The sequence below is a fragment of the Manis pentadactyla genome, chromosome 1 (assembly GCF_030020395.1).
Source record: "Manis pentadactyla isolate mManPen7 chromosome 1, mManPen7.hap1, whole genome shotgun sequence".
In the NCBI taxonomy this organism is placed as follows: domain Eukaryota; kingdom Metazoa; phylum Chordata; class Mammalia; order Pholidota; family Manidae; genus Manis; species Manis pentadactyla.
In genome coordinates, this window is record NC_080019.1 from 50595113 (window position 1) to 50667201 (window position 72089).

The following is a 72089-nucleotide window of genomic DNA, read 5'->3' on the forward strand; positions in this document are numbered from 1 at the left end:
GTGAATCGACCTCATATTCGCCCTGACATCAAAATTGCAACCTAATTATGTCCATAACCATATCTTCTGTATAGACATTTCCTAACAGAAAACCCTACCCCTAACCAAGCTCCCATACCCTGGACCCTCAGCATCAGCATTGATGTCACCTATGCCACACCATGATGATCAAGATCAATCTGGCCTACACCCTCACATCAGAGTAGGATCCAAAACCGAGCCGTACCCACGTGAACCACATACCCTTTAGCGATTACATAACCCTAACCATAGCGCGGACCTGTGGCCTGAAACTCCACCAACACCTTGGATATCACCCTTGCGTCACTGTAATCCTAGAACTAAATCGCATAGTCGCCCTAACGTAAGAGAAGGAACCTAAGTCTAAACGTAACAATACCATCCCTCTACAGCTTCCCAAAAACCTAAAAATTTCCCTAGCCCTGGCCCGTGGTCCTGACACCTCACCTTGACCACTGACGTCACCCATGCCTCAAAATAACCCTGATTCACCATATTGCACTCCCCGTCACATCAGACCCAGAACCTAACTCTTTCCATAATGCTAATGTCTTCAGAAACCAGAGAGAACACAAAATTTTAAACATAGCACTGAGTCCGGGGCCTATCCACACAACGTCATCATTGACCTCACCCAGGGCCCTCCTCAACACTTAATCGCAATTTCAAACTCGCACTCACATCAGAGCTGGACCCTAACCTTAATATTGAAACTTATCCTTTCTGTAGAACAGAACGACCCACTAATCCTAACCCTAGCCATGACTCTTGGACCTGTCCATTCACCGTAACCTTTGGCATCACCCACCCTTCACCGTAATCCTGAACCTCAATCTCGAAGATGCCCTCACATCAGAGACAAGCCCTAAGTCTGTCCTTTCCCCTATCCTTCCTGTACATCTCACAGAACACCACACCCTAACTCTAGCCCTGGCCACTTTACCTGAGCCGACATCATCAGCTTCAACGTCTGTCATGCCGCACTGTAAACCTGAAATCTTACTGAACAACTAACCCTAACCCTAGGCCCGAGCCCTGGACTTGATTCTTCGCCTTCAACATTGATGCCAACTAGGAGACACATCTTAACCCTGAGCCTCAATCTCACCCTCGCCCTCACATCAGAACAGAACACTAATTCTCTCCGTAACCGTATCATATGCATAGATTTCCCCTTACAGGAAAACCTAACCCTAGTCCTGGCCAATTAAACTGAACCGCCACCATCAGCATCGACATCTGTCATTCCTCCCCATAATCGTGAAGCACATTCTGGCCATTTCCATCACATCAGAGTCAGATCAGAACTCTAACTTTCACTCAATCTGCCCCATACTCCTTACCTTACAACTAATGTCAACCCTAGACCTGGTGCCAGGATCTGACCCTTCACCTTCATGTTTGATGTCACCCACATTTCAGCTTAAATTTGAAACTCAATCGTGCACTCGCCCTCACATCAGAGATAGATCTGAAGTCTAACTGTAACCCTATCACACCCGTATTCCTTATCGAACACCTAAATCAAACCGTAGACCCGACCCATGGATCAGATAATTCACCTTCACCTTTGATATCTACTATGACTCCCTTGACCCTGCGACTCAATCTCACATTCGCCCTGACATCAGAACTGCTCCCTAATTCTTTCCATAACCATATGTACCGCATAGACTTTTCCTTACAGAAAACCTTATCTCTAACCCAGATCAATTAACCTGAACCCTCAGCGTAAGCATTGATGTCACCGATGCCACACCACGATGAGGAAGATCAGTCTGGCCTTCGCCCTCACATCAGATTAGGATGCAATGCGAACCGTATCCCGGTCCACCCCATACACTTTAACGATTACATAACCCTGACCTTAGCGCAGACCTGTGGCCTGGAACTCCACCATCACCATGGATATCACCCTTGCCTCACTGTAATCCTGGCACTGAATCGCACATTCGCCCTAACGTAAGAGAAGGACCCTAGGTCTGAATGTAACAATACCTCTCTCTACAGCTTCCGAAAAACCTAACCCTAACCCAGGCCCTGTCCAGTGGTCCTGACACCTCACCTGGAACATTGACATCACCCATGCCACATCATAACCCTTATTCACCATCTTGCACCCCCGTCACATCAGACCCAGAACCTAACTCTTTCCGTAATGCTAATGTCTGGAAACCAGACAGAACACAAAATTTTAACCCTAGCACTGAATCCTGTGCCTATCCACACAACGTCAGCATCGACGTCACCCAGGGACCTCCTCAACACTGAAACGCAATTTCAGAATCGCCCTCACATCAGAGCTGGACCCTAACCTTAATCCTTAACTTATCCTTTCTGTTGAACAGAATGACCTACTAATCTAAACCCTAGACATGACTCTTTAGCTGTCCCTTCACCGTAACCACTGGCATGAAGCACGCTTCACCGTAATCCTGAACCTCAATCACGAAATTGCCCTCACATCAGAGTCCAGCCCTAAGTCTGTCCATCACCCTATCCTTCCTGTACACCTCAGAGAACACAATAACCTAAATCTAGCAATGGCCACTTTACCTGAAACGACACCATCAGCTTCAACATCTGTCAGGCCACAAAGTAAACCAGAAGCTCAATCAGGCCATCGCCCTCACATCAGGGTCAGATGCGAATTCTAAATGTATTTCTATGTTCCTCTAAATCTTACTGAACATCTAAGCCTAACCCTAGTCCCGAGCCCTGGACTAGTTACTGCGCCTTCAACATTGCTGCCGACGTGGAGGCACATCTTTACCATGAGCCTCAATCTCACCCTCGCACTCACATCAGAATTGAACCCAAATTCTCTCCATAACCGTATCATGTGCATAGACTTTCCCTTACATGAACCCCTAACCCTAGACAAGGCCCCTTTTACTGATCAGCCACAATGAGCATTGACATCTGTCATTCCTCCCCATAATCCTGAAGCTCATTCTGGCCATTGCCCGCACATCAGAGTCGGATCAGAACTCTGACTGTCCCAAAATCAGCCGCATACACCTTAACTTACAACTAATTCCAGCACTAGCTCTCACGCCAGGTTCTGACACTTCACTTTAAGCATTAATATCACCCACACCTCACCTTAAAACTGAAACTCAATCTTCCACTCGCCCTCACAGCAGAGATGGATCCGAATCTAGCTGTAACCCTATCTCACATGTACTCCTTATCGAACCCCTAGACCATACCCTAGACCCGACTCGTAGACCAGATACTTTGCCTTCACCATTGATATCAACTATGACTTCCTAATCCCTGTGAATCGACCTCATATTCGCCCTGACATCAAAATTGCAACCTAATTATGTCCATAACCATATCTTCTGTATAGACATTTCCTAACAGAAAACCCTACCCCTAACCAAGCTCCCATAACCTGGACCCTCAGCATCAGCATTGATGTCACCTATGCCACACCATGATGATCAAGATCAATCTGGCCTACACCCTCACATCAGAGTAGGATCCAAAACCGAGCCGTACCCACGTGAACCACATACCCTTTAGCGATTACATAACCCTAACCATAGCGCGGACCTGTGGCCTGAAACTCCACCAACACCTTGGATATCACCCTTGCGTCACTGTAATCCTAGAACTAAATCGCATAGTCGCCCTAACGTAAGAGAAGGAACCTAAGTCTAAACGTAACAATACCATCCCTCTAGAGCTTCCCAAAAACCTAAAAATTTCCCTAGCCCTGGCCCGTGGTCCTGACACCTCACCTTGACCACAGACGTCACCCAAGCCTCAAAATAACCCTGATTCACCATATTGCACTCCCCGTCACATCAGACCCAGAACCTAACTCTTTCCATAATGCTAATGTCTCCAGAAACCAGAGAGAACACAAAATTTTAAACATAGCACTGAGTCCGGGGCCTATCCACACAACGTCATCATTGACCTCACCCAGGGCCCTCCTCAACACTTAATCGCAATTTCAAACTCGCACTCACATCAGAGCTGGACCCTAACCTTAATATTGAAACTTATCCTTTCTGTAGAACAGAACGACCCACTAATCCTAACCCTAGCCATGACTCTTGGACCTGTCCATTCACCGTAACCATTGGCATCACCCACCCTTCACCGTAATCCTGAACCTCAATCTCGAAGATGCCCTCACATCAGAGACAAGCCCTAAGTCTGTCCTTTCCCCTATCCTTCCTGTACATCTCACAGAACACCACACCCTAACTCCAGCCCTGGCCACTTTACCTGAGCCGACATCATCAGCTTCAACGTCTGTCATGCCGCACTGTAAACCTGAAATCTTACTGAACAACTAACCCTAACCCTAGGCCCGAGCCCTGGACTTGATTCTTCGCCTTCAACATTGATGCCAACTAGGAGACACATCTTAACCCTGAGCCTCAATCTCACCCTCGCCCTCACATCAGAACAGAACACTAATTCTCTCCGTAACCATATCATACGCATAGATTTCCCCTTACAGGAAAACCTAACCCTAGTCCTGGCCAATTTAACGAAACCACCACCATCAGCATCGACATCTGTCATTCCTCCCCATAATCGTGAAGCACATTCTGGCCATTTCCATCACATCAGAGTCAGATCAGAACTCTAACTTTCACTCAATCTGCCCCATACTCCTTACCTTACAACTAATGTCAACCCTAGACCTGGTGCCAGGATCTGACCCTTCACCTTCATGTTTGATGTCACCCACATTTCAGCTTAAATTTGAAACTCAATCGTGCACTCGCCCTCACATCAGAGATAGATCTGAAGTCTAACTGTAACCCTATCACACCCGTATTCCTTATCGAACACCTAAATCAAACCGTAGACCCGACCCATGGATCAGATAATTCACCTTCACCATTGATATCTACTATGACTCCCTTGACCCTGCGACTCAATCTCACATTCGCCCTGACATCAAAACTGCTCCCTAATTCTTTCCATAACCATATGTACCGCATAGACTTTTCCTTACAGAAAACCTTATCTCTAACCCAGATCAATTAACCTGAACCCTCAGCGTAAGCATTGATGTCACCGATGCCACACCACGATGATGAAGATCAGTCTGGCCTTCGCCCTCACATCAGATTAGGATGCAATGCGAACCGTATCCCGGTCCACCCCATACACTTTAACGATTACATAACCCTGACCTTAGCGCAGACCTGTGGCCTGGAACTCCACCATCACCATGGATATCACCCTTGCCTCACTGTAATCCTGGCACTGAATCGCACATTCGCCCTAACGTAAGAGAAGGACCCTAGGTCTGAATGTAACAATAAATCTCTCTACAGCTTCCGAAAAACCTAACCCAAACCCAGGCCCTGTCCAGTGGTCCTGACACCTCACCTGGAACATTGACATCACCCATGCCACATCATAACCCTTATTTACCATCTTGCACCCCCGTCACATCAGACCCAGAACCTAACTCTTTCCGTAATGCTAATGTCTGGAAACCAGACAGAACACAAAATTTTAACCCTAGCACTGAATCCTGTGCCTATCCACACAACGTCAGCATTGACGTCACCCAGGGACCTCCTCAACACTGAAACGCAATTTCAGAATCGCCCTCACATCAGAGCTGGACCCTAACCTTAATCCTTAACTTATCCTTTCTGTTGAACAGAATGACCTACTAATCTAAACCCTAGACATGACTCTTTAGCTGTCCCTTCACCGTAACCACTGGCATGAAGCACGCTTCACCGTAATCCTGAACCTCAATCACGAAATTGCCCTCACATCAGAGAACAGCCCTAAGTCTGTCCATCACCCTATCCTTCCTGTACACCTCAGAGAACACAATAACCTAAATCTAGCAATGGCCACTTTACCTGAAACGACACCATCAGCTTCAACATCTGTCAGGCCACAAAGTAAACCAGAAGCTCAATCTGGCCATCGCCCTCACATCAGGGTCAGATGCGAATTCTAAATGTAATTCTATGTTCCTCTAAATCTTACTGAACATCTAAGCCTAACCCTAGTCCCGAGCCCTGGACTAGTTACTGCGCCTTCAACATTGCTGCCGACGTGGAGGCACATCTTTACCATGAGCCTCAATCTCACCCTCGCACTCACATCAGAATTGAACCCAAATTCTCTCCATAACCGTATCATGTGCATAGACTTTCCCTTACATGAACCCCTAACCCTAGACAAGGCCCCTTTTACTGATCAGCCACAATGAGCATTGACATCTGTCATTCCTCCCCATAATCCTGAAGCTCATTCTGGCCATTGCCCGCACATCAGAGTCGGATCAGAACTCTGACTGTCACAAAATCAGCCGCATACACCTTAACTTACAACTAATTCCAGCACTAGCTCTCACGCCAGGTTCTGACACTTCACTTTAAGCATTAATATCACCCACACCTCACCTTAAAACTGAAACTCAATCTTCCACTCGCCCTCACAGCAGAGATGGATCCGAATCTAGCTGTAACCCTATCTCACATGTACTCCTTATCGAACCCCTAGATCTTACCCTAGACCCGACTCGTAGACCAGATACTTTGCCTTCTCCATTGATATCAACTATGACTTCCTAATCCCTGTGAATCGACCTCATATTCGCCCTGACATCAAAATTGCAACCTAATTATGTCCATAACCATATCTTCTGTATAGACATTTCCTAACAGAAAACCCTACCCCTAACCAAGCTCCCATACCCTGGACCCTCAGCATCAGCATTGATGTCACCTATGCCACACCATGATGATCAAGATCAATCTGGCCTACACCCTCACATCAGAGTAGGATCCAAAACCGAGCCGTACCCACGTGAACCACATACCCTTTAGCGATTACATAACCCTAACCATAGCGCGGACCTGTGGCCTGAAACTCCACCAACACCTTGGATATCACCCTTGCGTCACTGTAATCCTAGAACTAAATCGCATAGTCGCCCTAACGTAAGAGAAGGAACCTAAGTCTAAACGTAACAATACCATCCCTCTACAGCTTCCCAAAAACCTAAAAATTTCCCTAGCCCTGGCCCGTGGTCCTGACACCTCACCTTGACCACTGACGTCACCCATGCCTCAAAATAACCCTGATTCACCATATTGCACTCCCCGTCACATCAGACCCAGAACCTAACTCTTTCCATAATGCTAATGTCTTCAGAAACCAGAGAGAACACAAAATTTTAAACATAGCACTGAGTCCGGGGCCTATCCACACAACGTCATCATTGACCTCACCCAGGGCCCTCCTCAACACTTAATCGCAATTTCAAACTCGCACTCACATCAGAGCTGGACCCTAACCTTAATATTGAAACTTATCCTTTCTGTAGAACAGAACGACCCACTAATCCTAACCCTAGCCATGACTCTTGGACCTGTCCATTCACCGTAACCTTTGGCATCACCCACCCTTCACCGTAATCCTGAACCTCAATCTCGAAGATGCCCTCACATCAGAGACAAGCCCTAAGTCTGTCCTTTCCCCTATCCTTCCTGTACATCTCACAGAACACCACACCCTAACTCTAGCCCTGGCCACTTTACCTGAGCCGACATCATCAGCTTCAACGTCTGTCATGCCGCACTGTAAACCTGAAATCTTACTGAACAACTAACCCTAACCCTAGGCCCGAGCCCTGGACTTGATTCTTCGCCTTCAACATTGATGCCAACTAGGAGACACATCTTAACCCTGAGCCTCAATCTCACCCTCGCCCTCACATCAGAACAGAACACTAATTCTCTCCGTAACCGTATCATATGCATAGATTTCCCCTTACAGGAAAACCTAACCCTAGTCCTGGCCAATTAAACTGAACCGCCACCATCAGCATCGACATCTGTCATTCCTCCCCATAATCGTGAAGCACATTCTGGCCATTTCCATCACATCAGAGTCAGATCAGAACTCTAACTTTCACTCAATCTGCCCCATACTCCTTACCTTACAACTAATGTCAACCCTAGACCTGGTGCCAGGATCTGACCCTTCACCTTCATGTTTGATGTCACCCACATTTCAGCTTAAATTTGAAACTCAATCGTGCACTCGCCCTCACATCAGAGATAGATCTGAAGTCTAACTGTAACCCTATCACACCCGTATTCCTTATCGAACACCTAAATCAAACCGTAGACCCGACCCATGGATCAGATAATTCACCTTCACCTTTGATATCTACTATGACTCCCTTGACCCTGCGACTCAATCTCACATTCGCCCTGACATCAGAACTGCTCCCTAATTCTTTCCATAACCATATGTACCGCATAGACTTTTCCTTACAGAAAACCTTATCTCTAACCCAGATCAATTAACCTGAACCCTCAGCGTAAGCATTGATGTCACCGATGCCACACCACGATGAGGAAGATCAGTCTGGCCTTCGCCCTCACATCAGATTAGGATGCAATGCGAACCGTATCCCGGTCCACCCCATACACTTTAACGATTACATAACCCTGACCTTAGCGCAGACCTGTGGCCTGGAACTCCACCATCACCATGGATATCACCCTTGCCTCACTGTAATCCTGGCACTGAATCGCACATTCGCCCTAACGTAAGAGAAGGACCCTAGGTCTGAATGTAACAATACCTCTCTCTACAGCTTCCGAAAAACCTAACCCTAACCCAGGCCCTGTCCAGTGGTCCTGACACCTCACCTGGAACATTGACATCACCCATGCCACATCATAACTCTTATTCACCATCTTGCACCCCCGTCACATCAGACCCAGAACCTAACTCTTTCCGTAATGCTAATGTCTGGAAACCAGACAGAACACAAAATTTTAACCCTAGCACTGAATCCTGTGCCTATCCACACAACGTCAGCATCGACGTCACCCAGGGCCCTCCTCAACACTGAAACGCAATTTCAGAATCGCCCTCACATCAGAGCTGGACCCTAACCTTAATCCTTAACTTATCCTTTCTGTTGAACAGAATGACCTACTAATCTAAACCCTAGACATGACTCTTTAGCTGTCCCTTCACCGTAACCACTGGCATGAAGCACGCTTCACCGTAATCCTGAACCTCAATCACGAAATTGCCCTCACATCAGAGTCCAGCCTTAAGTCTGTCCATCACCCTATCCTTCCTGTACACCTCAGAGAACACAATAACCTAAATCTAGCAATGGCCACTTTACCTGAAACGACACCATCAGCTTCAACATCTGTCAGGCCACAAAGTAAACCAGAAGCTCAATCTGGCCATCGCCCTCACATCAGGGTCAGATGCGAATTCTAAATGTATTTCTATGTTCCTCTAAATCTTACTGAACATCTAAGCCTAACCCTAGTCCCGAGCCCTGGACTAGTTACTGCGCCTTCAACATTGCTGCCGACGTGGAGGCACATCTTTACCATGAGCCTCAATCTCGCCCTCGCACTCACATCAGAATTGAACCCAAATTCTCTCCATAACCGTATCATGTGCATAGAATTTCCCTTACATGAACCCCTAACCCTAGACAAGGCCCCTTTTACTGATCAGCCACAATGAGCATTGACATCTGTCATTCCTCCCCATAATCCTGAAGCTCATTCTGGCCATTGCCCGCACATCAGAGTCGGATCAGAACTCTGACTGTCCCAAAATCAGCCGCATACACCTTAACTTACAACTAATTCCAGCACTAGCTCTCACGCCAGGTTCTGACACTTCACTTTAAGCATTAATATCACCCACACCTCACCTTAAAACTGAAACTCAATCTTCCACTCGCCCTCACAGCAGAGATGGATCCGAATCTAGCTGTAACCCTATCTCACATGTACTCCTTATCGAACCCCTAGACCTTACCCTAGACCCGACTCGTAGACCAGATACTTTGCCTTCTCCATTGATATCAACTATGACTTCCTAATCCCTGTGAATCGACCTCATATTCGCCCTGACATCAAAATTGCAACCTAATTATGTCCATAACCATATCTTCTGTATAGACATTTCCTAACAGAAAACCCTACCCCTAACCAAGCTCCCATACCCTGGACCCTCAGCATCAGCATTGATGTCACCTATGCCACACCATGATGATCAAGATCAATCTGGCCTACACCCTCACATCAGAGTAGGATCCAAAACCGAGCCGTACCCACGTGAACCACATACCCTTTAGCGATTACATAACCCTAACCATAGCGCGGACCTGTGGCCTGAAACTCCACCAACACCTTGGATATCACCCTTGCGTCACTGTAATCCTAGAACTAAATCGCATAGTCGCCCTAACGTAAGAGAAGGAACCTAAGTCTAAACGTAACAATACCATCCCTCTACAGCTTCCCAAAAACCTAAAAATTTCCCTAGCCCTGGCCCGTGGTCCTGACACCTCACCTTGACCACTGACGTCACCCATGCCTCAAAATAACCCTGATTCACCATATTGCACTCCCCGTCACATCAGACCCAGAACCTAACTCTTTCCATAATGCTAATGTCTTCAGAAACCAGAGAGAACACAAAATTTTAAACATAGCACTGAGTCCGGGGCCTATCCACACAACGTCATCATTGACCTCACCCAGGGCCCTCCTCAACACTTAATCGCAATTTCAAACTCGCACTCACATCAGAGCTGGACCCTAACCTTAATATTGAAACTTATACTTTCTGTAGAACAGAACGACCCACTAATCCTAACCCTAGCCATGACTCTTGGACCTGTCCATTCACCGTAACCTTTGGCATCACCCACCCTTCACCGTAATCCTGAACCTCAATCTCGAAGATGCCCTCACATCAGAGACAAGCCCTAAGTCTGTCCTTTCCCCTATCCTTCCTGTACATCTCACAGAACACCACACCCTAACTCTAGCCCTGGCCACTTTACCTGAGCCGACATCATCAGCTTCAACGTCTGTCATGCCGCACTGTAAACCTGAAATCTTACTGAACAACTAACCCTAACCCTAGGCCCGAGCCCTGGACTTGATTCTTCGCCTTCAACATTGATGCCAACTAGGAGACACATCTTAACCCTGAGCCTCAATCTCACCCTCGCCCTCACATCAGAACAGAACACTAATTCTCTCCGTAACCGTATCATATGCATAGATTTCCCCTTACAGGAAAACCTAACCCTAGTCCTGGCCAATTAAACTGAACCGCCACCATCAGCATCGACATCTGTCATTCCTCCCCATAATCGTGAAGCACATTCTGGCCATTTCCATCACATCAGAGTCAGATCAGAACTCTAACTTTCACTCAATCTGCCCCATACTCCTTACCTTACAACTAATGTCAACCCTAGACCTGGTGCCAGGATCTGACCCTTCACCTTCATGTTTGATGTCACCCACATTTCAGCTTAAATTTGAAACTCAATCGTGCACTCGCCCTCACATCAGAGATAGATCTGAAGTCTAACTGTAACCCTATCACACCCGTATTCCTTATCGAACACCTAAATCAAACCGTAGACCCGACCCATGGATCAGATAATTCACCTTCACCTTTGATATCTACTATGACTCCCTTGACCCTGCGACTCAATCTCACATTCGCCCTGACATCAGAACTGCTCCCTAATTCTTTCCATAACCATATGTACCGCATAGACTTTTCCTTACAGAAAACCTTATCTCTAACCCAGATCAATTAACCTGAACCCTCAGCGTAAGCATTGATGTCACCGATGCCACACCACGATGAGGAAGATCAGTCTGGCCTTCGCCCTCACATCAGATTAGGATGCAATGCGAACCGTATCCCGGTCCACCCCATACACTTTAACGATTACATAACCCTGACCTTAGCGCAGACCTGTGGCCTGGAACTCCACCATCACCATGGATATCACCCTTGCCTCACTGTAATCCTGGCACTGAATCGCACATTCGCCCTAACGTAAGAGAAGGACCCTAGGTCTGAATGTAACAATACCTCTCTCTACAGCTTCCGAAAAACCTAACCCTAACCCAGGCCCTGTCCAGTGGTCCTGACACCTCACCTGGAACATTGACATCACCCATGCCACATCATAACCCTTATTCACCATCTTGCACCCCCGTCACATCAGACCCAGAACCTAACTCTTTCCGTAATGCTAATGTCTGGAAACCAGACAGAACACAAAATTTTAACCCTAGCACTGAATCCTGTGCCTATCCACACAACGTCAGCATCGACATCACCCAGGGCCCTCCTCAACACTGAAACGCAATTTCAGAATCGCCCTCACATCAGAGCTGGACCCTAACCTTAATCCTTAACTTATCCTTTCTGTTGAACAGAATGACCTACTAATCTAAACCCTAGACATGACTCTTTAGCTGTCCCTTCACCGTAACCACTGGCATGAAGCACGCTTCACCGTAATCCTGAACCTCAATCACGAAATTGCCCTCACATCAGAGTCCAGCCCTAAGTCTGTCCATCACCCTATCCTTCCTGTACACCTCAGAGAACACAATAACCTAAATCTAGCAATGGCCACTTTACCTGAAACGACACCATCAGCTTCAACATCTGTCAGGCCACAAAGTAAACCAGAAGCTCAATCTGGCCATCGCCCTCACATCAGGGTCAGATGCGAATTCTAAATGTATTTCTATGTTCCTCTAAATCTTACTGAACATCTAAGCCTAACCCTAGTCCCGAGCCCTGGACTAGTTACTGCGCCTTCAACATTGCTGCCGACGTGGAGGCACATCTTTACCATGAGCCTCAATCTCACCCTCGCACTCACATCAGAATTGAACCCAAATTCTCTCCATAACCGTATCATGTGCATAGACTTTCCCTTACATGAACCCCTAACCCTAGACAAGGCCCCTTTTACTGATCAGCCACAATGAGCATTGACATCTGTCATTCCTCCCCATAATCCTGAAGCTCATTCTGGCCATTGCCCGCACATCAGAGTCGGATCAGAACTCTGACTGTCCCAAAATCAGCCGCATACACCTTAACTTACAACTAATTCCAGCACTAGCTCTCACGCCAGGTTCTGACACTTCACTTTAAGCATTAATATCACCCACACCTCACCTTAAAACTGAAACTCAATCTTCCACTCGCCCTCACAGCAGAGATGGATCCGAATCTAGCTGTAACCCTATCTCACATGTACTCCTTATCGAACCCCTAGACCATACCCTAGACCCGACTCGTAGACCAGATACTTTGCCTTCACCATTGATATCAACTATGACTTCCTAATCCCTGTGAATCGACCTCATATTCGCCCTGACATCAAAATTGCAACCTAATTATGTCCATAACCATATCTTCTGTATAGACATTTCCTAACAGAAAACCCTACCCCTAACCAAGCTCCCATAACATGGACCCTCAGCATCAGCATTGATGTCACCTATGCCACACCATGATGATCAAGATCAATCTGGCCTACACCCTCACATCAGAGTAGGATCCAAAACCGAGCCGTACCCACGTGAACCACATACCCTTTAGCGATTACATAACCCTAACCATAGCGCGGACCTGTGGCCTGAAACTCCACCAACACCTTGGATATCACCCTTGCGTCACTGTAATCCTAGAACTAAATCGCATAGTCGCCCTAACGTAAGAGAAGGAACCTAAGTCTAAACGTAACAATACCATCCCTCTACAGCTTCCCAAAAACCTAAAAATTTCCCTAGCCCTGGCCCGTGGTCCTGACACCTCACCTTGACCACTGACGTCACCCATGCCTCAAAATAACCCTGATTCACCATATTGCACTCCCCGTCACATCAGACCCAGAACCTAACTCTTTCCATAATGCTAATGTCTTCAGAAACCAGAGAGAACACAAAATTTTAAACATAGCACTGAGTCCGGGGCCTATCCACACAACGTCATCATTGACCTCACCCAGGGCCCTCCTCAACACTTAATCGCAATTTCAAACTCGCACTCACATCAGAGCTGGACCCTAACCTTAATATTGAAACTTATCCTTTCTGTAGAACAGAACGACCCACTAATCCTAACCCTAGCCATGACTCTTGGACCTGTCCATTCACCGTAACCTTTGGCATCACCCACCCTTCACCGTAATCCTGAACCTCAATCTCGAAGATGCCCTCACATCAGAGACAAGCCCTAAGTCTGTCCTTTCCCCTATCCTTCCTGTACATCTCACAGAACACCACACCCTAACTCTAGCCCTGGCCACTTTACCTGAGCCGACATCATCAGCTTCAACGTCTGTCATGCCGCACTGTAAACCTGAAATCTTACTGAACAACTAACCCTAACCCTAGGCCCGAGCCCTGGACTTGATTCTTCGCCTTCAACATTGATGCCAACTAGGAGACACATCTTAACCCTGAGCCTCAATCTCACCCTCGCCCTCACATCAGAACAGAACACTAATTCTCTCCGTAACCGTATCATATGCATAGATTTCCCCTTACAGGAAAACCTAACCCTAGTCCTGGCCAATTAAACTGAACCGCCACCATCAGCATCGACATCTGTCATTCCTCCCCATAATCGTGAAGCACATTCTGGCCATTTCCATCACATCAGAGTCAGATCAGAACTCTAACTTTCACTCAATCTGCCCCATACTCCTTACCTTACAACTAATGTCAACCCTAGACCTGGTGCCAGGATCTGACCCTTCACCTTCATGTTTGATGTCACCCACATTTCAGCTTAAATTTGAAACTCAATCATGCACTCGCCCTCACATCAGAGATAGATCTGAAGTCTAACTGTAACCCTATCACACCCGTATTCCTTATCGAACACCTAAATCAAACCGTAGACCCGACCCATGGATCAGATAATTCACCTTCACCTTTGATATCTACTATGACTCCCTTGACCCTGCGACTCAATCTCACATTCGCCCTGACATCAGAACTGCTCCCTAATTCTTTCCATAACCATATGTACCGCATAGACTTTTCCTTACAGAAAACCTTATCTCTAACCCAGATCAATTAACCTGAACCCTCAGCGTAAGCATTGATGTCACCGATGCCACACCACGATGAGGAAGATCAGTCTGGCCTTCGCCCTCACATCAGATTAGGATGCAATGCGAACCGTATCCCGGTCCACCCCATACACTTTAACGATTACATAACCCTGACCTTAGCGCAGACCTGTGGCCTGGAACTCCACCATCACCATGGATATCACCCTTGCCTCACTGTAATCCTGGCACTGAATCGCACATTCGCCCTAACGTAAGAGAAGGACCCTAGGTCTGAATGTAACAATACCTCTCTCTACAGCTTCCGAAAAACCTAACCCTAACCCAGGCCCTGTCCAGTGGTCCTGACACCTCACCTGGAACATTGACATCACCCATGCCACATCATAACCCTTATTCACCATCTTGCACCCCCGTCACATCAGACCCAGAACCTAACTCTTTCCGTAATGCTAATGTCTGGAAACCAGACAGAACACAAAATTTTAACCCTAGCACTGAATCCTGTGCCTATCCACACAACGTCAGCATCGACGTCACCCAGGGCCCTCCTCAACACTGAAACGCAATTTCAGAATCGCCCTCACATCAGAGCTGGACCCTAACCTTAATCCTTAACTTATCCTTTCTGTTGAACAGAATGACCTACTAATCTAAACCCTAGACATGACTCTTTAGCTGTCCCTTCACCGTAACCACTGGCATGAAGCACGCTTCACCGTAATCCTGAACCTCAATCACGAAATTGCCCTCACATCCGAGACCAGCCCTAAGTCTGTCCATCACCCTATCCTTCCTGTACACCTCAGAGAACACAATAACCTAAATCTAGCAATGGCCACTTTACCTGAAACGACACCATCAGCTTCAACATCTGTCAGGCCACAAAGTAAACCAGAAGCTCAATCTGGCCATCGCCCTCACATCAGGGTCAGATGCGAATTCTAAATGTATTTCTATGTTCCTCTAAATCTTACTGAACATCTAAGCCTAACCCTAGTCCAGAGCCCTGGACTAGTTACTGCGCCTTCAACATTGCTGCCGACGTGGAGGCACATCTTTACCATGAGCCTCAATCTCGCCCTCGCACTCACATCAGAATTGAACCCAAATTCTCTCCATAACCGTATCATGTGCATAGAATTTCCCTTACATGAACCCCTAACCCTAGACAAGGCCCCTTTTACTGATCAGCCACAATGAGCATTGACATCTGTCATTCCTCCCCATAATCCTGAAGCTCATTCTGGCCATTGCCCGCACATCAGAGTCGGATCAGAACTCTGACTGTCCCAAAATCAGCCGCATACACCTTAACTTACAACTAATTCCAGCACTAGCTCTCACGCCAGGTTCTGACACTTCACTTTAAGCATTAATATCACCCACACCTCACCTTAAAACTGAAACTCAATCTTCCACTCGCCCTCACAGCAGAGATGGATCCGAATCTAGCTGTAACCCTATCTCACATGTACTCCTTATCGAACCCCTAGACCTTACCCTAGACCCGACTCGTAGACCAGATACTTTGCCTTCTCCATTGATATCAACTATGACTTCCTAATCCCTGTGAATCGACCTCATATTCGCCCTGACATCAAAATTGCAACCTAATTATGTCCATAACCATATCTTCTGTATAGACATTTCCTAACAGAAAACCCTACCCCTAACCAAGCTCCCATACCCTGGACCCTCAGCATCAGCATTGATGTCACCTATGCCACACCATGATGATCAAGATCAATCTGGCCTACACCCTCACATCAGAGTAGGATCCAAAACCGAGCCGTACCCACGTGAACCACATACCCTTTAGCGATTACATAACCCTAACCATAGCGCGGACCTGTGGCCTGAAACTCCACCAACACCTTGGATATCACCCTTGCGTCACTGTAATCCTAGAACTAAATCGCATAGTCGCCCTAACGTAAGAGAAGGAACCTAAGTCTAAACGTAACAATACCATCCCTCTACAGCTTCCCAAAAACCTAAAAATTTCCCTAGCCCTGGCCCGTGGTCCTGACACCTCACCTTGACCACTGACGTCACCCATGCCTCAAAATAACCCTGATTCACCATATTGCACTCCCCGTCACATCAGACCCAGAACCTAACTCTTTCCATAATGCTAATGTCTTCAGAAACCAGAGAGAACACAAAATTTTAAACATAGCACTGAGTCCGGGGCCTATCCACACAACGTCATCATTGACCTCACCCAGGGCCCTCCTCAACACTTAATCGCAATTTCAAACTCGCACTCACATCAGAGCTGGACCCTAACCTTAATATTGAAACTTATCCTTTCTGTAGAACAGAACGACCCACTAATCCTAACCCTAGCCATGACTCTTGGACCTGTCCATTCACCGTAACCTTTGGCATCACCCACCCTTCACCGTAATCCTGAACCTCAATCTCGAAGATGCCCTCACATCAGAGACAAGCCCTAAGTCTGTCCTTTCCCCTATCCTTCCTGTACATCTCACAGAACACCACACCCTAACTCTAGCCCTGGCCACTTTACCTGAGCCGACATCATCAGCTTCAACGTCTGTCATGCCGCACTGTAAACCTGAAATCTTACTGAACAACTAACCCTAACCCTAGGCCCGAGCCCTGGACTTGATTCTTCGCCTTCAACATTGATGCCAACTAGGAGACACATCTTAACCCTGAGCCTCAATCTCACCCTCGCCCTCACATCAGAACAGAACACTAATTCTCTCCGTAACCGTATCATATGCATAGATTTCCCCTTACAGGAAAACCTAACCCTAGTCCTGGCCAATTAAACTGAACCGCCACCATCAGCATCGACATCTGTCATTCCTCCCCATAATCGTGAAGCACATTCTGGCCATTTCCATCACATCAGAGTCAGATCAGAACTCTAACTTTCACTCAATCTGCCCCATACTCCTTACCTTACAACTAATGTCAACCCTAGACCTGGTGCCAGGATCTGACCCTTCACCTTCATGTTTGATGTCACCCACATTTCAGCTTAAATTTGAAACTCAATCGTGCACTCGCCCTCACATCAGAGATAGATCTGAAGTCTAACTGTAACCCTATCACACCCGTATTCCTTATCGAACACCTAAATCAAACCGTAGACCCGACCCATGGATCAGATAATTCACCTTCACCTTTGATATCTACTATGACTCCCTTGACCCTGCGACTCAATCTCACATTCGCCCTGACATCAGAACTGCTCCCTAATTCTTTCCATAACCATATGTACCGCATAGACTTTTCCTTACAGAAAACCTTATCTCTAACCCAGATCAATTAACCTGAACCCTCAGCGTAAGCATTGATGTCACCGATGCCACACCACGATGAGGAAGATCAGTCTGGCCTTCGCCCTCACATCAGATTAGGATGCAATGCGAACCGTATCCCGGTCCACCCCATACACTTTAACGATTACATAACCCTGACCTTAGCGCAGACCTGTGGCCTGGAACTCCACCATCACCATGGATATCACTCTTGCCTCACTGTAATCCTGGCACTGAATCGCACATTCGCCCTAACGTAAGAGAAGGACCCTAGGTCTGAATGTAACAATACCTCTCTCTACAGCTTCCGAAAAACCTAACCCTAACCCAGGCCCTGTCCAGTGGTCCTGACACCTCACCTGGAACATTGACATCACCCATGCCACATCATAACCCTTATTCACCATCTTGCACCCCCGTCACATCAGACCCAGAACCTAACTCTTTCCGTAATGCTAATGTCTGGAAACCAGACAGAACACAAAATTTTAACCCTAGCACTGAATCCTGTGCCTATCCACACAACGTCAGCATCGACGTCACCCAGGGACCTCCTCAACACTGAAACGCAATTTCAGAATCGCCCTCACATCAGAGCTGGACCCTAACCTTAATCCTTAACTTATCCTTTCTGTTGAACAGAATGACCTACTAATCTAAACCCTAGACATGACTCTTTAGCTGTCCCTTCACCGTAACCACTGGCATGAAGCACGCTTCACCGTAATCCTGAACCTCAATCACGAAATTGCCCTCACATCAGAGTCCAGCCCTAAGTCTGTCCATCACCCTATCCTTCCTGTACACCTCAGAGAACACAATAACCTAAATCTAGCAATGGCCACTTTACCTGAAACGACACCATCAGCTTCAACATCTGTCAGGCCACAAAGTAAACCAGAAGCTCAATCTGGCCATCGCCCTCACATCAGGGTCAGATGCGAATTCTAAATGTATTTCTATGTTCCTCTAAATCTTACTGAACATCTAAGCCTAACCCTAGTCCCGAGCCCTGGACTAGTTACTGCGCCTTCAACATTGCTGCCGACGTGGAGGCACATCTTTACCATGAGCCTCAATCTCACCCTCGCACTCACATCAGAATTGAACCCAAATTCTCTCCATAACCGTATCATGTGCATAGACTTTCCCTTACATGAACCAATAACCCTAGACAAGGCCCCTTTTACTGATCAGCCACAATGAGCATTGACATCTGTCATTCCTCCCCATAATCCTGAAGCTCATTCTGGCCATTGCCCGCACATCAGAGTCGGATCAGAACTCTGACTGTCCCAAAATCAGCCGCATACACCTTAACTTACAACTAATTCCAGCACTAGCTCTCACGCCAGGTTCTGACACTTCACTTTAAGCATTAATATCACCCACACCTCACCTTAAAACTGAAACTCAATCTTCCACTCGCCCTCACAGCAGAGATGGATCCGAATCTAGCTGTAACCCTATCTCACATGTACTCCTTATCGAACCCCTAGACCATACCCTAGACCCGACTCGTAGACCAGATACTTTGCCTTCACCATTGATATCAACTATGACTTCCTAATCCCTGTGAATCGACCTCATATTCGCCCTGACATCAAAATTGCAACCTAATTATGTCCATAACCATATCTTCTGTATAGACATTTCCTAACAGAAAACCCTACCCCTAACCAAGCTCCCATAACCTGGACCATCAGCATCAGCATTGATGTCACCTATGCCACACCATGATGATCAAGATCAATCTGGCCTACACCCTCACATCAGAGTAGGATCCAAAACCGAGCCGTACCCACGTGAACCACATACCCTTTAGCGATTACATAACCCTAACCATAGCGCGGACCTGTGGCCTGAAACTCCACCAACACCTTGGATATCACCCTTGCGTCACTGTAATCCTAGAACTAAATCGCATAGTCGCCCTAACGTAAGAGAAGGAACCTAAGTCTAAACGTAACAATACCATCCCTCTACAGCTTCCCAAAAACCTAAAAATTTCCCTAGCCCTGGCCCGTGGTCCTGACACCTCACCTTGACCACTGACGTCACCCATGCCTCAAAATAACCCTGATTCACCATATTGCACTCCCCGTCACATCAGACCCAGAACCTAACTCTTTCCATAATGCTAATGTCTCCAGAAACCAGAGAGAACACAAAATTTTAAACATAGCACTGAGTCCGGGGCCTATCCACACAACGTCATCATTGACCTCACCCAGGGCCCTCCTCAACACTTAATCGCAATTTCAAACTCGCACTCACATCAGAGCTGGACCCTAACCTTAATATTGAAACTTATCCTTTCTGTAGAACAGAACGACCCACTAATCCGAACCCTAGCCATGACTCTTGGACCTGTCCATTCACCGTAACCATTGGCATCACCCACCCTTCACCGTAATCCTGAACCTCAATCTCGAAGATGCCCTCACATCAGAGACAAGCCCTAAGTCTGTCCTTTCCCCTATCCTTCCTGTACATCTCACAGAACACCACACCCTAACTCCAGCCCTGGCCACTTTACCTGAGCCGACATCATCAGCTTCAACGTCTGTCATGCCGCACTGTAAACCTGAAATCTTACTGAACAACTAACCCTAACCCTAGGCCCGAGCCCTGGACTTGATTCTTCGCCTTCAACATTGATGCCAACTAGGAGACACATCTTAACCCTGAGCCTCAATCTCACCCTCGCCCTCACATCAGAACAGAACACTAATTCTCTCCGTAACCGTATCATACGCATAGATTTCCCCTTACAGGAAAACCTAACCCTAGTCCTGGCCAATTAAACTGAACCGCCACCATCAGCATCGACATCTGTCATTCCTCCCCATAATCGTGAAGCACATTCTGGCCATTTCCATCACATCAGAGTCAGATCAGAACTCTAACTTTCACTCAATCTGCCCCATACTCCTTACCTTACAACTAATGTCAACCCTAGACCTGGTGCCAGGATCTGACCCTTCACCTTCATGTTTGATGTCACCCACATTTCAGCTTAAATTTGAAACTCAATCGTGCACTCGCCCTCACATCAGAGATAGATCTGAAGTCTAACTGTAACCCTATCACACCCGTATTCCTTATCGAACACCTAAATCAAACCGTAGACCCGACCCATGGATCAGATAATTCACCTTCACCATTGATATCTACTATGACTCCCTTGACCCTGCGACTCAATCTCACATTCGCCCTGACATCAAAACTGCTCCCTAATTCTTTCCATAACCATATGTACCGCATAGACTTTTCCTTACAGAAAACCTTATCTCTAACCCAGATCAATTAACCTGAAGCCTCAGCGTAAGCATTGATGTCACCGATGCCACACCACGATGATGAAGATCAGTCTGGCCTTCGCCCTCACATCAGATTAGGATGCAATGCGAACCGTATCCCGGTCCACCCCATACACTTTAACGATTACATAACCCTGACCTTAGTGCAGACCTGTGGCCTGGAACTCCACCATCACCATGGATATCACCCTTGCCTCACTGTAATCCTGGCACTGAATCGCACATTCGCCCTAACGTAAGAGAAGGACCCTAGGTCTGAATGTAACAATAAATCTCTCTACAGCTTCCGAAAAACCTAACCCTAACCCAGGCCCTGTCCAGTGGTCCTGACACCTCACCTGGAACATTGACATCACCCATGCCACATCATAACCCTTATTTACCATCTTGCACCCCCGTCACATCAGACCCAGAACCTAACTCTTTCCGTAATGCTAATGTCTGGAAACCAGACAGAACACAAAATTTTAACCCTAGCACTGAATCCTGTGCCTATCCACACAACGTCAGCATTGACGTCACCCAGGGACCTCCTCAACACTGAAACGCAATTTCAGAATCGCCCTCACATCAGAGCTGGACCCTAACCTTAATCCTTAACTTATCCTTTCTGTTGAACAGAATGACCTACTAATCTAAACCCTAGACATGACTCTTTATCTGTCCCTTCACCGTAACCACTGGCATGAAGCACGCTTCACCGTAATCCTGAACCTCAATCACGAAATTGCCCTCACATCAGAGAACAGCCCTAAGTCTGTCCATCACCCTATACTTCCTGTACACCTCAGAGAACACAATAACCTAAATCTAGCAATGGCCACTTTACCTGAAACGACACCATCAGCTTCAACATCTGTCAGGCCACAAAGTAAACCAGAAGCTCAATCTGGCCATCGCCCTCACATCAGGGTCAGATGCGAATTCTAAATGTAATTCTATGTTCCTCTAAATCTTACTGAACATCTAAGCCTAACCCTAGTCCCGAGCCCTGGACTAGTTACTGCGCCTTCAACATTGCTGCCGACGTGGAGGCACATCTTTACCATGAGCCTCAATCTCACCCTCGCACTCACATCAGAATTGAACCCAAATTCTCTCCATAACCGTATCATGTGCATAGACTTTCCCTTACATGAACCCCTAACCCTAGACAAGGCCCCTTTTACTGATCAGCCACAATGAGCATTGACATCTGTCATTCCTCCCCATAATCCTGAAGCTCATTCTGGCCATTGCCCGCACATCAGAGTCGGATCAGAACTCTGACTGTCACAAAATCAGCCGCATACACCTTAACTTACAACTAATTCCAGCACTAGCTCTCACGCCAGGTTCTGACACTTCACTTTAAGCATTAATATCACCCACACCTCACCTTAAAACTGAAACTCAATCTTCCACTCGCCCTCACAGCAGAGATGGATCCGAATCTAGCTGTAACCCTATCTCACATGTACTCCTTATCGAACCCCTAGACCTTACCCTAGACCCGACTCGTAGACCAGATACTTTGCCTTCACCATTGATATCAACTATGACTTCCTAATCCCTGTGAATCGACCTCATATTCGCCCTGACATCAAAATTGCAACCTAATTATGTCCATAACCATATCTTCTGTATAGACATTTCCTAACAGAAAACCCTACCCCTAACCAAGCTCCCATAACCTGGACCCTCAGCATCAGCATTGATGTCACCTATGCCACACCATGATGATCAAGATCAATCTGGCCATCACCCTCACATCAGAGTAGGATCCAAAACCGAGCCGCACCCACGTGAACCACATACCCTTTAGCGATTACATAACCCTAACCATAGCGCGGACCTGTGGCCTGAAACTCCACCAACACCTTGGATATCACCCTTGCGTCACTGTAATCCTAGAACTGAATCGCATAGTCGCCCTAACGTAAGAGAAGGAACCTAAGTCTAAACGTAACAATACCATCCCTCTACAGCTTCCCAAAAACCTAAAAATTTCCCTAGCCCTGGCCCGTGGTCCTGACACCTCACCTTGACCACTGACGTCACCCATGACTCAAAATAACCCTGATTCACCATATTGCACTCCCCGTCACATCAGACCCAGAACCTAACTCTTTCCGTAATGCTAATGTCTCCAGAAACCAGAGAGAACAAAAAATTTTAAACATAGCACTGAGTCCGGGGCCTATCCACACAACGTCATCATTGACCTCACCCAGGGCCCTCCTCAACACTTAATCGCAATTTCAAACTCGCACTCACATCAGAGCTGGACCCTAACCTTAATATTGAAACTTATCCTTTCTGTAGAACAGAACGACCCACTAATCCTAACCCTAGCCATGACTCTTGGACCTGTCCATTCACCGTAACCATTGGCATCACCCACCCTTCACCGTAATCCTGAACCTCAATCTCGAAGATGCCCTCACATCAGAGACAAGCCCTAAGTCTGTCCTTTCCCCTATCCTTCCTGTACATCTCACAGAACATAACACCCTAACTCTAGCCCTGGCCACTTTACCTGAGCCGACATCATCAGCTTCAACGTCTGTCATGCCGCACTGTAAACCTGAAATCTTACTGAACAACTAACCCTAACCCTAGGCCCGAGCCCTGGACTTGATTCTTCGCCTTCAACATTGATGCCAACTAGGAGACACATCTTAACCCTGAGCCTCAATCTCACCCTCGCCCTCACATCAGAACAGAACACTAATTCTCTCCGTAACCGTATCATACGCATAGATTTTCCCTTACAGGAAAACCTAACCCTAGTCCTGGCCAATTTAACTGAACCGCCACCATCAGCATCGACATCTGTCATTCCTCCCCATAATCGTGAAGCACATTCTGGCCATTTCCATCACATCAGAGTCAGATCAGAACTCTAACTTTCACTCAATCTGCCCCATACTCCTTACCTTACAACTAATGTCAACCCTAGACCTGGTGCCAGGATCTGACCCTTCACCTTCATGTTTGATGTCACCCACATTTCAGCTTAAATTTGAAACTCAATCGTGCACTAGGCCTCACATCAGAGATAGATCTGAAGTCTAACTGTAACCCAATCACACCCGTATTCCTTATCGAACACCTAAATCAAACCGTAGACCCGACCCATGGATCAGATAATTCACCTTCACCATTGATATCTACTATGACTCCCTTGACCCTGCGACTCAATCTCACATTCGCCATGACATCAGAACTGCTCCCTAATTCTTTCCATAACCATATGTACCGCATAGACTTTTCCTTACAGAAAACCTAATCTCTAACCCAGATCAATTAACCTGAACCCTCAGCGTAAGCATTGATGTCACCGATGCCACACCACGATGATGAAGATCAGTCTGGCCTTCGCCCTCACATCAGAATAGGATGCAATGCGAACCGTATCCCGGTCCACCCCATACACTTTAACGATTACATAACCCTGACCTTAGCGCAGACCTGTGGCCTGGAACTCCACCATCACCATGGATATCACTCTTGCCTCACTGTAATCCTGGCACTGAATCGCACATTCGCCCTAACGTAAGAGAAGGACCCTAGGTCTGAATGTAACAATAAATCTCTCTACAGCTTCCGAAAAACCTAACCCTAACCCAGGCCCTGTCCAGTGGTCCTGACACCTCACCTGGAACATTGACATCACCCATGCCACATCATAACCCTTATTCACCATCTTGCACCCCCGTCACATCAGACCCAGAACCTAACTCTTTCCGTAATGCTAATGTCTGGAAACCAGACAGAACACAAACTTTTAACCCTAGCACTGAATCCTGTGCCTATCCACACAACGTCAGCATCGACGTCACCCAGGGCCCTCCTCAACACTGAAACGCAATTTCAGAATCGCCCTCACATCAGAGCTGGACCCTAACCTTAATCCTTAACTTATACTTTCTGTTGAACAGAATGACCTACTAATCTAAACCCTAGACATGACTCTTTAGCTGTCCCTTCACCGTAACCACTGGCATGAAGCACGCTTCACCGTAATCCTGAACCTCAATCACGAAATTGCCCTCACATCAGAGACCAGCCCTAAGTCTGTCCATCACCCTATCCTTCCTGTACACCTCAGAGAACACAATAACCTAAATCTAGCAATGGCCACTTTACCTGAAACGACACCATCAGCTTCAACATCTGTCAGGCCACAAAGTAAACCAGAAGCTCAATCTGGCCATCGCCCTCACATCAGGGTCAGATGCGTATTCTAAATGTAATTCTATGTTCCTCTAAATCTTACTGAACATCTAAGCCTAACCCTAGTCCCGAGCCCTGGACTAGTTACTGCACCTTCAACATTGCTGCCGACGTGGAGGCACATCTTTACCATGAGCCTCAATCTCACCCTCGCACTCACATCAGAATTGAACCCAAATTCTCTCCATAACCGTATCATGTGCATAGACTTTCCCTTACATGAACCCCTAACCCTAGACAAGGCCCCTTTTACTGATCAGCCACAATGAGCATTGACATCTGTCATTCCTCCCCATAATCCTGAAGCTCATTCTGGCCATTGCCCGCACATCAGAGTCGGATCAGAACTCTGACTGTCACAAAATCAGCCGCATACACCTTAACTTACAACTAATTCCAGCACTAGCTCTCACGCCAGGTTCTGACACTTCACTTTAAGCATTAATATCACCCACACCTCACCTTAAAACTGAAACTCAATCTTCCACTCGCCCTCACAGCAGAGATGGATCCGAATCTAGCTGTAACCCTATCTCACATGTACTCCTAATCGAACCCCTAGACCTTACCCTAGACCCGACTCGTAGACCAGATACTTTGCCTTCACCATTGATATCAACTATGACTTCCTAATCCCTGTGAATCGACCTCATATTCGCCCTGACATCAAAATTGCAACCTAATTATGTCCATAACCATATCTTCTGTATAGACATTTCCTAACAGAAAACCCTACCCCTAACCAAGCTCCCATAACCTGGACCCTCAGCATCAGCATTGATGTCACCTATGCCACACCATGATGATCAAGATCAATCTGGCCTACACCCTCACATCAGAGTAGGATCCAAAACCGAGCCGTACCCACGTGAACCACATACCCTTTAGCGATTACATAACCCTAACCATAGCGCGGACCTGTGGCCTGAAACTCCACCAACACCTTGGATATCACCCTTGCGTCACTGTAATCCTAGAACTAAATCGCATAGTCGCCCTAACGTAAGAGAAGGAACCTAAGTCTAAACGTAACAATACCATCCCTCTACAGCTTCCCAAAAACCTAAAAATTTCCCTAGCCCTGGCCCCTGGTCCTGACACCTCACCTTGACCACTGACGTCACCCATGCCTCAAAATAACCCTGATTCACCATATTGCACTCCCCGTCACATCAGACCCAGAACCTAACTCTTTCCATAATGCTAATGTCTCCAGAAACCAGAGAGAACACAAAATTTTAAACATAGCACTGAGACCGGGGATTATCCACACAACGTCAGCATTGACATCACCCAGGGCCCTCCTCAACACTTAATCGCAATTTCAAACTCGCACTCACATCAGAGCTGGACCCTAACCTTAATATTGAAACTTATCCTTTCTGTAGAACAGAACGACCCACTAATCCTAACCCTAGCCATGACTCTTGGACCTGTCCATTCACCGTAACCATTGGCATCACCCACCCTTCACCGTAATCCTGAACCTCAATCTCGAAGATGCCCTCACATCAGAGACAAGCCCTAAGTCTGTCCTTTCCCCTATCCTTCCTGTACATCTCACAGAACACAACACCCTAACTCTAGCCCTGGCCACTTTACCTGAGCCGACATCATCAGCTTCAACGTCTGTCATGCCGCACTGTAAACCTGAAATCTTACTGAACAACTAACCCTAACCCTAGGCCCGAGCCCTGGACTTGATTCTTCGCCTTCAACATTGATGCCAACTAGGAGACACATCTTAACCCTGAGCCTCAATCTCACCCTCGCCCTCACATCAGAACAGAACACTAATTCTCTCCGTAACCGTATCATACGCATAGATTTTCCCTTACAGGAAAACCTAACCCTAGTCCTGGCAAATTTAACTGAACCGCCACCATCAGCATCGACATCTGTCATTCCTCCCCATAATCGTGAAGCACATTCTGGCCATTTCCATCACATCAGAGTCAGATCAGAACTCTAACTTTCACTCAATCTGCCCCATACTCCTTACCTTACAACTAATGTCAACCCTAGACCTGGTGCCAGGATCTGACCCTTCACCTTCATGTTTGATGTCACCCACATTTCAGCTTAAATTTGAAACTCAATCGTGCACTCGCCCTCACATCAGAGATAGATCTGAAGTCTAACTGTAACCCTATCACACCCGTATTCCTTATCGAACACCTAAATCAAACCGTAGACCCGACCCATGGATCAGATAATTCACCTTCACCATTGATATCTACTATGACTCCCTTGACCCTGCGACTCAATGTCACATTTGCCCTGACATCAGAACTGCTCCCTAATTCTTTCCATAACCATATGTACCGCATAGACTTTTCCTTACAGAAAACCTTATCTCTAACCCAGATCAATTAACCTGAACCCTCAGCGTAAGCATAGATTTCACCGATGCCACACCACGATGATGAAGATCAGTCTGGCCTTCGCCCTCACATCAGATTAGGATGCAATGTGAACCATATCCCGGTCCACCCCATACACTTTAACGATTACATAACCCTGACCTTAGCGCAGACCTGTGTTCTGGAACTCCACCATCACCATGGATATCAACCTTGCCTCACTGTAATCCTGGCACTCAACCGCACATTCGCCCTAACGTAAGGGAAGGATCCTAGGTCTGAATGTAACAATACCTCTCTCTACAGCTTCCGAAAAACCTAACCATAACCCAGGCCCTGTCCAGTGGTCCTTACATCTCACCTGGAATACTGACATCACCCATGCCACATAATAATCCTTATTCACCATCTTGCACCCCCGTCAAATCAGGCCCAGAACCTAACTCTTTCCGTAATGCTTATGTCTCTGGAAACCAGAGGGAACATAAAATTTTAACCCTAGCACTGAATCCTGTGCCTATCCACACAACGTCAGCATCGACGTCACCCAGGGACCTCCTCAACACTGAAACACAATTTCAGAATCGCCCTCACATCAGAGCTGGACCCTAACCCTAATCCTTAACTTATCCTTTCTGTTGAACAGAATGACCTACTAATCTAAACCCTAGACATGACTCTTTAGCTGTCCCTTCACCGTAACCACTGGCATGAAGCACGCTTCACCGTAATCATGAACCTCAATCACGAAATTGCCCTCACATCAGAGACCAGCCCTAAGTCTGTCCAACACACTGTCCTTCCTGTACACCTCAGAGAACACAATAACCTAAATTTAGCAATGGCCACTTTACCTGAAACGACACCATCAGCTTCAACATCTGTCAGGCCACAAAGTAAACCAGAAGCTCAATCTGGCCATCGCCCTCACATCAGGGTCAGATGCAAATTCTAAATATAATTCTATTTTCCTCTAAATCTTACTGAACATCTAAGCCTAACCCTAATCCCGAGCCCTGGACTAGTTACTGCGCCTTCAACATTGCTGCCGACGTGGAGGCACATCTTTACCATGAGCCACAATCTCACCCTCGCACTCACATCAGAATTGAACCCAAATTCTCTCCGTAACCGTATCATGTGCATAGACTTTCCCTTACATGAACCAAAAACCCTAGACAAGGCCCCTTTAACTGATCCGCCACCATGAGCATTGACATCTGTCATTCCTCCCCATAATCCTGAAGCTCTTTCTGGCCATTGCCCGCACATCAGAGTCGGATCAGAACTCTGACTGTCACAAAATCAGCCGCATACACCTTAACTTACAACTAATTCCAGCCGTAGCTCTCACGCCAGTTTCTGACACTTCACTTTAAGCATTAATATCACCCACACCTCACCTTAAAACTGAAACTCTATCTTCCACTCGCCCTCACAGCAGAGATGGATCCGAATCTAACTGTAACCCTATCTCACATGTACTCCTTATCGAACCACTAGACTTAAGCCTAGACCCGACCCGTGGAACAGATACTTTGCCTTCACCATTGATATCAACTATGACACCCTCATCCAAGTGACTCGACCTCATATGCGCCCTGACATCAAAATTGCAACCTAATTATGTCCATAACCATATCTTCTGTATAGACATTTCCTAACAGAAAACCCTACCCCTAACCAAGATCCCATAACCTGGACCCTCAGTATCAGCATTGATGTCACCTATGCCACACCATGATGATCAAGATCAATCTGGCCTTCACCCTCACATCAGAGTAGGATCCAAAACCGAGCCGTACCCACGTGAACCACATACCCTGTAGTGATTACATAACCCTAACCCTAGCGTGCACCTGTGGTCTGAAACTCCACCAACACCTTGGATATCACCCTTGCGTCACTGTAATCCTAGAACTAAATCGCATAGTCGCCCTAACGTAAGAGAAGGAACCTAAGTCTAAACGTAACAATACCATCCCTCTACAGCTTCCCAAAACCTAAAAATTTCCCTAGCCCTGGCCCGTGGTCCTGACACCTCACCATGTCCGCTGACGTCACCCATGCCTCAAAATAACGCTGATTCACCATATTGCACTCCAAGTCACATCAGACCCAGAACCTAACTCTTTCCATAATGCTAATGTCTCCAGAAACCAGAGAGAACACAAAATTTTAAACATAGCACTGAGTCCGGGGCCTATCCACACAACGTCAGCATTGACATCACCCAGGGCCCACCTCAACACTTAATCGCAATTTCAAACTCGCACTCACATCAGAGCTGGACCCTAACCTTAATATTGAAACTTATCCGTTCTGTAGAACAGAACGACCCACTAATCCGAACCCTAGCCATGACTCTTGGACCTGTCCATTCACCGTAACCATTGGCATCACCCACCCTTCACCGTAATCCTGAACCTCAATCTCGAAGATGCCCTCACATCAGAGACAAGCCCTAAGTCTGTCCTTTCCCCTATCCTTCCTGTACATCTCACAGAACACACCACCCTAACTCTAGCCCTGGCCACTTTACCTGAGCCGACATCATCAGCTTCAACATCTGTCATGCCGCACTGTAAACCTGAAATCTTACTGAACAACTAACCCTAACCCTAGGCCCGAGCCCTGGACTAGATTCTTCGCCTTCAACATTGATGGCAACTAGGAGACACATCTTAACCCTGAGCCTCAATCACACCCTCGCCCTCACATCAGAACAGAACACTAATTCTCTCCGTAACCGTATCATACGCATAGATTTTCCCTTACAGGAAACCCTAACCCTAGTCCTGGCCAATTTAACTGAACCGCCACCATCAGCATCGACATCTGTCATTCCTCCCCATAATCCTGAAGCACATTCTGGCCATTTCCTTCACATCAGAGTCAGATCAGAACTCTAACTTTCACTCAATCTGCCCCATACTCCTTACCTTACAACTAATGTTAACCCTAGACCTGGTGCCAGGATCTGACCCTTCACCTTCATGTTTGATGTCACCCACATTTCAGCTAAAATTTGAAACTCAATCTTGCACTCGCCCTCACATCAGAGATAGATCTGAAGTCTAACTGTAACCCTATCACACCTGTATTCCTTATCGAACACCTAAATCAAACCGTAGACCAGACCCATGGACCAGATAATTCACCTTCACCATTGATATGTACTATGACACCCTTGACCCTGCGACTCAATTTCACATTCGCCCTGACATAAGAACTGCGCCCTAGTTCTGTACATAACCATATGTACCGCATAGACATTTCCTTACAGAAAACCTTATCCCTTACCCAGGTCAATTAAACTGAACCCTTAGCGTAAGCATTGATGTCATCAATGCGACAACACGATGATGAAGATCAGTCTGGCCTTCGCCCTCACATCAGATTAGGATGCAATGCGAACCGTATCCCGGTCCACCCCAAACACTTTAACGATTACATAACCCTGACCTTAGCGCAGACCTGTGGCCTGGAACTCCACCATCACCATGGATATCACCCTTGCCTCACTGTAATCCTGGCACTGAATCGCACATTCGCCCTAACGTAAGAGAAGGACCCTAGGTCTGAATGTAACAATACCTCTCTCTACAGCTTCCGAAAAACCTAACCCTAACCCAGGCCCTGTCCAGAGGTCCTGACACCTCACCTTGACCACTGACGTCACCCATGCCTCAAAATAACCCTGATTCACTATATTGCACTCCCCGTCATATCAGACCCAGCACCTAACTCTTGCCATAATGCTAATGTCTCCAGAAACCAGAGAGAACACAAAATTTCAAACATAGCACTGAGTCCGGGGCCTATCCACACAACGTCAGCATTGACATCACCCAGTGCCCTCCTCAACACTTAATCTCAATTTCAAACTCGCACTCACATCAGAGCTTGACCCTAACCTTAATATTGAAACTTATCCGTTCTGTAGAACAGCACGACCCACTAATCCTAACCCTAGCCAAGACTCTTGGACCTGTCCATTCACCGTAACCATTGGCATCACCCACCCTTCACCCTAATCCTGAACCTCAATCTCGAAGATGCCCTCACATCAGAGAAAAGCCCTAAGCCTGTCCTTTCCCCTATCCTTCCTGTACATCTCACAGAACACAACACCCTAACTCTAGCCCTGGCCACTTTACCTGAGCCGACATCATCAGCTTCAACGTCTGTCATGCCGCACTGTAAACCTGAAATCTTACTGAACAACTAACCCTAACCCTAGGCCCGAGCTCTGGACTAGATTCTTCGCCTTCAACTTTGATGCCAACTAGGAGACACATCTTAACCCTGAGCCTCAATCTCACCCTCGCCCTCACATCAGAACAGAACACTAATTCTCTCCGTAACCGTATCATACGCATAGATTTTCCCTTACAGGAAACCCTAACCCTAGTCCTGGCCAATTTAACTGAACTGCCACCATCAGCATCGACATCTGTCATTCCTCCCCATAATCCTGAAGCACATTCTGGCAATTTCCTTCACATCAGAGTCTGATCAGAACTCTAACTTTCACTCAATCTGCCCCATACTCCTTACCTTACAACTAATGTTAACCCTAGACCTGGTGCCAGGATCTGACCCTTCACCTTCATGTTTGATGTCACCCACATTTCACCTTAAATTTGAAACTCAATCTTGCACTCGCCCTCACATCAGAGATAGATCTGAAGTCTAACTGTATCCCTATCACACCTGTATTCCTTATCGAACACCTAAATCAAACCGTAGACCCGACCCATGGATCAGAAAATTCACCTTCACCATTGATATCTACTATGATTCCCTTGACCCTGCGACTCAATCTCACATTCGCCCTGACATCAGAACTGCTCCCTGATTCTTTCCATAACCATATTTAACGCATAGACTTTTGCTAACAGAAAACCTTATCCCTAACCCAGGTCAATTAACCTGAACCCTCAGCGTAAGCATTGATGTCACCGATGCCACACCAGGATGATGAAGATCAGTCTGGCCTTCGCCCTCACATCAGATTAGAATGCAATGCGAACCGTATCCCGGTCCACCCCATACACTTTAACGATTACATAACCCTGACCTTAGCGCAGACCTGTGGCCTGGAACTCCGCCATCACCATGGATATCACCCTTGCCTCAATGTAATCCTGGCACTGAATCGCACATTCGCCCTAACGTAAGAGAAGGACCCTAGGTCTGAATGTAACAATACCTCTCTCTACAGCTTCCGAAAAACCTAACCCTAACCGAGGCCCTGTCCAGTGGTCCTGTCACCTCACCTGGAACATTGACATCACCCATGCCACATCATAACCCTTATTTACCATCTTGCATCCCCGTCACATCAGACCCAGAACCTAACTCTTTCCGTAATGCTAATGTCTCTGGAAACCAGAGAGAACACAAACTTTTAACCCTATCACTGAATCCTGTGCCTATCCACACAACGTCAGCATCGACGTCACCCAGGGCCCTCCTCAACACTGAAACGCAATTTCAGAATCGCCCTCACATCAGAGCTGGACCCTAACCCTAATCCTTAACTTATCCTTTCTGTTGAACAAAATGACCTACTAATCTAAACCCTAGACATGACTCTTTAGCTGTCCCTTCACCGTAACCGCTGGCATGAAGCACGCTTCACCGTAATCCTGAACCTCAATCACGAAATTGCCCTCACATCAGAGACCAGCCCTAAGTCTGTCCATCACCCTATCCTTCCTGTACACCTCAGAGAACACAATAACCTAAATTTAGCAATGGCCACTTTACCTGAAACGACACCATCAGCTTCAACATCTGTCAGGCCACCAAGTAAACCAGAAGCTCAATCTGGCCATCGCCCTCACATCAGGGTCAGATGCGAATTCTAAATGTAATTCTATGTTCCTCTAAATCTTACTGAACATCTAAGCCTAACCCTAGTCCCGAGCCCTGGACTAGTTACTGCGCCTTCAACATTGCTGCCGACGTGGAGGCACATCTTTACCATGAGCCTCAATCTCACCCTCGCACTCACATCAGAATTGAACCCAAATTCTCTCTGTAACCATATCATGTGCATAGACTTTCCCTTACATGAACCCCTCACCCTAGACAAGGCCCCGTTAACTGATCCGCCACCATGAGCATTGACATCTGTCATTCCTCCCCATAATCCTGAAGCTCATTCTGGCCATTGCCCGCACATCAGAGTCGGATCAGAACTCTGACTGTCACAAAATCAGCCGCATACACCTTAACTTACAACTAATTCCAACCCTAGATCTCACGCCAGGTTTTGACACTTCACTTTAAGCATTAATATCACCCACACCTCACCTTAAAACTGAAACTCAATCTTCCACTCGCCCTCACAGCAGAGATGGATCCGAATCTAACTGTAACCCTATCTCACATGTAGTCCTTATCGAACCCATAGACCTAAGCCTAGACCCGACCCGTGGACCAGATACTTTGCCTTCACCATTGATATCAACTATGACTCCCTCATTCCTGTGACTCGACCTCATATTCGCCCTGACATCAAAATTGCAACCTAATTATGTCCATAACCATATCTTCTGTATAGACATTTCCTAACAGAAAACCCTACCCCTAACCAAGCTCCCATAACCTGGACCCTCAGCATCAGCATTGATGTCACCTATGCCACACCATGATGATCAAGATCAATCTGGCCTTCACCCTCACATCAGAGTACGATCCAAAACCGAGCCGTACGCACGTGAACCACATACCCTTTAGCGATTACATAACCCTAACCCTAGCGCGGACCTGTGGCCTGAAACTCCACCAACACCTTGGATATCACCCTTGCGTCACTGTAATCCTAGAACTGAATCGCATAGTCGCCCTAACGTAAGAGAAGGAACCTAAGTCTAAACGTAACAATACCATCCCTCTACAGCTTCCCAAAACCTAAAAATTTCCCTAGCCCTGGCCCGTGGTCCTGACACCTCACCTTGACCACTGACGTCACCCATGCCTCAAAATAACCCTGATTCACTATATTGCACTCCCCGTCATATCAGACCCAGAACCTAACTCTTGCCATAATGCTAATGTCTCCAGAAACCAGAGAGAACACAAAATTTCAAACATAGCACTGAGTCCGGGGCCTATCCACACAACGTCAGCATTGACATCACCCAGGGCCCACCTCAACACTTAATCTCAATTTCAAACTCGCACTCACATCAGAGCTGGACCCTAACCTTAATATTGAAACTTATCCGTTCTGTAGAACAGAACGACCCACTAATCCTAACCCTAGCCATGACTCTTGGACCTGTCCATTCACCGTAACCATTGGCATCACCCACCCTTCACCGTAATCCTGAACCTCAATCTCGAAGATGCCCTCACATCAGAGACAAGCCCTAAGCCTGTCCTTTCCCCTATCCTTTCTGTACATCTCACAGAACACAACACCCTAACTCTAGACCTGGCCACTTTACCTGAGCCGACATCATCAGCTTCAACGTCTGTCATGCCGCACTGTAAACCTGAAATCTTACTGAACAACTAACCCTAACCCTAGGCCCGAGCTCTGGACTAGATTCTTCGCCTTCAACTTTGATGCCAACTAGGAGACACATCTTAACCCTGAGCCTCAATCTCACCCTCGCCCTCACATCAGAACAGAACACTAATTCTCTCCGTAACCGTATCATACGCATAGATTTTCCCTTACAGGAAACCCTAACCCTAGTCCTGGCCAATTTAACTGAACTGCCACCATCAGCATCGACATCTGTCATTCCTCCCCATAATCCTGAAGCACATTCTGGCAATTTCCTTCACATCAGAGTCTGATCAGAACTCTAACTTTCACTCAATCTGCCCCATACTCCTTACCTTACAACTAATGTTAACCCTAGACCTGGTGCCAGGATCTGACCCTTCACCTTCATGTTTGATGTCACCCACATTTCACCTTAAATTTGAAACTCAATCTTGCACTCGCCCTCACATCAGAGATAGATCTGAAGTCTAACTGTATCCCTATCACACCTGTATTCCTTATCGAACACCTAAATCAAACCGTAGACCCGACCCATGGATCAGAAAATTCACCTTCACCATTGATATCTACTATGACTCCCTTGACCCTGCGACTCAATCTCACATTCGCCCTGACATCAGAACTGCTCCCTGATTCTTTCCATAACCATATGTACCGCATAGACTTTTCCTTACAGAAAACGTTATACCAAACCCAGGTCAATTAACCTGAACCCTCAGCGTAAGCATTGATGTCACCGATGCCACACCAGGATGATGAAGATCAGTCTGGCCTTCGCCCTCACATCAGATTAGGATGCAATGCGAACCGTATCCCGGTCCACCCCATACACTTTAACGATTACATAACCCTGACCTTAGCGCAGACCTGTGGCCTGGAACTCCGCCATCACCATGGATATCACCCTTGCCTCAATGTAATCCTGGAACTGAATCGCACATTCGCCCTAACGTAAGAGAAGGACCCTAGGTCTGAATGTAACAATACCTCTCTCTACAGCTTCCGAAAAACCTAACCCTAACCCAGGCCCTGTCCAGTGGTCCTGACACCTCACCTGGAACATTGACATCACCCATGCCACATCATAACCCTTATTTACCATCTTGCATCCCCGTCACATCAGACCCAGAACCTAACTCTTTCCGTAATGCTAATGTCTCTGGAAACCAGAGAGAACACAAACTTTTAACCCTAGCACTGAATCCTGTGCCTATCCACACAACGTCAGCATCGACGTCACCCAGGGCCCTCCTCAACACTGAAACGCAATTTCAGAATCGCCCTCACATCAGAGCTGGACCCTAACCCTAATCCTTAACTTATCCTTTCTGTTGAACAAAATGACCTACTAATCTAAACCCTAGACATGACTCTTTAGCTGTCCCTTCACCGTAACCGCTGGCATGAAGCACGCTTCACCGTAATCCTGAACCTCAATCACGAAATTGCCCTCACATCAGAGACCAGCCCTAAGACTGTCCATCACCCTATCCTTCCTGTACACCTCAGAGAACACAATAACCTAAATTTAGCAATGGCCACTTTACCTGAAACGACACCATCAGCTTCAACATCTGTCAGGCCACCAAGTAAACCAGAAGCTCAATCTGGCCATCGCCCTCACATCAGGGTCAGATGCGAATTCTAAATGTAATTCTATGTTCCTCTAAATCTTACTGAACATCTAAGCCTAACCCTAGTCCCGAGCCCTGGACTAGTTACTGCGCCTTCAACATTGCTGCCGACGTGGAGGCACATCTTTACCATGAGCCTCAATCTCACCCTCGCACTCACATCAGAATTGAACCCAAATTCTCTCTGTAACCATATCATGTGCATAGACTTTCCCTTACATGAACCCCTCACCCTAGACAAGGCCCCTTTAACTGATCCGCCACCATGAGCATTGACATCTGTCATTCCTCCCCATAATCCTGAAGCTCATTCTGGCCATTGCCCGCACATCAGAGTCGGATCAGAACTCTGACTGTCACAAAATCAGCCGCATACACCTTAACTTACAACTAATTCCAACCCTAGCTCTCACGCCAGGTTTTGACACTTCACTTTAAGCATTAATATCACCCACACCTCACCTTAAAACTGAAACTCAAACTTCCACTCGCCCTCACAGCAGAGATGGATCCGAATCTAACTGTAACCCTATCTCACATGTAGTCCTTATCGAACCCATAGACCTAAGCCTAGACCCGACCCGTGGACCAGATACTTTGCCTTCACCATTGATATCAACTATGACTCCCTCATTCCTGTGACTCGACCTCATATTCGCCCTGACATCAAAATTGCAACCTAATTATGTCCATAACCATATCTTCTGTATAGACATTTCCTAACAGAAAACCCTACCCCTAACCAAGCTCCCATAACCTGGACCCTCAGCATCAGCATTGATGTCACCTATGCCACACCATGATGATCAAGATCAATCTGGCCTTCACCCTCACATCAGAGTACGATCCAAAACCGAGCCGTACGCACGTGAACCACATACCCTTTAGCGATTACATAACCCTAACCCTAGCGCGGACCTGTGGCCTGAAACTCCACCAACACCTTGGATATCACCCTTGCGTCACTGTAATCCTAGAACTGAATCGCATAGTCGCCCTAACGTAAGAGAAGGAACCTAAGTCTAAACGTAACAATACCATCCCTCTACAGCTTCCCAAAACCTAAAAATTTCCCTAGCCCTGGCCCGTGGTCCTGACACCTCACCTTGACCACTGACGTCACCCATGCCTCAAAATAACCCTGATTCACTATATTGCACTCCCCGTCATATCAGACCCAGAACCTAACTCTTGCCATAATGCTAATGTCTCCAGAAACCAGAGAGAACACAAAATTTCAAACATAGCACCGAGTCCGGGGCCTATCCACACAACGTCAGCATTGACATCACCCAGTGCCCTCCTCAACACTTAATCTCAATTTCAAACTCGCACTCACATCAGAGCTGGACCCTAACCATAATATTGAAACTTATCCGTTCTGTAGAACAGAACGACCCACTAATCCTAACCCTAGCCAAGACTCTTGGACCTGTCCATTCACCGTAACCATTGGCATCACCCACCCTTCACCGTAATCCTGAACCTCAATCTCGAAGATGCCCTCACATCAGAGACAAGCCCTAAGCCTGTCCTTTCCCCTATCCTTCCTGTACATCTCACAGAACACAACACCCTAACTCTAGCCCTGGCCACTTTACCTGAGCCGACATCATCAGCTTCAACGTCTGTCATGCCGCACTGTAAACCTGAAATCTTACTGAACAACTAACCCTAACCCTAGGCCCGAGCTCTGGACTAGATTCTTCGCCTTCAACTTTGATGCCAACTAGGAGACCCATCTTAACCCTGAGACTCAATCTCACCCTCGCCCTCACATCAGAACAGAACACTAATTCTCTCCGTAACCGTATCATACGCATAGATTTTCCCTTACAGGAAACCCTAACCCTAGTCCTGGCCAATTTAACTGAACTACCACCATCAGCATCGACATCTGTCATTCCTCCCCATAATCCTGAAGCACATTCTGGCAATTTCCTTCACATCAGAGTCTGATCAGAACTCTAACTTTCACTCAATCTGCCCCATACTCCTTACCTTACAACTAATGTTAACCCTAGACCTGGTGCCAGGATCTGACCCTTCACCTTCATGTTTGATGTCACCCACATTTCACCTTAAATTTGAAACTCAATCTTGCACTCGCCCTCACATCAGAGATAGATCTGAAGTCTAACTGTATCCCTATCACACCTGTATTCCTTATCGAACACCTAAATCAAACCGTAGACCCGACCCATGGATCAGATAATTCACCTTCACCATTGATATCTACTATGACTCCCTTGACCCTGCGACTCAATCTCACATTCGCCCTGACATCAGAACTGCTCCCTGATTCTTTCCATAACCATATGTACCGCATAGACTTTTCCTTACAGAAAACGTTATACCTAACCCAGGTCAATTAACCTGAACCCTCAGCGTAAGCATTGATGTCACCGATGCCACACCAGGATGATGAAGATCAGTCTGGCCTTCGCCCTCACATCAGATTAGGATGCAATGCGAACCGTATCCCGGTCCACCCCATACACTTTAACGATTACATAACCCTGACCTTAGCGCAGACCTGTGGCCTGGAACTCCGCCATCACCATGGATATCACCCTTGCCTCAATGTAATCCTGGAACTGAATCGCACATTCGCCCTAACGTAAGAGAAGGACCCTAGGTCTGAATGTAACAATACCTCTCTCTACAGCTTCCGAAAAACCTAACCCTAACCCAGGCCCTGTCCAGTGGTCCTGACACCTCACCTGGAACATTGACATCACCCATGCCACATCATAACCCTTATTTACCATCTTGCATCCCCGTCACATCAGACCCAGAACCTAACTCTTTCCGTAATGCTAATGTCTCTGGAAACCAGAGAGAACACAAACTTTTAACCCTAGCACTGAATCCTGTGCCTATCCACACAACGTCAGCATCGACGTCACCCAGGGCCCTCCTCAACACTGAAACGCAATTTCAGAATCGCCCTCACATCAGAGCTGGACCCTAACCCTAATCCTTAACTTATCCTTTCTGTTGAACAAAATGACCTACTAATCTAAACCCTAGACATGACTCTTTAGCTGTCCCTTCACCGTAACCGCTGGAATGAAGCACGCTTCACCGTAATCCTGAACCTCAATCACGAAATTGCCCTCACATCAGAGACCAGCCCTAAGACTGTCCATCACCCTATCCTTCCTGTACACCTCAGAGAACACAATAACCTAAATTTAGCAATGGCCACTTTACCTGAAACGACACCATCAGCTTCAACATCTGTCAGGCCACCAAGTAAACCAGAAGCTCAATCTGGCCATCGCCCTCACATCAGGGTCAGATGCGAATTCTAAATGTAATTCTATGTTCCTCTAAATCTTACTGAACATCTAAGCCTAACCCTAGTCCCGAGCCCTGGACTAGTTACTGCGCCTTCAACATTGCTGCCGACGTGGAGGCACATCTTTACCATGAGCCTCAATCTCACCCTCGCACTCACATCAGAATTGAACCCAAATTCTCTCTGTAACCATATCATGTGCATAGACTTTCCCTTACATGAACCCCTCACCCTAGACAAGGCCCCTTTAACTGATCCGCCACCATGAGCATTGACATCTGTCATTCCTCCCCATAATCCTGAAGCTCATTCTGGCCATTGCCCGCACATCAGAGTCGGATCAGAACTCTGACTGTCACAAAATCAGCCGCATACACCTTAACTTACAACTAATTCCAACCCTAGCTCTCACGCCAGGTTTTGACACTTCACTTTAAGCATTAATATCACCCACACCTCACCTTAAAACTGAAACTCAAACTTCCACTCGCCCTCACAGCAGAGATGGATCCGAATCTAACTGTAACCCTATCTCACATGTAGTCCTTATCGAACCCATAGACCTAAGCCTAGACCCGACCCGTGGACCAGATACTTTGCCTTCACCATTGATATCAACTATGACTCCCTCATTCCTGTGACTCGACCTCATATTCGCCCTGACATCAAAATTGCAACCTAATTATGTCCATAACCATATCTTCTGTATAGACATTTCCTAACAGAAAACCCTACCCCTAACCAAGCTCCCATAACCTGGACCCTCAGCATCAGCATTGATGTCACCTATGCCACACCATGATGATCAAGATCAATCTGGCCTTCACCCTCACATCAGAGTACGATCCAAAACCGAGCCGTACGCACGTGAACCACATACCCTTTAGCGATTACATAACCCTAACCCTAGCGCGGACCTGTGGCCTGAAACTCCACCAACACCTTGGATATCACCCTTGCGTCACTGTAATCCTAGAACTGAATCGCATAGTCGCCCTAACGTAAGAGAAGGAACCTAAGTCTAAACGTAACAATACCATCCCTCTACAGCTTCCCAAAACCTAAAAATTTCCCTAGCCCTGGCCCGTGGTCCTGACACCTCACCTTGACCACTGACGTCACCCATGCCTCAAAATAACCCTGATTCACTATATTGCACTCCCCGTCATATCAGACCCAGAACCTAACTCTTGCCATAATGCTAATGTCTCCAGAAACCAGAGAGAACACAAAATTTCAAACATAGCACCGAGTCCGGGGCCTATCCACACAACGTCAGCATTGACATCACCCAGTGCCCTCCTCAACACTTAATCTCAATTTCAAACTCGCACTCACATCAGAGCTGGACCCTAACCATAATATTGAAACTTATCCGTTCTGTAGAACAGAACGACCCACTAATCCTAACCCTAGCCAAGACTCTTGGACCTGTCCATTCACCGTAACCATTGGCATCACCCACCCTTCACCGTAATCCTGAACCTCAATCTCGAAGATGCCCTCACATCAGAGACAAGCCCTAAGCCTGTCCTTTCCCCTATCCTTCCTGTACATCTCACAGAACACAACACCCTAACTCTAGCCCTGGCCACTTTACCTGAGCCGACATCATCAGCTTCAACGTCTGTCATGCCGCACTGTAAACCTGAAATCTTACTGAACAACTAACCCTAACCCTAGGCCCGAGCTCTGGACTAGATTCTTCGCCTTCAACTTTGATGCCAACTAGGAGACCCATCTTAACCCTGAGACTCAATCTCACCCTCGCCCTCACATCAGAACAGAACACTAATTCTCTCCGTAACCGTATCATACGCATAGATTTTCCCTTACAGGAAACCCTAACCCTAGTCCTGGCCAATTTAACTGAACTACCACCATCAGCATCGACATCTGTCATTCCTCCCCATAATCCTGAAGCACATTCTGGCAATTTCCTTCACATCAGAGTCTGATCAGAACTCTAACTTTCACTCAATCTGCCCCATACTCCTTACCTTACAACTAATGTTAACCCTAGACCTGGTGCCAGGATCTGACCCTTCACCTTCATGTTTGATGTCACCCACATTTCACCTTAAATTTGAAACTCAATCTTGCACTCGCCCTCACATCAGAGATAGATCTGAAGTCTAACTGTATCCCTATCACACCTGTATTCCTTATCGAACACCTAAATCAAACCGTAGACCCGACCCATGGATCAGATAATTCACCTTCACCATTGATATCTACTATGACTCCCTTGACCCTGCGACTCAATCTCACATTCGCCCTGACATCAGAACTGCTCCCTGATTCTTTCCATAACCATATGTACCGCATAGACTTTTCCTTACAGAAAACCTTATCTCTAACCCAGGTCAATTAACCTGAACCCTCAGCGTAAGCATTGATGTCACCGATGCCACACCACGATGAGGAAGATCAGTCTGGCCTTCGCCCTCACATCAGATTAGGATGCAATGCGAACCGTATCCCGGTCCACCCCATACACTTTAACGATTACATAACCCTGACCTTAGCGCAGACCTGTGGCCTGGAACTCCACCATCACCATGGATATCACCCTTGCCTCACTGTAATCCTGGCACTGAATCGCACATTCGCCCTAACGTAAGAGAAGGACCCTAGGTCTGAATGTAACAAAACCTCTCTCTACAGCTTCCGAAAAACCTAACCCTAACCCAGGCCCTGTCCAGTGGTACTGACACCACACCTGGAACATTGACATCACCCATGCCACATCATAACCCTTATTCACCATCTTGCACCCCCGTCACATCAGACCCAGAACCTAACTCTTTCCGTAATGCTAATGTCTCTGGAAACCGGAGAGAACACAAAATTTTAACCCTAGCACTGAATCCTGTGCCTATCCACACAACGTCAGCATCGACGTCACCCAGGGCCCTCCTCAACACTGAAACGCAATTTCAGAATCGCCCTCACATCAGAGCTGGACCCTAACCCTAATCCTTAACTTATCCTTTCTGTTGAACAGAATGACCTGCTAATTTAACCCTAGACATGACTCTTTAGCTGTCTCTTCACCGTAACCACTGGCATGAAGCACTCTTCACCGTAATCCTGAAACTCAATCACGAAATTGCCCTCACATCAGAGACCATCCCTAAGTCTGTCCATCACCCTATCCTTCCTGTACACCTCAGAGAACACAATAACCTAAATCTAGCAATGGCCACTTTACCTGAAACGACACCATCAGCTTCAACATCTGTCAGGCCACCAAGTAAACCAGAAGCTCAATCTGGCCATCGCCATGACATCAGGGTCAGATGCGAATTCTAAATGTAATTCTATGTTCCTCTAAATCTTACTGAACATCTAAGCCTAACCCTAGTCCCGAGCCCTGGACTAGTTACTGCGCCTTCAACATTGCTGCCGACGTGGAGGCACATCTTTACCATGAGCCTCAATCTCACCCTCGCACTCACATCAGAATTGAACCCAAATTCTCTCCATAACCGTATCATGTGCATAGACTTTCCCTTACATGAACCCCTAACCCTAGACAAGGCCCCTTTTACTGATCAGCCACAATGAGCATTGACATCTGTCATTCCTCCCCATAATCCTGAAGCTCATTCTGGCCATTGCCCGCACATCAGAGTCGGATCAGAACTCTGACTGTCACAAAATCAGCCGCATACACCTTACCTTACAACTAATTCCAGCCCTAGCTCTAACGCCAGGTTCTGACACTTCACTTTAAGCATTAATATCACCCACACCTCACCTTAAAACTGAAACTCAATCTTCCACTCGCCCTCACAGCAGAGATGGATCCGAATCTAGCTGTAACCCTATCTCACATGTTCTCCTTATCGAATCCCTAGACCTTACCCTAGACCCGATTCGTAGACCAGATACTTTGCCTTCACCATAGATATCAACTATGACTTCCTAATCCCTGTGAATCGACCTCATATTCGCCCTGACATCAAAATTGCAACCTAATTATGTCCATAACCATATCTTCTGTACAGACATTTCCTAACAGAAAACCCTACCCCTAACCAAGCTCCCATAACCTGGACCCTCAGCATCAGCATTGATGTCACCTATGCCACACCATGATGATCAAGATCAATCTGGCCTTCACCCTCACATCAGAGTAGGATCCAAAACCGAGCCGTACCCACGTGAACCACATACCCTTTAGCGATTACATAACCCTAACCCTAGCGCGGACCTGTGGCCTGAAACTCCACCAACACCTTGGATATCACCCTTGCGTCACTGTAATCCTAGAACTGAATCGCATAGTCGCCCTAACGTAAGAGAAGGAACCTAAGTCTAAACGTAACAATACCATCCCTCTACAGCTTCCCAAAAACCTAAAAATTTCCCTAGCCCTGGCCCGTGGTCCTGACACCTCACCTTGACCACTGACGTCACCCATGCCTCAAAATAACCCTGATTCACCATATTGCACTCCCCGTCACATCAGACCCAGAACCTAACTCTTTCCATAATGCTAATGTCTCCAGGAACCAGAGAGAACACAAAATTTTAAACATAGCACTGAGTCCGGGGCCTATCCACACAACGTCAGCATTGACATCACCCAGGGCCCTCCTCAACACTTAATCGCAATTTCAAACTCGCACTCACATCAGAGCTGGACCCTAACCTTAATATTGAAACTTATCCTTTCTGTAGAACAGAACGACCCACTAATCCTAACCCTAGCCATGACTCTTGGACCTGTCCATTCACCGTAACCATTGGCATCACCCACCCTTCACCGTAATCCTGAACCTCAATCTCGAAGATGCCCTCACATCAGAGACAAGCCCTAAGTCTGTCCTTTCCCCTATCCTTCCTGTACATCTCACAGAACACAACACCCTAACTCTAGCCCTGGCCACTTTACCTGAGCCGACATCATCAGCTTCAACGTCTGTCATGCCGCACTGTAAACCTGAAATCTTACTGAACAACTAACCCTAACCCTAGGCCCGAGCCCTGGACTTGATTCTTCGCCTTCAACATTGATGCCAACTAGGAGACACATCTTAACCCTGAGCCTCAATCTCACCCTCGCCCTCACATCAGAACAGAACACTAATTCTCTCCGTAACCGTATCATACGCATAGATTTTCCCTTACAGGAAAACCTAACCCTAGTCCTGGCCAATTTAACTGAACCGCCACCATCAGCATCGACATCTGTCATTCCTCCCCATAATCGTGAAGCACATTCTGGCCATTTCCATCACATCAGAGTCAGATCAGAACTCTAACTTTCACTCAATCTGCCCCATACTCCTTACCTTACAACTAATGTCAACCCTAGACCTGGTGCCAGGATCTGACCCTTCACCTTCATGTTTGATGTCACCCACATTTCAGCTTAAATTTGAAACTCAATCGTGCACTCGCCCTCACATCAGAGATAGATCTGAAGTCTAACTGTAACCCTATCACACCCGTATTCCTTATCGAACACCTAAATCAAACCGTAGACCCGACCCATGGATCAGATAATTCACCTTCACCATTGATATCTACTATGACTCCCTTGACCCTGCGACTCAATGTCACATTTGCCCTGACATCAGAACTGCTCCCTAATTCTTTCCATAACCATATGTACCGCATAGACTTTTCCTTACAGAAAACCTTATCTCTAACCCATATCAATTAACCTGAACCCTCAGCGTAAGCATAGATTTCACCGATGCCACACCACGATGATGAAGATCAGTCTGGCCTTCGCCCTCACATCAGATTAGGATGCAATGTGAACCATATCCCGGTCCACCCCATACACTTTAACGATTACATAACCCTGACCTTAGCGCAGACCTGTGTTCTGGAACTCCACCATCACCATGGATATCAACCTTGCCTCACTGTAATCCTGGCACTCAACCGCACATTCGCCCTAACGTAAGGGAAGGACCCTAGGTCTGAATGTAACAATACCTCTCTCTACAGCTTCCGAAAAACCTAACCATAACCCAGGCCCTGTCCAGTGGTCCTTACATCTCACCTGGAATACTGACATCACCCATGCCACATAATAATCCTTATTCACCATCTTGCACCCCCGTCAAATCAGGCCCAGAACCTAACTCTTTCCATAATGCTTATGTCTCTGGAAACCAGAGGGAACATAAAATTTTAACCCTAGCACTGAATCCTGTGCCTATCCACACAACGTCAGCATCGACGTCACCCAGGGACCTCCTCAACACTGAAACACAATTTCAGAATCGCCCTCACATCAGAGCTGGACCCTAACCCTAATCCTTAACTTATCCTTTCTGTTGAACAGAATGACCTACTAATCTAAACCCTAGACATGACTCTTTAGCTGTCCCTTCACCGTAACCACTGGCATGAAGCACGCTTCACCGTAATCATGAACCTCAATCACGAAATTGCCCTCACATCAGAGACCAGCCCTAAGTCTGTCCAACACACTGTCCTTCCTGTACACCTCAGAGAACACAATAACCTAAATTTAGCAATGGCCACTTTACCTGAAACGACACCATCAGCTTCAACATCTGTCAGGCCACAAAGTAAACCAGAAGCTCAATCTGGCCATCGCCCTCACATCAGGGTCAGATGCAAATTCTAAATATAATTCTATTTTCCTCTAAATCTTACTGAACATCTAAGCCTAACCCTAATCCCGAGCCCTGGACTAGTTACTGCGCCTTCAACATTGCTGCCGACGTGGAGGCACATCTTTACCATGAGCCACAATCTCACCCTCGCACTCACATCAGAATTGAACCCAAATTCTCTCCGTAACCGTATCATGTGCATAGACTTTCCCTTACATGAACCAAAAACCCTAGACAAGGCCCCTTTAACTGATCCGCCACCATGAGCATTGACATCTGTCATTCCTCCCCATAATCCTGAAGCTCTTTCTGGCCATTGCCCGCACATCAGAGTCGGATCAGAACTCTGACTGTCACAAAATCAGCCGCATACACCTTAACTTACAACTAATTCCAGCCGTAGCTCTCACGCCAGTTTCTGACACTTCACTTTAAGCATTAATATCACCCACACCTCACCTTAAAACTGAAACTCTATCTTCCACTCGCCCTCACAGCAGAGATGGATCCGAATCTAACTGTAACCCTATCTCACATGTACTCCTTATCGAACCACTAGACTTAAGCCTAGACCCGACCCGTGGAACAGATACTTTGCCTTCACCATTGATATCAACTATGACACCCTCATCCAAGTGACTCGACCTCATATGCGCCCTGACATCAAAATTGCAACCTAATTATGTCCATAACCATATCTTCTGTATAGACATTTCCTAACAGAAAACCCTACCCCTAACCAAGATCCCATAACCTGGACCCTCAGTATCAGCATTGATGTCACCTATGCCACACCATGATGATCAAGATCAATCTGGCCTTCACCCTCACATCAGAGTAGGATCCAAAACCGAGCCGTACCCACGTGAACCACATACCCTGTAGTGATTACATAACCCTAACCCTAGCGTGCACCTGTGGTCTGAAACTCCACCAACACCTTGGATATCACCCTTGCGTCACTGTAATCCTAGAACTAAATCGCATAGTCGCCCTAACGTAAGAGAAGGAACCTAAGTCTAAACGTAACAATACCATCCCTCTACAGCTTCCCAAAACCTAAAAATTTCCCTAGCCCTGGCCCGTGGTCCTGACACCTCACCATGTCCGCTGACGTCACCCATGCCTCAAAATAACCCTGATTCACCATATTGCACTCCAAGTCACATCAGACCCAGAACCTAACTCTTTCCATAATGCTAATGTCTCCAGAAACCAGAGAGAACACAAAATTTTAAACATAGCACTGAGTCCGGGGCCTATCCACACAACGTCAGCATTGACATCACCCAGGGCCCACCTCAACACTTAATCGCAATTTCAAACTCGCACTCACATCAGAGCTGGACCCTAACCTTAATATTGAAACTTATCCGTTCTGTAGAACAGAACGACCCACTAATCCGAACCCTAGCCATGACTCTTGGACCTGTCCATTCACCGTAACCATTGGCATCACCCACCCTTCACCGTAATCCTGAACCTCAATCTCGAAGATGCCCTCACATCAGAGACAAGCCCTAAGTCTGTCCTTTCCCCTATCCTTCCTGTACATCTCACAGAACACACCACCCTAACTCTAGCCCTGGCCACTTTACCTGAGCCGACATCATCAGCTTCAACATCTGTCATGCCGCACTGTAAACCTGAAATCTTACTGAACAACTAACCCTAACCCTAGGCCCGAGCCCTGGACTAGATTCTTCGCCTTCAACATTGATGGCAACTAGGAGACACATCTTAACCCTGAGCCTCAATCACACCCTCGCCCTCACATCAGAACAGAACACTAATTCTCTCCGTAACCGTATCATACGCATAGATTTTCCCTTACAGGAAACCCTAACCCTAGTCCTGGCCAATTTAACTGAACCGCCACCATCAGCATCGACATCTGTCATTCCTCCCCATAATCCTGAAGCACATTCTGGCCATTTCCTTCACATCAGAGTCAGATCAGAACTCTAACTTTCACTCAATCTGCCCCATACTCCTTACCTTACAACTAATGTTAACCCTAGACCTGGTGCCAGGATCTGACCCTTCACCTTCATGTTTGATGTCACCCACATTTCAGCTAAAATTTGAAACTCAATCTTGCACTCGCCCTCACATCAGAGATAGATCTGAAGTCTAACTGTAACCCTATCACACCTGTATTCCTTATCGAACACCTAAATCAAACCGTAGACCAGACCCATGGACCAGATAATTCACCTTCACCATTGATATGTACTATGACACCCTTGACCCTGCGACTCAATTTCACATTCGCCCTGACATAAGAACTGCGCCCTAGTTCTGTACATAACCATATGTACCGCATAGACATTTCCTTACAGAAAACCTTATCCCTTACCCAGGTCAATTAAACTGAACCCTTAGCGTAAGCATTGATGTCATCAATGCGACAACACGATGATGAAGATCAGTCTGGCCTTCGCCCTCACATCAGATTAGGATGCAATGCGAACCGTATCCCGGTCCACCCCAAACACTTTAACGATTACATAACCCTGACCTTAGCGCAGACCTGTGGCCTGGAACTCCACCATCACCATGGATATCACCCTTGCCTCACTGTAATCCTGGCACTGAATCGCACATTCGCCCTAACGTAAGAGAAGGACCCTAGGTCTGAATGTAACAATACTTCTCTCTACAGCTTCCGAAAAACCTAACCCTAACCCAGGCCCTGTCCAGAGGTCCTGACACCTCACCTTGACCACTGACGTCACCCATGCCTCAAAATAACCCTGATTCACTATATTGCACTCCCCGTCATATCAGACCCAGCACCTAACTCTTGCCATAATGCTAATGTCTCCAGAAACCAGAGAGAACACAAAATTTCAAACATAGCACTGAGTCCGGGGCCTATCCACACAACGTCAGCATTGACATCACCCAGTGCCCTCCTCAACACTTAATCTCAATTTCAAACTCGCACTCACATCAGAGCTTGACCCTAACCTTAATATTGAAACTTATCCGTTCTGTAGAACAGCACGACCCACTAATCCTAACCCTAGCCAAGACTCTTGGACCTGTCCATTCACCGTAACCATTGGCATCACCCACCCTTCACCCTAATCCTGAACCTCAATCTCGAAGATGCCCTCACATCAGAGAAAAGCCCTAAGCCTGTCCTTTCCCCTATCCTTCCTGTACATCTCACAGAACACAACACCCTAACTCTAGCCCTGGCCACTTTACCTGAGCCGACATCATCAGCTTCAACGTCTGTCATGCCGCACTGTAAACCTGAAATCTTACTGAACAACTAACCCTAACCCTAGGCCCGAGCTCTGGACTAGATTCTTCGCCTTCAACTTTGATGCCAACTAGGAGACACATCTTAACCCTGAGCCTCAATCTCACCCTCGCCCTCACATCAGAACAGAACACTAATTCTCTCCGTAACCGTATCATACGCATAGATTTTCCCTTACAGGAAACCCTAACCCTAGTCCTGGCCAATTTAACTGAACTGCCACCATCAGCATCGACATCTGTCATTCCTCCCCATAATCCTGAAGCACATTCTGGCAATTTCCTTCACATCAGAGTCTGATCAGAACTCTAACTTTCACTCAATCTGCCCCATACTCCTTACCTTACAACTAATGTTAACCCTAGACCTGGTGCCAGGATCTGACCCTTCACCTTCATGTTTGATGTCACCCACATTTCACCTTAAATTTGAAACTCAATCTTGCACTCGCCCTCACATCAGAGATAGATCTGAAGTCTAACTGTATCCCTATCACACCTGTATTCCTTATCGAACACCTAAATCAAACCGTAGACCCGACCCATGGATCAGAAAATTCACCTTCACCATTGATATCTACTATGATTCCCTTGACCCTGCGACTGAATCTCACATTCGCCCTGACATCAGAACTGCTCCCTGATTCTTTCCATAACCATATTTAACGCATAGACTTTTGCTAACAGTAAACCTTATCCCTAACCCAGGTCAATTAACCTGAACCCTCAGCGTAAGCATTGATATCACCGATGCCACACCAGGATGATGAAGATCAGTCTGGCCTTCGCCCTCACATCAGATTAGAATGCAATGCGAACCGTATCCCGGTCCACCCCATACACTTTAACGATTACATAACCCTGACCTTAGCGCAGACCTGTGGCCTGGAACTCCGCCATCACCATGGATATCACCCTTGCCTCAATGTAATCCTGGCACTGAATCGCACATTCGCCCTAACGTAAGAGAAGGACCCTAGGTCTGAATGTAACAATACCTCTCTCTACAGCTTCCGAAAAACCTAACCCTAACCCAGGCCCTGTCCAGTGGTCCTGACACCTCACCTGGAACATTGACATCACCCATGCCACATCATAACCCTTATTTACCATCTTGCATCCCCGTCACATCAGACCCAGAACCTAACTCTTTCCGTAATGCTAATGTCTCTGGAAACCAGAGAGAACACAAACTTTTAACCCTATCACTGAATCCTGTGCCTATCCACACAACGTCAGCATCGACGTCACCCAGGGCCCTCCTCAACACTGAAACGCAATTTCAGAATCGCCCTCACATCAGAGCTGGACCCTAACCCTAATCCTTAACTTATCCTTTCTGTTGAACAAAATGACCTACTAATCTAAACCCTAGACATGACTCTTTAGCTGTCCCTTCACCGTAACCGCTGGCATGAAGCACGCTTCACCGTAATCCTGAAACTCTATCACGAAATTGCCCTCACATCAGAGACCAGCCCTAAGTCTGTCCATCACCCTATCCTTCCTGTACACCTCAGAGAACACAATAACCTAAATTTAGCAATGGCCACTTTACCTGAAACGACACCATCAGCTTCAACATCTGTCAGGCCACCAAGTAAACCAGAAGCTCAATCTGGCCATCGCCCTCACATCAGGGTCAGATGCGAATTCTAAATGTAATTCTATGTTCCTCTAAATCTTACTGAACATCTAAGCCTAACCCTAGTCCCGAGCCCTGGACTAGTTACTGCGCCTTCAACATTGCTGCCGACGTGGAGGCACATCTTTACCATGAGCCTCAATCTCACCCTCGCACTCACATCAGAATTGAACCCAAATTCTCTCTGTAACCATATCATGTGCATAGACTTTCCCTTACATGAACCCCTCACCCTAGACAAGGCCCCGTTAACTGATCCGCCACCATGAGCATTGACATCTGTCATTCCTCCCCATAATCCTGAAGCTCATTCTGGCCATTGCCCGCACATCAGAGTCGGATCAGAACTCTGACTGTCACAAAATCAGCCGCATACACCTTAACTTACAACTAATTCCAACCCTAGATCTCACGCCAGGTTTTGACACTTCACTTTAAGCATTAATATCACCCACACCTCACCTTAAAACTGAAACTCAATCTTCCACTCGCCCTCACAGCAGAGATGGATCCGAATCTAACTGTAACCCTATCTCACATGTAGTCCTTATCGAACCCATAGACCTAAGCCTAGACCCGACCCGTGGACCAGATACTTTGCCTTCACCATTGATATCAACTATGACTCCCTCATTCCTGTGACTCGACCTCATATTCGCCCTGACATCAAAATTGCAACCTAATTATGTCCATAACCATATCTTCTGTATAGACATTTCCTAACAGAAAACCCTACCCCTAACCAAGCTCCCATAACCTGGACCCTCAGCATCAGCATTGATGTCACCTATGCCACACCATGATGATCAAGATCAATCTGGCCTTCACCCTCACATCAGAGTACGATCCAAAACCGAGCCGTACGCACGTGAACCACATACCCTTTAGCGATTACATAACCCTAACCCTAGCGCGGACCTGTGGCCTGAAACTCCACCAACACCTTGGATATCACCCTTGCGTCACTGTAATCCTAGAACTGAATCGCATAGTCGCCCTAACGTAAGAGAAGGAACCTAAGTCTAAACGTAACAATACCATCCCTCTACAGCTTCCCAAAACCTAAAAATTTCCCTAGCCCTGGCCCGTGGTCCTGACACCTCACCTTGACCACTGACGTCACCCATGCCTCAAAATAACCCTGATTCACTATATTGCACTCCCCGTCATATCAGACCCAGAACCTAACTCTTGCCATAATGCTAATGTCTCCAGAAACCAGAGAGAACACAAAATTTCAAACATAGCACTGAGTCCGGGGCCTATCCACACAACGTCAGCATTGACATCACCCAGGGCCCTCCTCAACACTTAATCTCAATTTCAAACTCGCACTCACATCAGAGCTGGACCCTAACCATAATATTGAAACTTATCCGTTCTGTAGAACAGAACGACCCACTAATCCTAACCCTAGCCATGACTCTTGGACCTGTCCATTCACCGTAACCATTGGCATCACCCACCCTTCACCGTAATCCTGAACCTCAATCTCGAAGATGCCCTCACATCAGAGACAAGCCCTAAGCCTGTCCTTTCCCCTATCCTTTCTGTACATCTCACAGAACACAACACCCTAACTCTAGACCTGGCCACTTTACCTGAGCCGACATCATCAGCTTCAACGTCTGTCATGCCGCACTGTAAACCTGAAATCTTACTGAACAACTAACCCTAACCCTAGGCCCGAGCTCTGGACTAGATTCTTCGCCTTCAACTTTGATGCCAACTAGGAGACACATCTTAACCCTGAGCCTCAATCTCACCCTCGCCCTCACATCAGAACAGAACACTAATTCTCTCCGTAACCGTATCATACGCATAGATTTTCCCTTACAGGAAACCCTAACCCTAGTCCTGGCCAATTTAACTGAACTGCCACCATCAGCATCGACATCTGTCATTCCTCCCCATAATCCTGAAGCACATTCTGGCAATTTCCTTCACATCAGAGTCTGATCAGAACTCTAACTTTCACTCAATCTGCCCCATACTCCTTACCTTACAACTAATGTTAACCCTAGACCTGGTGCCAGGATCTGACCCTTCACCTTCATGTTTGATGTCACCCACATTTCACCTTAAATTTGAAACTCAATCTTGCACTCGCCCTCACATCAGAGATAGATCTGAAGTCTAACTGTATCCCTATCACACCTGTATTCCTTATCGAACACCTAAATCAAACCGTAGACCCGACCCATGGATCAGAAAATTCACCTTCACCATTGATATCTACTATGACTCCCTTGACCCTGCGACTCAATCTCACATTCGCCCTGACATCAGAACTGCTCCCTGATTCTTTCCATAACCATATGTACCGCATAGACTTTTCCTTACAGAAAACGTTATCCCTAACCCAGGTCAATTAACCTGAACCCTCAGCGTAAGCATTGATGTCACCGATGCCACACCAGGATGATGAAGATCAGTCTGGCCTTCGCCCTCACATCAGATTAGGATGCAATGCGAACCGTATCCCGGTCCACCCCATACACTTTAACGATTACATAACCCTGACCTTAGCGCAGACCTGTGGCCTGGAACTCCGCCATCACCATGGATATCACCCTTGCCTCAATGTAATCCTGGAACTGAATCGCACATTCGCCCTAACGTAAGAGAAGGACCCTAGGTCTGAATGTAACAATACCTCTCTCTACAGCTTCCGTAAAACCTAACCCTAACCCAGGCCCTGTCCAGTGGTCCTGACACCTCACCTGGAACATTGACATCACCCATGCCACATCATAACCCTTATTTACCATCTTGCATCCCCGTCACATCAGACCCAGAACCTAACTCTTTCCGTAATGCTAATGTCTCTGGAAACCAGAGAGAACACAAACTTTTAACCCTAGCACTGAATCCTGTGCCTATCCACACAACGTCAGCATCGACGTCACCCAGGGCCCTCCTCAACACTGAAACGCAATTTCAGAATCGCCCTCACATCAGAGCTGGACCCTAACCCTAATCCTTAACTTATCCTTTCTGTTGAACAAAATGACCTACTAATCTAAACCCTAGACATGACTCTTTAGCTGTCCCTTCACCGTAACCGCTGGCATGAAGCACGCATCACCGTAATCCTGAACCTCAATCACGAAATTGCCCTCACATCAGAGACCAGCCCTAAGACTGTCCATCACCCTATCCTTCCTGTACACCTCAGAGAACACAATAACCTAAATTTAGCAATGGCCACTTTACCTGAAACGACACCATCAGCTTCAACATCTGTCAGGCCACCAAGTAAACCAGAAGCTCAATCTGGCCATCGCCCTCACATCAGGGTCAGATGCGAATTCTAAATGTAATTCTATGTTCCTCTAAATCTTACTGAACATCTAAGCCTAACCCTAGTCCCGAGCCCTGGACTAGTTACTGCGCCTTCAACATTGCTGCCGACGTGGAGGCACATCTTTACCATGAGCCTCAATCTCACCCTCGCACTCACATCAGAATTGAACCCAAATTCTCTCTGTAACCATATCATGTGCATAGACTTTCCCTTACATGAACCCCTCACCCTAGACAAGGCCCCTTTAACTGATCCGCCACCATGAGCATTGACATCTGTCATTCCTCCCCATAATCCTGAAGCTCATTCTGGCCATTGCCCGCACATCAGAGTCGGATCAGAACTCTGACTGTCACAAAATCAGCCGCATACACCTTAACTTACAACTAATTCCAACCCTAGCTCTCACGCCAGGTTTTGACACTTCACTTTAAGCATTAATATCACCCACACCTCACCTTAAAACTGAAACTCAAACTTCCACTCGCCCTCACAGCAGAGATGGATCCGAATCTAACTGTAACCCTATCTCACATGTAGTCCTTATCGAACCCATAGACCTAAGCCTAGACCCGACCCGTGGACCAGATACTTTGCCTTCACCATTGATATCAACTATGACTCCCTCATTCCTGTGACTCGACCTCATATTCGCCCTGACATCAAAATTGCAACCTAATTATGTCCATAACCATATCTTCTGTATAGACATTTCCTAACAGAAAACCCTACCCCTAACCAAGCTCCCATAACCTGGACCCTCAGCATCAGCATTGATGTCACCTATGCCACACCATGATGATCAAGATCAATCTGGCCTTCACCCTCACATCAGAGTACGATCCAAAACCGAGCCGTACGCACGTGAACCACATACACTTTAGCGATTACATAACCCTAACCCTAGCGCGGACCTGTGGCCTGAAACTCCACCAACACCTTGGATATCACCCTTGCGTCACTGTAATCCTAGAACTGAATCGCATAGTCGCCCTAACGTAAGAGAAGGAACCTAAGTCTAAACGTAACAATACCATCCCTCTACAGCTTCCCAAAACCTAAAAATTTCCCTAGCCCTGGCCCGTGGTCCTGACACCTCACCTTGACCACTGACGTCACCCATGCCTCAAAATAACCCTGATTCACTATATTGCACTCCCCGTCATATCAGACCCAGAACCTAACTCTTGCCATAATGCTAATGTCTCCAGAAACCAGAGAGAACACAAAATTTCAAACATAGCACCGAGTCCGGGGCCTATCCACACAACGTCAGCATTGACATCACCCAGTGCCCTCCTCAACACTTAATCTCAATTTCAAACTCGCACTCACATCAGAGCTGGACCCTAACCATAATATTGAAACTTATCCGTTCTGTAGAACAGAACGACCCACTAATCCTAACCCTAGCCAAGACTCTTGGACCTGTCCATTCACCGTAACCATTGGCATCACCCACCCTTCACCGTAATCCTGAACCTCAATCTCGAAGATGCCCTCACATCAGAGACAAGCCCTAAGCCTGTCCTTTCCCCTATCCTTCCTGTACATCTCACAGAACACAACACCCTAACTCTAGCCCTGGCCACTTTACCTGAGCCGACATCATCAGCTTCAACGTCTGTCATGCCGCACTGTAAACCTGAAATCTTACTGAACAACTAACCCTAACCCTAGGCCCGAGCTCTGGACTAGATTCTTCGCCTTCAACTTTGATGCCAACTAGGAGACCCATCTTAACCCTGAGACTCAATCTCACCCTCGCCCTCACATCAGAACAGAACACTAATTCTCTCCGTAACCGTATCATACGCATAGATTTTCCCTTACAGGAAACCCTAACCCTAGTCCTGGCCAATTTAACTGAACTACCACCATCAGCATCGACATCTGTCATTCCTCCCCATAATCCTGAAGCACATTCTGGCAATTTCCTTCACATCAGAGTCTGATCAGAACTCTAACTTTCACTCAATCTGCCCCATACTCCTTACCTTACAACTAATGTTAACCCTAGACCTGGTGCCAGGATCTGACCCTTCACCTTCATGTTTGATGTCACCCACATTTCACCTTAAATTTGAAACTCAATCTTGCACTCGCCCTCACATCAGAGATAGATCTGAAGTCTAACTGTATCCCTATCACACCTGTATTCCTTATCGAACACCTAAATCAAACCGTAGACCCGACCCATGGATCAGATAATTCACCTTCACCATTGATATCTACTATGACTCCCTTGACCCTGCGACTCAATCTCACATTCGCCCTGACATCAGAACTGCTCCCTGATTCTTCCCATAACCATATGTACCGCATAGACTTTTCCTTACAGAAAACCTTATCTCTAACCCAGATCAATTAACCTGAACCCTCAGCGTAAGCATTGATGTCACCGATGCCACACCACGATGAGGAAGATCAGTCTGGCCTTCGCCCTCACATCAGATTAGGATGCAATGCGAACCGTATCCCGGTCCACCCCATACACTTTAACGATTACATAACCCTGACCTTAGCGCAGACCTGTGGCCTGGAACTCCACCATCACCATGGATATCACCCTTGCCTCACTGTAATCCTGGCACTGAATCGCACATTCGCCCTAACGTAAGAGAAGGACCCTAGGTCTGAATGTAACAAAACCTCTCTCTACAGCTTCCGAAAAACCTAACCCTAACCCAGGCCCTGTCCAGTGGTACTGACACCACACCTGGAACATTGACATCACCCATGCCACATCATAACCCTTATTCACCATCTTGCACCCCCGTCACATCAGACCCAGAACCTAACTCTTTCCGTAATGCTAATGTCTCTGGAAACCGGAGAGAACACAAAATTTTAACCCTAGCACTGAATCCTGTGCCTATCCACACAACGTCAGCATCGACGTCACCCAGGGCCCTCCTCAACACTGAAACGCAATTTCAGAATCGCCCTCACATCAGAGCTGGACCCTAACCCTAATCCTTAACTTATCCTTTCTGTTGAACAGAATGACCTGCTAATTTAACCCTAGACATGACTCTTTAGCTGTCTCTTCACCGTAACCACTGGCATGAAGCACTCTTCACCGTAATCCTGAAACTCAATCACGAAATTGCCCTCACATCAGAGACCATCCCTAAGTCTGTACATCACCCTATCCTTCCTGTACACCTCAGAGAACACAATAACCTAAATCTAGCAATGGCCACTTTACCTGAAACGACACCATCAGCTTCAACATCTGTCAGGCCACCAAGTAAACCAGAAGCTCAATCTGGCCATCGCCCTCACATCAGGGTCAGATGCGAATTCTAAATGTAATTCTATGTTCCTCTAAATCTTACTGAACATCTAAGCCTAACCCTAGTCCCGAGCCCTGGACTAGTTACTGCGCCTTCAACATTGCTGCCGACGTGGAGGCACATCTTTACCATGAGCCTCAATCTCACCCTCGCACTCACATCAGAATTGAACCCAAATTCTCTCCATAACCGTATCATGTGCATAGACTTTCCCTTACATGAACCCCTAACCCTAGACAAGGCCCCTTTTACTGATCAGCCACAATGAGCATTGACATCTGTCATTCCTCCCCATAATCCTGAAGCTCATTCTGGCCATTGCCCGCACATCAGAGTCGGATCAGAACTCTGTCACAAAATCAGCCGCATACACCTTAACTTACAACTAATTCCAGCACTAGCTCTCACACCAGGTTCTGACACTTCACTTTAAGCATTAATATCACCCACACCTCACCTTAAAACTGAAACTCAATCTTCCACTCGCCCTCACAGCAGAGATGGATCCGAATCTAGCTGTAACCCTATCTCACATGTTCTCCTTATCGAATCCCTAGACCTTACCCTAGGCCCGATTCGTAGACCAGATACTTTGCCTTCACCATAGATATCAACTATGACTTCCTAATCCCTGTGAATCGACCTCATATTCGCCCTGACATCAAAATTGCAACCTAATTATGTCCATAACCATATCTTCTGTACAGACATTTCCTAACAGAAAACCCTACCCCTAACCAAGCTCCCATAACCTGGACCCTCAGCATCAGCATTGATGTCACCTATGCCACACCATGATGATCAAGATCAATCTGGCCTTCACCCTCACATCAGAGTAGGATCCAAAACCGAGCCGTACCCACGTGAACCAAATACCCTTTAGCGATTACATAACCCTAACCCTAGCGCGGACCTGTGGCCTGAAACTCCACCAACACCTTGGATATCACCCTTGCGTCACTGTAATCCTAGAACTGAATCGCATAGTCGCCCTAACGTAAGAGAAGGAACCTAAGTCTAAACGTAACAATACCATACCTCTACAGCTTCCCAAAAACCTAAAAATTTCCCTAGCCCTGGCCCGTGGTCCTGACACCTCACCTTGACCACTGACGTCACCCATGCCTCAAAATAACCCTGATTCACCATATTGCACTCCCCGTCACATCAGACCCAGAACCTAACTCTTTCCATAATGCTAATGTCTCCAGAAACCAGAGAGAACACAAAATTTTAAACATAGCACTGAGTCCGGGGCCTATCCACACAACGTCAGCATTGACATCACCCAGGGCCCTCCTCAACACTTAATCGCAATTTCAAACTCGCACTCACATCAGAGCTGGACCCTAACCTTAATATTGAAACTTATCCTTTCTGTAGAAAAGAACGACCCACTAATCCTAACCCTAGCCATGACTCTTGGACCTGTCCATTCACCGTAACCATTGGCATCACCCACCCTTCACCGTAATCCTGAACCTCAATCTCGAAGATGCCCTCACATCAGAGACAAGCCCTAAGTCTGTCCTTTCCCCTATCCTTCCTGTACATCTCACAGAACACAACACCCTAACTCTAGCCCTGGCCACTTTACCTGAGCCGACATCATCAGCTTCAACGTCTGTCATGCCGCACTGTAAACCTGAAATCTTACTTAACAATTAACCCTAACCCTAGGCCCGAGCCCTGGACTAGATTCTTCGCCTTCAACATTGATGCCAACTAGGAGACACATCTTAACCCTGAGCCTCAATCTCACCCTCGCCCTCACATCAGAACAGAACACTAATTCTCTCCGTAACCGTATCATACGCATAGATTTTCCCTTACAGGAAACCCTAACCCTAGTCCTGGCAACTTTAACTGAAACGCCACCATCAGCATCGACATCTGTCATTCCTCCCCATAATCCTGAAGCACATTCTGGCCATTTCCATCACATCAGAGTCAGATCAGAACTCTAACTTTCACTCAATCTGCCCCATACTCCTTACCTTACAACTAATGTTAACCCTAGACCTGGTGCCAGGATCTGACCCTTCACCTTCATGTTTGATGTCACCCACATTTCAGCTTAAATTTGAAACTCAATCTTGCACTCGCCCTCACATCAGAGATAGATCTGAAGTCTAACTGTAACCCTATCACACCCGTATTCCTTATCGAACACCTAAATCAAACCGTAGACCCGACCCATGGATCAGATAATTCACCTTCACCATTGATATCTACTATGACTCCCTTGACCCTGCGACTCAATCTCACGTTCGCCCTGACATCAGAACTGCTCCCTAATTCTTTCCATAACCATATGTACCGCATAGACTTTTCCTTAAAGAAAACCTTATCCCTAACCCAGGTCAATTAACCTGAACCCTCAGCGTAAGCATTGATGTCACCCATGCCACACCAGGATGATGAAGATCAGTCTGGCCTTCGCCTTCACATTAGATTAGGATGCAATGCGAACCGTATCCCGGTCCACCCCATACACTTTAACGATTACATAACGCTGACCTTAGCGCAGACCTGTGGCCTGGAACTCCACCATCACCGTGGATATCAACCTTGCCTCACTGTAATACTGGCACTGAATCGCACATTCGCCCTAACGTAAGAGAAGGACCCTAGGTCTGAATGTAAAAAAACCTCTCTCTACAGCTTCCGAAAAACCTAACCCTAACCCAGGCCCTGTCCAGTGGTACTGACACCACACCTGGAACATTGACATCACCCATGCCACATCATAACCCTTATTCACCATCTTGCACCCCCGTCACATCAGACCCAGAACCTAACTCTTTCCGTAATGCTAATGTCTCTGGAAACCAGAGAGAACACAAAATTTTAACCCTAGCACTTAATCCTGTGCCTATCCACACAACGTCAGCATCGACGTCACCCAGGGCCCTCCTCAACACTGAAACGCAATTTCAGAATCGCCCTCACATCAGAGCTGGACCCTAACCCTAATCCTTAACTTATCCTTTCTGTTGAACAGAATGACCTACTAATCTAAACCCTAGACATGACTCTTTAGCTGTCCCTTCACCGTAACCACTGGCATGAAGCATGCTTCACCGTAATCCTGAACCTCAATCCCGAAATTGCCCTCACATCAGAGACCAGCCCTAAGTCTGTCCATCAACCTATCCTTCCTGTACACATCGGAGAACAGAGTAAACTAAATCTATCAATGGCCTCTTTACCTGAAACGACACCATCAGCTTCAACATCTGTCAGGACACAAAGTAAACCAGAAGCTCAATCAGGCCATCGTCCTCACATCAGGGTCAGATGCGAATTCTAAATGTAATTCTATGTTCCTCTAAATCTTACTGAACATCTAAGCCTAACCCTAGTCCCGAGCCTTGGACTAGTTACTGCGCCTTCAACATTGCTGCCGTCGTGGAGGCACATCTTTACCATGAGCCTCAATCTCACCCTCGCACTCACATCAGAATTAAAACCAAATTCTCTCCGTAACCGTATCATGTGCATAGATTTTCCCTTACATGAACCCCTAACCCTAGACAAGGCCCCTTTAACTGATCCGCCACCATGAGCATTGACATCTGTCATTCCTCCCCATAATCCTGAAGCTCATTCTGGCCATTGCCCGCACATCAGAGTCGGATCAGAACTCTGACTGTCACAAAATCAGCCGCCTACACCTTAACTTACCACTAATTCCAGCCCTAGCTCTCACGCCAGGTTTTGACACTTCACTTTAAGCATTAATATCACCCACACCTCACCTTAAAACTGAAACTCAATCTTCCACTCGCCCTCACAGCAGAGATGGATCCGAATCTAACTGTAACCCTATCTCACATGTACTCCTTATCGAACCCATAGATCTAAGCCTAGACCCGACCCGTGGACCAGATACTTTGCCTTCACCATTGATATCAACTATGACTCCCTCATTCCTGTGACTCGACCTCATATTCGCCCTGACATCAAAATTGCAACCTAATTATGTCCATAACCATATCTTCTGTATAGACATTTCCTAACAGAAAACCCTACCCCTAACCAAGCTCCCATAACCTGGACCCTCAGCATCAGCATTGATGTCACCTATGCCACACCATGATGATCAAGATCAATCTGTCCTTCAACCTCACATCAGAGTAGGATCCAAAACCGAGCCGTACCCACGTGAACCACATACCCTTTAGCGATTACATAACCCTAACCCTAGCGCGGACCTGTGGCCTGAAACTCCACCAACACCTTGGATATCACCCTTGCGTCACTGTAATCCTAGAACTGAATCGCATAGTCGCCCTAACGTAAGAGAAGGAACCTAAGTCTAAACGTAACAATACCATACCTCTACAGCTTCCCAAAAACCTAAAATTTTCCCTAGCCCTGGCCAGTGTTCCTGACACCTCACCTTGACCACTGACGTCACCCATGCCTCAAAATAACCCTGATTCACCATATTGCACTCCCCGTCACATCAGACCCAGAACCTAACTCTTTCCTTAATGCTAATGTCTCCAGAAACCAGAGAAAACACAAAATTTTAAACATAGCACTGAGTCCGGGGCCTATCCACACAACGTCAGCATTGACATCACCCAGGGCCCTCCTCAACACTTAATCGCAATTTCAAACTCGCACTCACATCAGAGCTGGACCCTATCCTTAATATTGAAACTTATCCTTTCTGTAGAACAGAACGACCCACTAATCCTTACCCTAGCCATGACTCTTGGACCTGTCCATTCACCGTAACCATTGGCATCACCCACCCTTCACCGTAATCCTGAACCTCAATCTCGAAGATGCCCTCACATCAGAGACAAGCCCTAAGTCTGTCCTTTCCCCTATCCTTCCTGTACATCTCACAGAACACAACACCCTAACTCTAGCCCTGGCCACTTTACCTGAGCCGACATCATCAGCTTCAACGTCTGTCATGCCGCACTGTAAACCTGAAATCTTACTGAACAACTAACCCTAACCCTAGGCCCGAGCCCTGGACTAGATTCTTCGCCTTCAACATTGATGCCAACTAGGAGACACATCTTAACCCTGAGCCTCAATCTCACCCTCGCCCTCACATCAGAACAGAACACTAATTCTCTCCGTAACCGTATCATACGCATAGATTTTCCCTTACAGGAAACCCTAACCCTAGTCCTGGCCACTTTAACTGAAACGCCACCATCAGCATCGACATCTGTCATTCCTTCCCATAATCCTGAAGCACATTCTGGCCATTTCCTTCACATCAGAGTCAGATCAGAACTCTAACTTTCACTCAATCTGCCCCATACTCCTTACCTTACAACTAATGTTAACCCTAGACCTGGTGCCAGGATCTGACCCTTCACCTTCGTGTTTGATGTCACCCACATTTCAACTTAAATTTGAAACTCAATCTTGCACTCGCCCTCACATCAGAGATAGATCTGAAGTCTAACTGTAACCCAATCACACCCGTATTCCTTATCGAACACCTAAATCAAACCATAGACCCGACCCATGGATCAGAAAATTCACCTTCACCATTGATATCTTCTATGACTCCCTTGACCATGCGACTCAATCTCACATTCGCCCTGACATCAGAACTGCTCCCTAATTCTTTCCATAACCATATGTACCGCATAGACTTTTCCTTACAGAAAACCTTATCCCTAACCCAGGTCAATTAACCTGAACCCTCAGCGTAAGCATTGATGTCACCCATGCCACACCACGATGATGAAGATCAGTCTGGCCTTCGCCTTCACATCAGATTAGGATGCAATGCGAACCGTATCCCGGTCCACCCCATACACTTTAACGATTACATAACGCTGTCCTTAGCGCAGACCTGTGGCCTGAAACTCCACCATCACCATGGATATCACCCTTGCCTCACTGTAATCCTGGCACTGAATCGCACATTCGCCCTAACGTAAGAGAAGGACCCTAGGTCTGAATGTAACAAAACCTCTCTCTACAGCTTCCGAAAAACCTAACCCTAACCCAGGCCCTGTCCAGTGGTACTGACACCACACCTGGAACATTGACATCACCCATGCCACATCATAACCCTTATTCACCATCTTGCACCCCCGTCACATCAGACCCAGAACCTAACTCTTTCCGTAATGCTAATGTCTCTGGAAACCAGAGAGAACACAAAATTTTAACCCTAGCACTGAATCCTGTGCCTATCCACACAACGTCAGCATCGACGTCACCCAGGGCCCTCCTCAACACTGAAACGCAATTTCAGAATCGCCCTCACATCAGAGCTGGACCCTAACCCTAATCCTTAACTTATCCTTTCTGTTGAACAGAATGACCTGCTAATTTAACCCTAGACATGACTCTTTAGCTGTCTCTTCACCGTAACCACTGGCATGAAGCACTCTTCACCGTAATCCTGAAACTCAATCACGAAATTGCCCTCACATCAGAGAACAGCCCTAAGTCTGTCCATCACCCTATCCTTCCTGTACACCTCAGAGAACACAATAACCTAAATCTAGCAATGTCCACTTTACCTGAAACGACACCATCAGCTTCAACATCTGTCAGGCCACAAAGTAAACCTGAAGCTCAATCTGGCCATCGCCCTCACATCAGGGTCAGATGCGAATTCTAAATGTAATTCTTTGTTCCTCTAAATCTTACTGAACATCTAAGCCTAACCCTAGTCCCGAGCCCTGGACTAGTTACTGCGCCTTCAACATTGCTGCCGACGTGGAGGCACATCTTTACCATGAGCCTCAATCTCACCCTCGCACTCACATCAGAATTGAACCCAAATTCTCTCCGTAACCGTATCATGTGCATAGACTTTCCCTTACATGAACCCCTAACCCTAGACAAGGCCCCTTTAACTGATCCGCCACCATGAGCATTGACATCTGTCATTCCTCCCCATAATCCTGAAGCTCATTCTGCCCATTGCCCGCACATCAGAGTCGGATCAGAACTCTGACTGTCACAAAATCAGCCGCATACACCTTACCTTACAACTAATTCCAGCCCTAGCTCTAACGCCAGGTTCTGACACTTCACTTTAAGCATTAATATCACCCACACCTCACCTTAAAACTGAAACTCAATCTTCCACTCGCCCTCACAGCAGAGATGGATCCGAATCTAACTGTAACCCTATCTCACATGTACTCCTTATCGAATCCATAGACCTAAGCCTAGACCCGACCCGTGGACCAGATACTTAGCCTTCACCATTGATATCAACTATGACTCCCTCATCCCTGTGACTCGACCTCATATGCGCCCTGACATCCAAATTGCAACCTAATTATTTCCATAACCATATCTTCTGTATAGACATTTCCTAACAGAAAACCCTACCCCTAACCAAGCTCCCATAACCTGGACCCTCAGCATCAGCATTGATGTCACCTATGCCACACCATGATGATCAAGATCAATCTGGCCTTCACCCTCACATCAGAGTAGGATCCAAAACCGAGCCGTACCCACGTGAACCACATACCCTTTAGCGATTACATAACCCTAACCCTAGCGCGGACCTGTGGCCTGAAACTCCAGCAACACCTTGGATATCACCCTTGCGTCACTGTAATCCTAGAACTGAATCGCATAGTCGCCCTAACGTAAGAGAAGGAACCTAAGTCTAAACGTAACAATACCATCCCTCTACAGCTTCCCAAAAACCTAAAAATTTCCCTAGCCATGGCCCGTGGTCCTGACACCTCACCTTGACCACTGACGTCACCCATGCCTCAAAATAAACCTGATTCACCATATTGCACTCCCCGTCACATCAGACCCAGAACCTAACTCTTTCCATAATGCTAATGTCTCCAGAAACCAGAGAAAACACAAAATTTTAAACATAGCACTGAGTCCGGGGCCTATCCACACAACGTCAGCATTGACATCACCCAGGGCCCTCCTCAACACTTAATCGCAATTTCAAACTCGCACTCACATCAGAGCTGGACCCTAACCTTAATATTGAAACTTATCCTTTCTGTAGAACAGAACGACCCACTAATCCTTACCCTAGCCATGACTCTTGGACCTGTCCATTCACGGTAACCATTGGCATCACCCACCCTTCACCGTAATCCTGAAGCTCAATCTCGAAGATACCCTCACATCAGAGACAAGCCCTAAGTCTGTCCTTTCCCCTATCCTTCCTGTACATCTCACAGAACACAACACCCTAACTCTAGCCCTGGCCACTTTACCTGAGCCGACATCATCAGCTTCAACGTCTGTCATGCCGCACTGTAAACCTGAAATCTTACTGAACAACTAACCCTAACCCTAGGCCGAGCCCTGGACTAGATTCTTCACCTTCAACATTGATGCAAACTAGGAGACACATCTTAACCCTGAGCCTCAATCTCATCCTCGCCCTCACATTAGAACAGAACACTTATTTTCTCCGTAACCATATCATACGCATAGATTTTCCCTTACAGGAAACCCTAACCCTAGTCCTGGCCACTTTAACTGAACCGCCACCATCAGCATCGACATCTGTCATTCCTCCCCATAATCCTGAAGCACATTCTGGCCATTTCCTTCACATCAGAGTCAGATCAGAACTCTAACTTTCACTCAATCTGCCCCATACTCCTTACCTTACAACTAATGTTAACCCTAGACCTGGTGCCAGGATCTGACCCTTCACCTTCATGTTTGATGTCACCCACATTTCAGCTTAAATTTGAAACTCAATCTTGCACTCGCCCTCACATCAGAGATAGATCTGAAGTCTAACTGTAACCCTATCACACCCGTATTCCTTATCGAACACCTAAATCAAACCGTAGACCCGACCCATGGATAAGATAATTCACCTTCACCATTGATATCTACTATGACTCACTTGACCCTGCGACTCAATGTCACATTCGCCCTGACATCAGAACTGCTCCCTAATTCTTTCCATAACCATATGTACCGCATAGACTTTTCCTTACAGAAAACCTTATCCCTAACCCAGGTCAATTAACCTGAACCCTCAGCGTAAGCATTGATGTCACCGATGCCACACCACGATGATGAAGATCAGTCTGGCCTTTGCCTTCACATCAGATTAGGATGCAATGCGAACCGTATCCCGGTCCACCCCATACACTTTAACGATTACATAACGCTGACCTTAGCGCAGACCTGTGGCCTGGAACTCCACCATCACCATGGATATCACCCTTGCCTCACTGTAATCCTGGCACTGAATCGCACATTCGCCCTAACGTAAGAGAAGGACCCTAGTCTGAATGTAACAAAACCTCTCTCTACAGCTTCCGAAAAACCTAACCCTAACCCAGGCCCTGTCCAGTGGTACTGACACCACACCTGGAACATTGACATCACCCATGCCACATCATAACCCTTATTCACCATCTTGCACCCCCGTCACATCAGACCCAGAACCTAACTCTTTCCGTAATGCTAATGTCTCTGGAAACCAGAGAGAACACAAAATTTTAACCCTAGCACTGAATCCTGTGCCTATCCACACAACGTCAGCATCGACGTCACCCAGGGCCCTCCTCAACACTGAAACGCAATTTCAGAATCGCCCTCACATCAGAGCTGGACCCTAACCCTAATCCTTAACTTATCCTTTCTGTTGAACAGAATGACCTGCTAATTTAACCCTAGACATGACTCTTTAGCTGTCTCTTCACCGTAACCACTGGCATGAAGCACTCTTCACCGTAATCCTGAAACTCAATCACGAAATTGCCCTCACATCAGAGACCAGCCCTAAGTCTGTCCATCACCCTTTCCTTCCTCTACACCTCAGAGAACACAATAACCTTACTCTACCAATGGTCACTTTACCTGAAACGACACCATCAGCTTCAAGATCTGTCAGGCCACAAAGTAAACCTGAAGCTCAATCTGGCCATCGCCCTCACATCAGGGTCAGATGCGAATTCTAAATGTAATTCTATGTTCCTCTAAATCTTACTGAACATCTAAGCCTAACCCTAGTCCCGAGCCCTGGACTAGTTACTGCGCCTTCAACATTGCTGCCGACGTGGAGGCACATCTTTACCATGAGCCTCAATCTCACCCTCACACTCACATCAGAATTGAACCCAAATTCTCTCCGTAACCGTATCATGTGCATAGACTTTCCCTTACATGAACCCCTAACCCTAGACAAGGCCCCTTTAACTGATCCGCCACCATGAGCATTGACATCTGTCATTCCTCCCCATAATCCTGAAGCTCATTCTGCCCATTGCCCGCACATCAGAGTCGGATCAGAACTCTGACTGTCACAAAATCAGCCGCATACACCTTACCTTACAACTAATTCCAGCCCTAGCTCTAACGCCAGGTTCTGACACTTCACTTTAAGCATTAATATCACCCACACCTCACCTTAAAACTGAAACTCAATCTTCCACTCGCCCTCACAGCAGAGATGGATCCGAATCTAACTGTAACCCTATCTCACATGTACTCCTTATCGAATCCATAGACCTAAGCCTAGACCCGACCCGTGGACCAGATACTTAGCCTTCACCATTGATATCAACTATGACTCCCTCATCCCTGTGACTCGACCTCATATGCGCCCTGACATCCAAATTGCAACCTAATTATTTCCATAACCATATCTTCTGTATAGACATTTCCTAACAGAAAACCCTACCCCTAACCAAGCTCCCATAACCTGGACCCTCAGCATCAGCATTGATGTCACCTATGCCACACCATGATGATCAAGATCAATCTGGCCTTCACCCTCACATCAGAGTAGGATCCAAAACCGAGCCGTACCCACGTGAACCACATACCCTTTAGCGATTACATAACCCTAACCCTAGCGCGGACCTGTGGCCTGAAACTCCAGCAACACCTTGGATATCACCCTTGCGTCACTGTAATCCTAGAACTGAATCGCATAGTCGCCCTAACGTAAGAGAAGGAACCTAAGTCTAAACGTAACAATACCATCCCTCTACAGCTTCCCAAAAACCTAAAAATTTCCCTAGCCATGGCCCGTGGTCCTGACACCTCACCTTGACCACTGACGTCACCCATGCCTCAAAATAAACCTGATTCACCATATTGCACTCCCCGTCACATCAGACCCAGAACCTAACTCTTTCCATAATGCTAATGTCTCCAGAAACCAGAGAAAACACAAAATTTTAAACATAGCACTGAGTCCGGGGCCTATCCACACAACGTCAGCATTGACATCACCCAGGGCCCTCCTCAACACTTAATCGCAATTTCAAACTCGCACTCACATCAGAGCTGGACCCTAACCTTAATATTGAAACTTATCCTTTCTGTAGAACAGAACGACCCACTAATCCTTACCCTAGCCATGACTCTTGGACCTGTCCATTCACGGTAACCATTGGCATCACCCACCCTTCACCGTAATCCTGAAGCTCAATCTCGAAGATACCCTCACATCAGAGACAAGCCCTAAGTCTGTCCTTTCCCCTATCCTTCCTGTACATCTCACAGAACACAACACCCTAACTCTAGCCCTGGCCACTTTACCTGAGCCGACATCATCAGCTTCAACGTCTGTCATGCCGCACTGTAAACCTGAAATCTTACTGAACAACTAACCCTAACCCTAGGCCGAGCCCTGGACTAGATTCTTCACCTTCAACATTGATGCAAACTAGGAGACACATCTTAACCCTGAGCCTCAATCTCACCCTCGCCCTCACATTAGAACAGAACACTTATTTTCTCCGTAACCATATCATACGCATAGATTTTCCCTTACAGGAAACCCTAACCCTAGTCCTGGCCACTTTAACTGAACCGCCACCATCAGCATCGACATCTGTCATTCCTCCCCATAATCCTGAAGCACATTCTGGCCATTTCCTTCACATCAGAGTCAGATCAGAACTCTAACTTTCACTCAATCTGCCCCATACTCCTTACCTTACAACTAATGTTAACCCTAGACCTGGTGCCAGGATCTGACCCTTCACCTTCATATTTGATGTCACCCACATTTCAGCTTAAATTTGAAACTCAATCTTGCACTCGCCCTCACATCAGAGATAGATCTGAAGTCTAACTGTAACCCTATCACACCCGTATTCCTTATCGAACACCTAAATCAAACCGTAGACCCGACCCATGGATAAGATAATTCACCTTCACCATTGATATCTACTATGACTCACTTGACCCTGCGACTCAATGTCACATTCGCCCTGACATCAGAATTGCTCCCTGATTCTTTCCATAACCATATGTACCGCATAGACTTTTCCTTACAGAAAACCTTATCCCTAACCCAGGTCAATTAACCTGAACCCTCAGCGTAAGCATTGATGTCACCGATGCCACACCAGGATGATGAAGATCAGTCTGGCCTTTGCCTTCACATCAGATTAGGATGCAATGCGAACCGTATCCCGGTCCACCCCATACACTTTAACGATTACATAACGCTGACCTTAGCGCAGACCTGTGGCCTGGAACTCCACCATCACCATGGATATCACCCTTGCCTCACTGTAATCCTGGCACTGAATCGCACATTCGCCCTAACGTAAGAGAAGGACCCTAGTCTGAATGTAACAAAACCTCTCTCTACAGCTTCCGAAAAACCTAACCCTAACCCAGGCTCTGTCCAGTGGTACTGACACCACACCTGGAACATTGACATCACCCATGCCACATCATAACCCTTATTCACCATCTTGCACCCCCGTCACATCAGACCCAGAACCTAACTCTTTCCGTAATGCTAATGTCTCTGGAAACCAGAGAGAACACAAAATTTTAACCCTAGCACTGAATCCTGTGCCTATCCACACAACGTCAGCATCGACGTCACCCAGGGCCCTCCTCATCACTGAAACGCAATTTCAGAATCGCCCTCACATCAGAGCTGGACCCTAACCCTAATCCTTAACTTATCCTTTCTGTTGAACAGAATGACCTACTAATCTAAACCCTAGACATGACTCTTTAGCTGTCCCTTCACCGTAACCACCGGCATGAAGCATGCTTCACCGTAATCCTGAACCTCAATCCCGAAATTGCCCTCACATCAGAGACCAGCCCTAAGTCTGTCCATCAACCTATCCTTCCTGTACACCTCGGAGAACACAACAAACTAAATCTATCAATGGCCTCTTTACCTGAAACGACACCATCAGCTTTAACATCTGTCAGGACACAAAGTAAACCAGAAGCTCAATCAGGCCATCGTCCTCACATCAGGGTCAGATGCGAATTCTAAATGTAATTCTATGTTCCTCTAAATCTTACTGAACATCTAAGCCTAACCCTAGTCCCGAGCCCTGGACTAGTTACTGCGCCTTCAACATTGCTGCCGACGTGGAGGCACATCTTTACCATGAGCCTCAA